The following is a 72,089-nucleotide window of genomic DNA, read 5'->3' on the forward strand; positions in this document are numbered from 1 at the left end:
AACTAGTACCACATTTGAGCCAGTCATTTCACCAAGCTGGCATGATGTGGGAGTTCAAAGAAGATGAAGTTCTAGCCGGTATAAGGAATCTGTTTCTGGATGATGAAGACATGGATTGCAGTGCGATAGTTGAGGAGGAGGAGGAGGAAGGCCTTATTATTCAGACAGTGGAGAAGGGAGTTGTTCTCAAGAACTGGACTGATGCACCATCAAGGGCCCATCGAGTTCTTGGGTAGCCTGGCAATTAGCATCATTTATTTTAAAAGCAATTTTTATGAGCATTTAAGACATTTTCAGTATTTTGTTTTAAGCATGTTTTGTTTTGAAATAATTGCTCGGGTCATCGAGCCGTACCCGTTTGACGTTTTCAAGATTTATCTAAATGCAGTGTTGTTTTTAGTATTTATTATTATTCTTTACATTTTTTTCTCTACAGCATTATTATTACCTATCGCGATAAACTTACGACTGTGACATGTAATGTGACAACGCAACATAAGGATAATGATTTAGAGGATTTGGAAGAGGATATAATGCCCGAGGAAATTGTTAGAGAAGTGAAAAACTTTGAAAACAAGCCTAAGTCTAATTTGGATGAGACTGAAACAGTTAATCCAGGAGACTCCGAAACAGTCAAGAAAACACGTGTAAGCATTCACCTGTCACCATCAGAGAAAGAAGAATACACTCGTTTCTTGAAGGAATATGAGGATATCTTTGCATGGTCCTATGATGATATGACCGGTTTGAGCACGTCCATAGTGGCTCATAAACTACCTACCAACCCAATGTGTCCGCCGGTAATGCAGAAGCTCAGAAAGTTCAAGCCAAATATGAATTTAAAAATCAAAGAAGAAGTCACCAAGCAGATCAAAGCTATGGTTCTCAGAGTGGTTGAATATCCAACTTGGTTGGCTAATATCGTGCCAGTTCCGAAGAAGGATGGGAAAGTCAGAGTATGCGTCGATTATCGGGACCTAAACAAAGCAAGTCCCAAAGATGATTTCTCGTTACCCAACATACACATACTAATCGACAACTGCGCCAAGCATGAACTCCAATCTTTTGTGGATTGCTTCGCGGGATATCATCAGATTTGGATGGATGAAGAGGATGCCGAAAAGACAGCTTTTATCACACCATGGGGGGTGTACTGCTATAAAATGATGCCGCTTGGTCTAAAGAATGCTGGGGCCACTTATATGAGGGCCATGACAACTATTTTCCACGACATGATACATAAGGAGATAAAGGTATATGCGGATGACGTCATCATAAAATGCAAGAAAAGTACAGATCACATAGCAGACTTGAGGAAATTATTTGATCGGCTTCGGAGGTACAATTTGAAATTGAATCTCGCAAAATGTGCCTTGGGGTCCCCGCAGGAAAATTATTAGGATTCAACGTCAGCCGCCGAGGAATTGAGCTAGACCCATCAAAGGTCAAGGCTATCCAGGATTTACCACCTCCAAAGAATAAGAAAGACGTGATGAGTTTCTTGGGACGTCTTAATTACATCAGCCGCTTCATAGCACAATCAACCGTGATCTGTGAGCTAATTTTCAAAATGTTAAAGAAGGATGCCACAACCAATTGGACTAAAGACTGCCAGAACGCTTTTGACAGAATCAAAGAATATTTGTCCACACCGCCAGTCCTGGTCCCGCCAGAACCTGGTAGACCACTCTACTCTATCTCTCTATATTAGATGGGTCTTTCGGTTGTGTCTTGGGACAACACGACGAGATGGGAAGAAAATAACATGCCATATACTATATGAGTAAGAAGTTTACACTCTATGAAACACGGTATTCTTTGCTGGAACGCACCTGCTGTGCTTTGACCTGGATAGCCCAGAAACTGAGGCACTACTTCTGTGCCTATACCACATATCTCATATCAAGGATGGATCTTCTGAAGTACATCTTCCGGAAACCCATGCCTACAGGGAAGCTGGCAAAATGGCAGATATTGTTGAGTGAATTCGACATCATCTATATAACTCAGAAGGCGGTTAAGGGACAAGCATTAGCGGATCATCTTGCGAAAAATCCTGTAGGAGGAGAATACGAACCACTAAAAATGTATTTTCCTGATGAAGAAGTATCATTCGTAGGAGAAGATATTGCCGAAGCCTACGACTGGTGGAAAATGTTTTTTGATGGAGCCGCAAACTTCAAAGGAGTGGGTATTAGAGGCATTTTGGTGTCAGAAACAGGTCAACATTATCCGGTATCCGCAAAACTCAGATTTTTGTGCACCAATAATATGGCAGAATATGAGGCTTGCATATTGGGGCTCAATTTGGCCGTTAATATGAATATCCAGGAATTACTGGTAATTGGGGATTCAAATCTGCTGGTACATCAGGTGCAGGGAGAATGGGCTACAAAGAATACCAAGATATTACCATATCTATATCATGTGCAAGAGATGCTGAAGAGGTTCACGAAGATAGAGTTTAGACATGTCCCGAAAATCCAGAATGAGTTCGCAGACGCATTTGCCACTTTGTCCTCCATGATACAACATCCGGACAAGAATTTCATCGACCCCATTTCGATAAGGATTCATAATCATCCAGCTTACTGCACTCATGTTGAAGAAGAAGCAGACGAGAATCCATGGTTCCATGATATCAAGGAGTACTTGGCAAAAGGAGAGTACCCGGAGCATGCAAATCATACTAAAAAATGCACGCTCCGAAGATTGTCCAACCATTTCTTCCAAAGTGGAGGAATTATGTACAGAATGACTCCAGATTTAGGATTATTACGGTGTGTGTCGCTAAGGAAGCTTCCAAACTGCTCGAAGAGATACACCCGGGAACTTGCGGACCACACACGAGTGGTTTCGTTTTAGCCAAGAAGATACTGAGGGCAGGTTATTTTTGGATGACTATAGAAACATACTGCATCAGGAATGTCTAGAAATGTCATCAGTGCCAAACACACGCAGATATGATACGGGTGCCGCCAAATGAACTCAATGCAACGAGTATACCTTGGCCTTTTGCCGCTTGGGGAATGGACGTCATTGGACCAATCGAGCCCGCCGCTTCAAACGGGCACAGGTTCATTTTAGTGGCCATAGACTACTTCACAAAATGGGTCGAAGATGCATCCTACAAAACTGTAACCAAGAAAGTCATCGCAGATTTTGTCAGAGATCTTTTTGTTTGCCGATTCGGGGTTCCAGAGTCCATCATCACCGACAATGCCGCCAATCTCAACAGTGACCTAATGAAAGCTATGTGTGAGACCTTCAAAATCAAGCACAAGAATTCCACAGCATACAGGCTTCAAATGAATGGAGCCGTGGAGGCCGCAAACAAGAATATCAAGAAAATACTGAGGAAGATGGTAGACAACCACAGGCAATGGCACGAGAGGTTACCATTTGCCTTATTGTGGTACCGGACCACAGTCCGCACGTCAACCGGGGCAACTCCTTACCTATTGGTCTACGGTACTGAAGCCGTCATTCCCGCCGTGGTAGAAATTCCTTCCCTGAGAATTATACAGGAAGCTGAACTCAGTGATGCAGAGTGGGTAAGAAGTCGCTATGAACAATTAGCTCTCATTCACGGGAAAATAATGAATGTAGTGTGTCATGGTCAACTTTATCAGAACAGAATGTCCAGAGCTTTCAACAAAAGGGTCAAACCTAGACAGTTCGCACCGGGGCAACTGGTGCTGAAACGAATCTTTCCACATCAGGATGAAGCTAAAGGAAAATTCTCACCCAACTGGCAAGGACCCTATATGGTTCATAGAGTACTAACAGGAGGAGCGCTCATACTCGCAGAAATGGATGGAGAGATTTGGCCAAAGCCTATCAACTCAGATGCAGTCAAAAGATACTATGTTTAAAGCTGTTTACATTTATGCAATTGATGTAACTGAATTACGCTTGACCTGATTCCCGTTTAAGAGGGGATACGTAGGCAGCCCTGTGGGTTCAGTCACAATTCAATAAAATTCTCATTTTTCCCACAATCAGAAACTGGGGCAGAATTTTGAGGAGGACCCTCAAAATTCCGGGGCAAGCTCAGCCAATGGCACCGTGTGCAGAACGGTCAGAGAACCGCCTAAGTAAACTGGGGTAGAATTTTGAGGAGGACCCTCAAAATTCTAACGAAGTCGCAATGTCTCTAAAGTGTCACAGTCATTGGTTCATCTAATTTATCCGATATTGCATACTAATGTATTTTAAATAACTACATTCATCATATGCACACATTTTCGAAAACTTTATTTTTATGAAACAGTCAGATGCTACCCGTGGTAACTCAAGCAAGACTTCAATACAGAGCGAAGAAAAGCAGGCAGGCGGAGGCACGAACTAACCTTTGGATGCAGGAACAAGAAATATTCTCAAATTCGGGCACACCTCAGAATCACTGTCTTCATAACGACAAAGTTGCCAAGCGCAAACACATTTCCAGCTAAGAAATACTCCGCTACTACTTATTGCATGTCCATTGCATGAGACTAAGCATTGTCTCCACCTTTTCATGAGGCTAAGCCCTGCCTCCTCAAATTGCTCAAGGCTAAACTATGCCTTTCCTATTGCATGAGACTAAGCATTGTCTCCCATCTTGCATGAGGCTAAGCCCTGCCTCCTTAATTGCACAAGGCTAAGCTCTGCCTTTCCTATTGCATGAGACTAAGCATTGTCTCCCCCTTGCATGAGGCTAAGCCCTGCCTCCTCAATTGCATAAGGCTAAGCATTGTCTTCCCCTGCACGAGACTAAGCCCTGCCTCCTCAAATTGCATAAGGCTAAGCATAGCCTTCCCCTGCATGAGACTAAGCATTGTCTCCCGCTTTTATGAGGCTAAGCCCTGCCTCCTCAAATTTCATAAGGTTAAGCATTGCCTTACCCTGCATGAGACTAAGCATTATCTCCCGCTTGCATGAGGCTAAGCCCTGCCTCCTCAATTGCATAAGGCTAAGCATTGCTTTCCCCTGCACGAGACTAAGCTTTGTCTCCCACTGGCATGGGGCTAAGCCCTGCCTCCTCTTGAATGAGACTAAGCATTGTTTCCCATTTCGCATGAGGCTAAGCATTGCCTCCCTAGTCGCATAAGGCTAAGCTCTGCTTTTCCTTGCGTAACCCCAAATGCTACGCTATTTAAAACCTTGCACTATTCTCCACTTCGGGGCTAAGCTCTACCCCCGATCCTACACAAGACTAAGCTCTGTCTTGTTTCGTTTCGCATAACCAAGCATCATGTCTTTGCATCTCATGAGCTGAAATATCGCCATTTTGTCTGAAGGCGTCATAGTCCGAAGGCATCATCCTCATAGCCGGAAGACACCATGCCATGGCCTGAGGATCTCTCAATATTGCACATCATTATTCAAAGGCGTCATAGTTCAGAGGCACCATCCTCATGGCCCGAGAACATCATTTCATGGCCTGCGAATCCCCTATCTCACGATTCATGGCCCGTGATATCATGGTCTAAGGACACCATCCCCATTGTCCAAAGACAACTTTCATGGTCCAAAGGGAATTTGCATGATGTTTAAATACTCGCAATAATCCATATATACTCGCATGCATTGTGTTTTAAGTTTTGCAGGTAATCCAGGAAGTAACCGTTCTCCTAACGGGAGCAATCTTCGTTCCGGTTTCCATTCAACGTTCGTATCTTGCAATTATTTCAAACGTAACCATCCACCGTCCGTTACCCGTTCCCATCTGATAACCGTTCAAATATCCATATCCCCCCAAGATACATCCATTTACAATCCCGATACCATCCTGTCCAGAATAGCTTGTCCGTTCCTACAACAACTCCGTCGGTTTATTCCACCATTGGATCCGGAACTACACATGGCCTGATTCCTATAAACCCAGGGATATGTAGGCAGCTCAGAAACCAGGGTCCGACCTATATTTTTCAAAATCACCCCGTTCGGTCAAAATCAATCATCATTTCTTTACCCGACAACTCTTTCATCCTTCCCGGGTAAAGAGGGGCAGCTGTTGATACCCAATTTTTCCCTCATATATATATATATATATATATATATATATATATATATATATATATATATATATATATATATATATATTCAAAAATATTACGTATGCATCATCAAATAGTTTATAAGCATATACAAGCATTCTTCATAATTGTTTTTTCATAATTTTTTAAAGGCTTTAAATTAATTTATTTCTGTATTTTATTATATAAATATCTAATAGTTACCCTCCAAATTATTTTTATGATGATTTAATCATCTAAACTTATCATTTATACCAATATGAGATTTTAAATATTTTCAGGGCATTTTTTATAATTACATTTGCATTTTAAGGGCTAAATTGCACATTTTGCAGTAATATCCCATATGCATGTATAATTATATTATTTATGCAGAAAATAACTTTTTATATTTTTATAATATTAAATAATTTTTTTTAATCATTTTCATGCACAAATAATATTTTTATTTATTTATTTATTATTTTTTATAAATTATTTATTTATTAAACATTGGATATTTAAAATCTAGCCCTAAATTCCTTCTAATTTCGGACCTAACTACCCAAACATAGCCCAATTACCCCTAGCCCAAGAACAATTAACCCAACCCCATACCCGGTAGCGACCCGTTTAACTTACCCGACCCAGAACCCCCAACTAATCGTGGCCGTTGATCTCTGAGATCAATGGCCCCCATTTCTCCTACCCTTTTAATTTACCTAATACGCCCCTAATCCTAATCACTCTTCACCACCCGCCGCCTTTGAATACTCTCAAACCTCCCCCTTCTCTCTGCCCAAACCCTAGCGTCTCCCCCCTAAATTTCTCTTCTAATCCCACCGGATATGGGATTACATAGGTGTTTCTTGCCATATTCTACTTCCCCCTGGTACTGGAACCTTCTATATACCGCTTGCCTAAACATGGTAAGCGGATCTCATCAATTTCGAACCAAAGATGATTCAGTTCCTTGACCTTTTCTGTCTATGTTCATCTTATTCTATGCAGCATGTGATTTTTACCTTTTATTTATTTTAGATTTCTGCCGATTTTACACTTTCCCTAAAATTAGGGTTTGAGATTTTTTCTCTTTTCCTTACTGATTTGATTGCATGTGATGATTCTTTCCTTTCTCGTGTTTGATTGATGACTTTCCTTGTTTGGATGTTAATTTCTACTACTATATAAACCCCTCCCCACTCCCCTTTGAAACAAGTCGGAATCATTAAGAAAAATTACTAAATATTAAGTTGTGTGCTCTTTGCTCTTTAACAATCTTGTTCTGCATTTTGATTCCTGGCCGGCTGAAAGCCAAGGCTAGAAATTCTGGGTTCTTGCTCTTTCGTTGATATTCATAACACTTTGGGCTTCCTTTCTTTCTTGTTTCATTTAACTGGTGAGTCTCCTGGACCGTAGGCATGGGACGAGTAGTGCACGCATAGGGTACGAGTTATAGTTGAACTAGTACACTTTAGGTAATAACTTAAAGATAGTAATCGGGTAGCAGGAAATGATAGTCTGTGCCCGCTGAATTATACGAGTAACACCCAATCTGGAGGGAGTTACGAAGTATTATTTATGTTGCACGGGGTGATCCTTTAGGCTAAAAAATTTTGGACCCCCTATTTTCTTTCTTTTCCTACTAGAATAAAAAATAGTTGTACCCTCTGTTCAAAATCTGTTTATAATAAATTTCTTAAATTTTTGTGCTCTCTTCATTTATTTGATCACATAGACTAATTCATATAATGCGAGTTCGGCCAGGACCCACAGTTGTGGACCTCGAAGAGTGCCTAATACCTTCTCCTCGAGGTAATTTGAGCCCTTACCCGATCTTTCGTGATGCAACTGATTAATCTGGAGTTATATACAATTAGGTGCCCTAACGCACCTTAATCCGTTAGGTGGTGACTCTCTCTTTTAACACCCTTCCTTTAAAAGAGTTGTCACGACATCGCAGCCCGCTTTCGCGAGAAAAAGGGGCTTGACAGAGCGGAGACAGTGTTTCAGTGATTTTTTCGCAGAAGCGAGTCTTTGCCCGCAGATACGGCTCCGAAGATGCGGAAATGGAGCCGCAGGTGCAAGAAGTCTAGGCAGAACCTATAAATATAAGACTTCGAGATTTTTCACCATTTTCATCATTTTTGAGCTCGGAGTTTGGGGATTTTGAGAGAGATTTCGGAGTAATAACTGAGGTAAGTTCCTTGTACCTATTTATCTTCAATAATGGTGTTTCCCTACTGATTTTTACACCTAGTTTATGAGTGTTTGAGGTGAGATTTGGGAGATTAGGGCTTGGGAATTGGAGAGGGAATTTTGTGGTTTTGGAGGGGCAATTGAGGTCGGATTCTGATAAATTTGATATGCTTAGACTCGTGAGTGAATGGGCTTTCGGGGTTTGTGACTTTCGTTGAGTTTTGAGACGTGAGCCCGGGGGGCCGGGTCGAGACGATTTCGGATTTTTGGACTATATTTTAGTAGTTTTCTTGTGGAATTGATCCTTTTAGCCAATATTGATTATCTCATACTGTTTGTGGCTAGATTCGGGGCATTTGGAGGCCGATTCGAGAGGCAAAGGCATTTCAAAGTAGGATTTCTGCGCGGTTTAGGTAAATAGCAGTCTTAATCTGGTTTTGAGGGTATGAAACCCCGAGAATTAGTATGATGTGAATATTTGGAGGTGACGCACATGCTAGGTGACAGGCGTGTGACCGTGCACCGTGAGGGATTGTGACTTGGTCCGTCCCGTGAGACTATAAAGCCGAATAGACATTGTTATTACTTGTTTTTCCTTTTCTTTGAGCAATTGAGTGCCTTTCATGTTAGAAACCATGCTTAGGCCATATGATATTACTATTGGGACCCGTAACAGTCGTATACTTGTTAAATTGACTACTAATTGACGTCTTGTACTCAGTCACAGTCTTACTTGTGTGTTATATCTCCGTTCCCTTTCATTTCTTGTTGATACTTGTTGTATTCTCTGTTTGGGCTAATTATTATGATATTCTGTGAGTCGAGGGGATGGAGAGGTTAGTGACTGAGATAGGGCCTGAGTGCCGAGCTGTGAGCTGTGAGGTATATGGATCGGGTTGCACGCCGCAACAAGCCTTCGGGCTATATATATATTATTGGATCGGGTTGCACGACGCAACAATATTGGATCGGGTTACACGCCGCAATAATATTGGATCGGGTTACATGCCGCAATAATATTAGATCGGGCTGCACCGCAACAATATTGGATCAGGCTGCACGCCGCAGCAATATAGCGCTTGGGCTGAAGGAGCCCCTCCGGAGTCTGTACACCCCCAGTGAGCGCAGGTACCTATTGAGAGTGTGTATTGAGGGCTGAGAGCCGAGAGTATGAGCTGTTGAGATGAGTTAAGTGACTGCTACCTTGAGAGGCTGTACTTGCTTTTATTTATTGTTGCACTTAGTTGTTATCTGTTATTGTTGTGAATTTTCTGGAAGATTCATATTTGTTTTACTTGAGCTCGAACTGATTTGACTTATACCACCGGATTTGAAAGCATGTTCACTCTTTACTAAAAACGTTTGAAATGATCTGTATTTTTTTATAGCTCGTCACTGCTTCTCAGTTCCTTATTTAATTTTGTTACTTGCTGAGTTGATTATAATCATGCTACGCCCTGCACTTCATGTGCAGATCCAGGTGTGTACGGTTCTGGCGGTCGCTGAGTTCGTGCGCGAGCTGATTATCGGAGACTTACGAGGTAGCTGCTGGCGTCCGCAATCCTTGTTTCTCCTTCTTATTATCTTTTCTCTCTTGTATTGGAATTTGGCATAGACTGTAGTAGACTCTGTTTCTAGATTCGTTGTTAGATGCTGATGACTTAGTGACACACCAATGTCGGGCTATCAATCCGCACTTGTGTTTTGGATTTTTACCCCGTTATTATGTAAACCTTCAGTTAGTTTAATTGCTTTAGCCCACTTCTGTTATATATTGAAAGCATAATGAGAATGTCGGCTTGCCTAGTTCCACGATAGGCACCATTATGACTGGTTAGGTATTTGGGTCGTGACAAGTTGGTATCAGATTCTAAGTTACATAGGTCTCATGAATCATGAGCAGGTTTAGTAGAGTCTTGCGGATCGGTACAGAGACGTTTGTACTTATCTTTGAGAGGCTGCAGAACCCTTAGGAAACTCCACATTCTTGAATTCTTCTCAAGCGAATCTGTTGATTATAGTAACTAAACATATATTGTTTCATTCTCTCACAGATGGTGAGGACTCGTACTACTGGGCAGGATGGACAGCCACCAGTACCACCAGCCAGGGCCGCGAGAGGCCGAGGTCGCGGTAGAGGTCGCGGTAGGGGCAGAGGTGCAGCCCGCACAACAGCTGGGGCAATACCTACAGATCCACCAGTTGCCCCAGATTAGGACCATATTCTAGTTATTGATGCACCATCTCAGGCACCACCTGTGCTCATTGTGATTCCTGGCCTTCAGGAGCCCTTAGCTCAGATTTTGACCGTGTGCACCGGCCTTGCTCAGGCGGTCTTTGTTTTGATGGCAGCAGCCACTTCTCAGGCCAGGGGAGGCACTCAAACTCCTGCAGCCCGCACACCTGAGCAGGTACTACAGGGACTCCAAACACCGGGGGCACCACCAGCCTAGCCGGTTGCAGCTGCTCAGGACTATATGGTTCTTGCTATGCCTGAGGATGAGCAGCGTAGATTGGAGAGGTTTGGGAGACTCCAGCCTCCATCTTTCAGTGGTGTAGAGGGACTGGATGCATAGGGTTTCTTGGACAAGTGTCAGAGGATACTCCGTACAGCAGGTATTATGGAGACCAGTGGGGTCTCATTTACTACCTTTCAGTTCTCTGGGGCTGCATTCAGTTGGTGAGAGGCTTACAAGAGGTGTAGGCCGGTTGGCGCATCGCCCCTTACCTGGCAGCAGTTCTCCGTTATCGTGCTGGAGAAGTTCATACCTCAATCCCGTAGAGAGGATCTGCGCAGACAGTTTGAGAAGCTTCGTCAGGGTGATATGTCTGTGACGCAGTATGAGATGCGATTCTCGGAGTTGGCCAGTCATGCTATCTGGTTGGTTCCCACAGACAGGGAGAGGATCAAGAGGTTTATAGATGGCCTCACTTTTCAGCTGCGATTACTTATGACCAAAGAGAGAGTGTCTGGTGTTACTTTTGATGAGGTTGTCTACATTGCTCGTCAGATTGAGATGGTTCGCAGTCAGGAGAGGGTTGAGAGGGAGGACAAGAGGCCTCGTGGACAGGTTGGATTTAGCAGTGCTCCTTTTGGGGGTCAATTCCAGCACGGTAGAGGTCGTCCTTTCAGACATACTCAGACAGCACGTCCAGTTCACCGTGGTACATCATCTGGCCATGGTTCTCACAGTTATCATCAGGGTCGTTCATCTCTCGGTGCCCTCCCAATGCAGAGTTCGTCCCGTGCTCCATTGGGTCAGGGTTCGTCTATGCCAGGTCCTTCTGCCAGTTATCCCGGTGCTCGGGGTTCCCTTGAGTCCCCTGCACCAGCACCGGGGAGTTGCTATGAGTGTGGGGATTTTGGTCATATGAGGAGAGAGTGTCCCTGTATAGTGGGAGGTCCTGCTCCGCAGAGGAGCCAGTCTATGTCATCAGCACCAGCCCCTCCACCACCCGCTCAGCCAGCCCAGAGTGGAGCCCAGACAACTAGGGGTTGCCCGAGAGGAGGAGGTAGATCAGGGGGAGGCCAGGTCCATTTCTATGCCCTCCCTACCAGACCAGGTGACATTGCTTCAGATGCTGTGATTACAGGTATTGTCTCAATTTGCCATAGAGATGCCTCTGTATTATTTGACCCTGGTTTCACTTATTCATATGTTTCCTCATATTTTGCTCATTTTCTGGATATGCCCCATGACTCTTTAGTTTTATCTGTTCATGTATCTAATCCTGTGGGTGATATTATTATTGTGGATCGCGTATATCGGTTATGTGTGGTGACTATTAGGGGTCTGGAGACCAGAGTGGATCTTTTGCTGCTCAGTATGGTCGATTTTGATGTGATATTGGGTATGGATTGGTTGTCTCCATATCATGTTGTTCTAGATTGTCACGCTAAGACTGTGACGTTGGCGATGCCGAGGTTGCCGAGGGTTGAGTAGCGCGGTTCTATAGACTATGTTCCCAGTAGAGTGATTTCATACTTGAAGGCTCATCGGATGGTTGAGAAGGGTTGTCTATCCTATTTGGCTTTTGTGAGGGATGTTAGTGCAGAGACTCCTGACATTGATTCTGTTCCGGTGGTGCGTGATTTTCCGAATGTGTTTCTTGCAGACCTGCTGGGCATGCCGCCTGACACTTCGGTATTGATTTTGTGCCGGGCACTCAGCCCATCTCTATTCTACCATATCGTATGGCACCGACGGAGTTGAAGGAACAGCTTCAGGAACTCCTTGATAAGGGGTTTATTCGGCCTAGCGTGTCACCTTGGGGTGCACCGATTCTATTTGTAAAGAAGAAGGTTGGTTCTATGAGGATGTGCATTGACTACAGGCAGTTGAACAAGGTCACAGTCAAGAACAAGTATCCTTTGCCACGTATTGATGATCTATTTGACCAGCTTCAGGGGGCGAGGGTGTTCGCCAAGATTGATTTGAGGTCAGGGTATCACTAGCTGAAGATTCGGGATTCGGATATTCTTAAGGCAGCTTTCAGGACTCGATATGTCCATTATGAGTTCCTTGTGATGTCTTTTGGGCTGACTAATGCCCCAACAACGTTCATGCATTTGATGAAAAGTGTGTTTCAGCCTTATTTGGACTCATTCGTTATTGTATTCATTGATGATATCCTGGTGTACTCTTGTAGCCATGAGGAGCATGCCCAACATCTGAGGATTGTGTTACATAGATTGAGGGAGGAGAAGCTTTATGCAAAGTTCTCCAAGTATGAGTTTTGGCTCGGTTCAGTGGCGTTCTTGGGGCACGTGGTGTCCAGTGATGGTATTTAGGTAGATCCGAAGAAGATAAAGGCGGTGCAGAGTTGGCCCAGATCATCCTCAGCCACGGAGATTAGGAGCTTTCTTGGTTTGGCGGGCTATTACCGTCGTTTTGTGGATAGTTTTTCATCTATTGCATCTCCCTTGACCAAATTGACCCAAAAAGGTGCTCCATTTAGGTGTTCGGATGAGTGTGAGGAGAGCTTTCAGAAGCTCAAGACTACTTTGACCACGGCCCTAGTTCTAGTTCTGCCATCAGCTTCTGGTTCTTACACTGTGTATTGTGATGCCTCGCGGATAGGTATTTGATGTGTTATGATGCAGGAGGGTAGAGTGATTGCTTATGCTTCGCGCCAGTTGAAGACCCATGAGAAGAACTATCCTGTCCATGATCTTGAGTTAGCAGCTATTGTTCATGCCTTGAAGATTTGGCAGCACTATCTACACGGGGTTCATTGTGAGATCTACACTGATCATCGGAGTTTGTAGAATTTGTTCAAGCAGAGGGATCTTAACTTGCTTCAGCGGAGGTGGTTGTAGCTTCTCAAGGACTATGATATCACCATTCTGTACCATCCTGGGAAGGTCAATGTGGTGGCCGATACCTTGAGTCGCCGGGCGGAGAGTTTAGCGTATCTTCCAGCAGCAGAGAGACCCTTGGCATTGAATGTTCATGCCTTAGCTAGATAGCTTGTCAGATTGGATATTTCGGAGCTGAGCCGGGTATTGGCTTGTGTGGTCTCTAGGTCTTCTCTTTATGATTGTATCAGGGAGCGTCAGTATGATGACCCCATCTGCTCGTCCTCCAGGACAGGGTTCAGCGAGGTGATGCTAGAGATGTGACTATTGGTGATAATGGCGTGTTGAGGATGCAGGGCCGGAGATGTGTGCCCAATGTGGATGGGCTTCAGGAGTTGATTCTTGAGGAGGCCCACCGCTCGCGGTATTCCATTCATCCGGGTGCCGCGAAGATGTACCAGGATTTGAGACACCACTATTGGTGGAGAAGGATGAAGAAGGATATAGTTGGGTTTGTGGCTCGGTGTCTCAACTGTCAGCAGGTTAAGTATGAGCATCAGAGACCAGGTGGCTTGCTTAAGAGGTTAGAGATACCAGAGTGGAAGTGGGAGCAGATCACCATGGATTTCGTAGTTGGGATCCCACAGACTTCGAGGAAGTTCGATGCTATATGGGTGATTGGTACTACTTATTCTAAGAGCAGTTGGCTAAGATTTACATTCGAGAGATTGTTCGCCTTCATGGTGTCCCAGTTTCTATCATTTCAGATAGAGGCACATAGTTTACATCGCAGTTTTGGAGGGCCGTGCAGCGAGAGTTGGGTACTCAGGTTGAGTTGAGCACAACCTTTCACCCTCAGACGGATGGACAATCCGAGCGCACTATCCAGATATTGGAGGACATGTTACGTGCTTGTGTCATTGATATTGGGGGTTCATGGGACCAGTTTCTGCCGCTCGCGGAGTTTGCATATAACAACAGTTATTAGTCGAGCATTCAGATGGCTCCATACGAGGCTTTATATGGGAGGCGGTGTAGATCTCTGGTGGGATGGTTTGAGCCGGGTGAGGCTAGGCTCTTGGGTACAAACTTGGTCCAGGATACATTAGCCAAGGTGAAATTGATTTAGGAGCGGCTTCACACGACGTAGTCTAGGTAGAAGAGCTACGCTGACAGGAAGGTCCGTGATGTGTCTTTCATGGTCGAGGAGAAGGTTCTGCTGAAGGTATCACCTATGAAGGGTGTTATGAGGTTTGGGAAGAGGGGCAAGTTGAGCCCTCGGTTCATTGGGCCTTTTGAGGTACTTCAGAGGATCGGGGAGGTGACTTACAAGCTTGCCTTGCCACCTAGCTTGTCGAGTGTGCATCCAGTATTTTATGTTTCCATGCTCTGAAAGTATATCGATGATCCGTCCCATGTTTTGGATTTCAGCAAGGTTCAGTTGGATGATGACTTATGATGTGGAGCCGGTGGCCATTTTGGAGCGGCAAGTTCGGAAGTTGAGGTCAAAGGATATAGCTTCAGTGAAGGTGTAGTGGAGAGGTCAGCCTGTGGAGGAGGCCACTTGAGAGACTGAGCGGGAGATGCGGAGCAGATATCCACACATATTTGAGACTACAGGTATGTTTCTAGACCCGTTCGAGGAGGAACGTTTGTTTAAGAGGGGGAGAATGTAACGACCCGACCGGTCGTTTCGAGAGTTATAGCCTTGTTTCCCCTATTTTTGCTTCTTTTGTGCTTTACAACTGTATTATGTCTTACCGGGTTGGTTGTTTCAGGTCCGGAGTAGTTTTGGAGCGAATTGAGACACTTAATCTCTTAATTGGAAGCTTAAGTTGGAAAAGTCGACTGGATGTCGACTTTGTGGGAAAACGACCTCGGATTTGAATTTTTATGATTTCGTTAGCTCCGTTAGATGATTTTGGGCTTAGGAGCGCATCCGGAATGTGAATTGGAGGTCCGTAGTAGAATTAGGCTTGAATTGGCGAAAGTTGGAATTTTGACGATTTTGGCCGGTAGTGAAAAATTTAATATCGGGGTCGGATTGAATTTTCGGAAGTTGGAATATGTTTGTGGTGTCATTTTTGATTTGTGTATAAAATATGAGGTCAATCAGACGTGATTTGGTAGGTTTCAGTGTCGTTGTGGAATACAGAAGTTTAGAAGTTCTTTAGACTTGAATCCGGGTGTAATTTGGCGTTTTGATGTTGTTTTGAGGGATTCGAAAGTTCCACTAAGTTCGTATCGGGTTATAGGACTTGTTGGTATAATTGGTTGAGGTCCCAGAGGTCTCGGAGTAATTTCGGGTGGTTAACAGCTTGATGGGAGTTGAGGAATTGCAGCTGAAGCTGCCGCTACTGGTGTAGCCGCAGAAGCGAAGGAGGAGCCGCAGATGTGGCTAAGGAGGATCTGGGCAGAGGACGCAGGTGCGATGGCATTCCTGCACCTGCGATGGTCGCAGAAGCGGATTTAGGGGGCAGGTGCGAGTTTGGACCGCAGGTATGATGTAGTTCCCGCACCCGCGAAGAGCGCAGATGCAGTCACTTGATCACAGGAGCGGAGGCTGTGTTTTAGTAATTTTTCCGCAGAAGCGGGGCTTTGCCCGCAGATGCGGAAATGGAGCCACAAGTGCGAGAAATCTGGGCAGAACCTATAAATAGAAGACTTCGAAATTTTTCACCATTTTCATCATTTTTGAGCTCGGATTTTGGGGATTTTGAGAGAGATTTCGGAGTAATCACTGAGGTAAGTTCCTTGTGCCTATTTATTTTCAATAATGGTATTTCTCCACTGATGTTTACACCTAGTTGGTGAGTGTTTGAGGTGAGATTTGGGAGATTAGGGCTTGAGAATTGGAGAGTGAATTTTGGGGTTTTGGAGGGGCAATTGAGGTCGAATTTTGATAAATTTGGTATGGTTAGACTTGTCAGTGAATGGACTTTCGGGTTTTGTGACTTTTGTCGGATTTCGAGACGTGGGCCCGGGGGGCAGTGGGTTGAGCCGATTTTGGATTTTTGGACTATATTTTAGTAGTTTGCTTGTGGAATTGATCCTTTTAGCCAATATTGATTATCTCGTACTGTTTGTGGCTACATTCGGGACATTTAAAGGCCGATTCGAGAGGCAAAGGCATTTACGAGTAGGATTTCTGCGCGGTTGAGGTAAGTAACAGTCTTAAATCTGATTTTGAGGGTATGAAACCCCGAGAATTGGTATGATGTGAATATTTGGAGGTGACGCACATGCCAGGTGACGGGCGTGTGAGCGTGCACCGTGAGGGATTGTGACTTGGTCCGGGTTGCACGCTACAACAATGTTGGATCGGGTTGTACGCCGCAACAATTTTAGATCGGATTGCACGCCGCAAAAATAGGGTTGCACGCCGCAACAATATAGTGCTTGGGCTGAAGGAGCCCCTCCGAAATCTGTACACCCTCAGTGAGCACAGGTACCTATTGAGAGTGTGTATTGAGGGTTGAGAGCCGAGAGTATGAGCTGTTGAGATGAGTTGAGTGGCTGCTGCCTTGAGAGGCTGTACTTGCTTTTATTTATTGTTGCACTTAGTTGTTATCTGTTGTTGTTGTGATATTTCTGGAAGATTCATATCTGTTTTACTTGAGCTTGAACTGATTTGATTTATACCACCGGATTTAAAAGCATGTTCACTCTTTACTGAAAACTTTTGAAATGATCTGTATTTTTTTATAGCTTGTCACTGCTTCTCAGTTCCTTATTTAATTTTGTTACTTGCTGAGTTGGTTGTACTCATGCTACACCCTGCACTTCATGTGCAGATCCAGGTGTGTACAGTTCTGGCGGTCGCTGAGTTCGTGCGCGAGCTGATTATCGGAGACTTACGAGGTAGCTGCCGGCATCCGCAGTCCTTGTTTCTCCTTTTTTGTTATCTTTTCTCTCTTGTATTGGCATTTGGCACAGATTGTAGTATACTCTGTTTCTAGATTGGTTGTTAGATGCGCATGACTTAGTGACACCCCGATGTTGGGCTATCATTCCGCACTTGTGTTTTGGGTTTTTACCCCGTTATTATATAAACCTTCAGTTAGTTTAATTGCTTTAGCTCACTTCTGTTATATATTGAAAGCATAGTGAGAATGTCGGCTTGCCTAGTTCCACGATAGGCGCTATCACGACTGGTTAGGTATTTGGGTCGTGACATCTAGAAAGCTGGATCCATTTTCGCAATGGCATTATTTTTTGGATTACGGAGGTCCCTTTTTCGACTGTCACGATTACAGAGATTTATATGCGTTACGACATTAGAAATATCGTACAAAGCTGTGTTTGTCACATAATTAACTGGTGGTGAATATACATTGAACCTGGACGTGAGTAGTTTTATCATCCAAATTGGAAGGTTGCTTTGATTTATTTTATTTTATTTTTTCATGGCGAAAGCCTACCTCATTAATCGTCAATGAACACAATCGTATCATATGATAGATATCATTACGAGCTCTTTTCTCTTCTGAAATAACGGGTTTCGTCGTTTATTTTGGCTGTCCTATTAAAAATTTGCTAGCAATCTCTCATCGACAAAAGATACAATTAAGTAAGATTATGAAAGATTTTCTTTTTTACTCTAACTAGCATTAGTACCCCAGGATTTGCGATGGACATCAAAAGAAACTAATGGTAGAAAATTTTATATATCAATGTATCAAATATGTAAAATTACTACTATTGGGTCTTAAAAGTGAAACTTTCGCCGGTTCTTTAATTGGTTCATTTTCTTATATCTTAAATTTATTCCGTAAAGTTAAAAAATACGTTAATCTATCATTGTAGCATTTGAACATCATGAAAGCACAAAATAATCATATAGTTTGTAATGAAAACAATTTAAATTCACTACTTAAAAATAAATAATAATACATAATAATTAGATGAAATATAGATTCAATGACGTCTCAAATTAGCTTGAGAAAAAACTTATCACGTTTGGAAAATGGGGTAGGATGTGATGGCACTCGACCTACCTAACCTGTCGAGTGAACCCTGTTTTAATTAACTGAAAGTCTAAATCGAACATAATATATTCGAAATTTATAATAAGATCATTCAATAATATAGGCCAAAAAACTGAGCATTAACTCAACACTAACAAGTCTATAATCTAAAATTCACTAGCAAAGTCATGAGCTTCTACTGAAAGTCAGAGTATATATAAGTCTGTTGTCACCATTCGATTTTTCACCGAGCCATACCAGGCAATCGATACCTTAACTTGACCGAGCGAACCTTCTATTCTATTCTTTCTATTAGGCTAAGCAGGTCAATATGTAGAACCAAAGAAAACGTCTTTCTATATTTCTGAAAAACTTAATCTGAAAATGTATGCATAATTCAGGCTAGAAGCGTACAAACCGAACCGGAAAACCACATCAAACCGAAAAGTCAAACCAAACCGATTAAAAAATTCGACTAGGTTTGGTTGGTTTGTTATTGAGTAAAAAAACCCGAACCAAACCAACATATAAATTTATAATTCTTATATATACTTTTAAGATTTTATATAGAATTTTCTTTAAAAAATGTCTAGAAATATTTGGAATTCTCTTGAGGGATATAATATTTAATGAATATGAAGTTCTCCATATTTATTAACCTTAAATAATGGGCTGTATGATTACTTTCTTATCAAGTGTTACTGAAATGCGTCAATCTCTTTGTTCTTCCATATTGATAACATATGTTAAGATCTATTAAATTCTTATCTTTTTCGAATGTGAAGTAATTATTATTATTTAGGTATCATATTAATTTTTATGTTTATTACTAAATTCGGTTAACCTTTAAAGTGTACATCCATGAAAAATTATTGTCAGAAGACTAAAAAAACAACTATTATGTGTTACTAAGAAAATTCTCCCATATGAATATTTTAATAGATAATATATTTGTCAATTTTTTATATTTTTACTAAACATATATTTACTTATAAAAAATTTAATAAAGTAAGATTGAAATAATATTTAAACAACAAAAAATCCGAAAATCCGACAAAACCGAACCAATCCAAACCGATATAGTTGATTTGATTTGATTTTGATAAAACCGAACCAACCCGATCCATGTACACCCCTAATTCAGACATTAACATCAATATCCGACCAAAAATAAAATATAATCTAAACTTTACTCGCTGACTCTGTACGTAGTATCTACTATCTATGAAGCCTCTATAGAATTTGGCGAATTGCTCGGGACATGACTCCGGCTAACCCTCAACTAGCAATAACAAAAGAAGCATAAAGACTGAAGTCAAGCAATAATTCCCTAAAATGAAGCAAAATTCTAAAAGTAATTATGTATGTATAATAAACAACTCATATATCCTTGATAAAAGCTCAACTTTATTTCGTTAGGAAAATTCTCTTTCTTTCATTTTATAAGAAATTCATCTTTCTCTCTTTTTTTTGGGAGTACCACGGGCTCTGACATATATTTATTCTTGTGCAAGTCAAGGACGAACCCAGCCTAATCGCCTAGGCTCCATCCCTGTGGTGTTGCACAATTTTAGATTCTAACATACTCGTTAGCCTTACCAGGGCAATTCTATTATAGTGCCCGAACCAACGGTACACTAATTTCCTACTCTGACATGAGTAGTTTCGGGGTAACACAAACCACTAGAGTGTAACGACCCAGCCAGTCTACGAACTCCCAAAAATAGTTTTGAACAATTTTATCGTCAAGAACTTGATAACAATAATATTTCCTCGTGATGCATTTCGAAACAGTCCTATCAAGTTATATGTAAGAAACTTCAATAGTCTATAATATCAAGTTATAAATATATGCTAAGTCATGAGATGCATGTGAGATATGATTTATGCAATGTTAGGAAATTCTTAGGAAAATCAATCGACAAATATTTAGACATTTTCCTTCAATTCAAATGGATAATATGAATCAGAATCCATATTAACATTCTATATAATCTAACAATAACTTATGGCATGATATTTGTGAGAAGTCAATTTTAGTAATTATTTCAACTCACCTTGATTTCTTCCTTTCGAATAAGATATGCTTCAATTCATAAAATAATTGTCAAACACGCAGAATTTACATTGAATTCTATCCCTAAAGGCTAATAACTATAATTACCATTAATAGTCTTATTAGGTTCGAAGAACCCTAAGTTTAAGTTTCCGATTTTTCTAGAGTTATGATGATTCTAGTTGAATAATACGATTCCATCTACTATTGTCGTTTATAAATCCATAAAGATACTCGATTCGAGTTAGAGTTGAAGACCCTAGTTGTAACCCTTGTTCAAGTTTGTTGTTAATTTTCTTGATATTTAAGGATTTAAAAGTATTTCCTTGTCCATCATGGTGTTAATATTATGGGTTAAACTCAATTTGGTTGTGAAAAACTTACCTTACAAGCCGGGGAAGATCCTTGGTGAAATAGCTCTTCAAACGTTCTGATGGTTATGCCAAATTATGAAAGGGAAAACCCTTCCTCAAATTTTTCTTTTTTTTATATCTGCATTTTGCTGTGGGAAGCACAGCTGTAGTACCAGAAAAATATAAAATTTCTTTGAGATATCGTCTGAAGCATAATTATAGCGCCAGGCCAGCCTAGAATTTGTCCCAGCCTTGTGAGATGCACAGCTACTTCACAAACCTCTTTGGAATTGACATTTTTATGATGTTATGGCTATGCGATGCATAACCCTTCCTTGAGTTTGGAAACGTTAATTTTTCTTTATTTCACACACTTCCAAGTTGTTCTGACATCCTTACTAAGTTCCATAGCCTCCCAAATATTTGTTAACACATCCATAAGGTCCCGTTGATCTTCAAACAAACTCCGAACATATAACCATACCTTATTCTCCAAATTATTGAACTAATAGTTAATCCAAATTAAGTATCGAAATTACCAGGCTTTACTTGTGCGGGTATTCCCTAGTATACATAATAATATTTGAATGAAGGGAAAGTATGAAAAAGACCGCTGGAATAAATCAAAGGAGCTTGCACTCTGAGTCTAAGAGACCTTCTTCTAGCCATGTACCTCGTTACATGCGTACTCAACGCCTTCCACACGACGTAGCAAGCCTAGACGAGCTAAGTATCTCCAAAGATACCTAGAATGTCTCATTAAGAACCACTGCAATTAACCCCTCAGTTATTTTGAGTTCTAGAACCTTGTTCCCCTATTTGATGATTTTTGTAGGTATATTTGATTACACCTTAGCATGCTATTTTCGTCAGCCCATGAGTATAAGATTTGATATCCGTTGTTCGTATACATGTATTCTTGTATATGCTTTCATTGTGATGGACTGGATTGACAACGCATGAGTGATTTATGTGGGTTTAGTTTTATAGCACGTGAGTTGTGCATGCAGTTGTTATGGTTATGGCATGTGAGTTGTCCGTGCAGCGTGTGGATAAGGATCCATCCCCCTAAGGTCGTGATATTTCTGTTTTGACGACGTACACACGGATAATGAAAAATTAATCAGTATTTGGACTTTGCATATCTTCTCTATATGAAAACACCTTGGATGTACATATGATTTTTATATGCTAGCTCCTCAATGTATACATTTCTTTTATGTATATATTCTCTATATGCTGTGTTGATTGATGGAACGTTTCACAGTACATATCTTCTCTATATGTCAATATGTGTAACTTCTTATTTATTTATTTATGCATATCTTCTTTATATGCAACTGTTGATTGGTTATTAATATCAAATGCATATCTTCTCTATATGCTGCTTTGATTGATGAAATAATTCACGGTACGTATCTTCTTTATATGTCAATCTGTGTATCTTAACTTGTTTATTCATACATATTTTCTCTTTATGAAATTTTTGCATGTTATTTAATATCAAATGCATATCTTCTCTAAATGCTACTTTGATTTATGAAATGATTCACAGTAAGTATCCTCTCTATATGTCAATCTGCGTAACTTGACTTGTTTATTCATGCATATCTTCTTTATATACAACTGTTCATGGGTTATTTGATATCGAATGTATATCTTCTATATATGCTCAATTGTAGTTGGTTTACCATACTTGCACATATCTTCTTGATGTGCACCTATGGCCTTACCTGTCCTTTATGCTTAGATTTTAGTACTATTGATGTGTACATGTTTATGCTATTGACCTGTACATGTTAACTAAGGTGAGTATGTTTTGACATAAAAACCTCGTCACTACTTTATTGAGATTAGTCAAGATACTTAATGAGTACATTGGTCGGTTGTACTCGTACTACACTTCTGTATCTTGCATGCAAATTTCAGAGCTGACTTGTTGTGGGTGACGAAAGCTAGCATTGAGGATGTACCAACGTTCCAGCTGCAAGCTATCACCTTGTTCATGATAGTTTAGGACGTATATTTTCATTTATGTAAATTTCAAATAGATGTGTAGACTTTCTTCATATCGGAGTTGTATTCTTATTCTTAGTCGCTCATGGCTTCCACTACCAGTCCTTCAGATAACTGTATTGATTTCTGCATTCCTATACTATTATTTATTCGATGATATCTATTTTGGTCAGAGGTATATGTTAGTTGGCTTACCTATCAGAAGTTTGTTCAGATGATATCTTCAATGCTAGCATTCATCATCCACAACAACTCGACTCTTAAATATGTATGCAAGATGCAGAAGTGCAGTATGAGTATAATCCACCCCATGTACTCATTATGTATTTTGACTAATCTCAGTTAAGTAGTAGCGAGATTTTTAAATCAAAAGATACTCACTTTACTTAAGCTGTGTAGTTCATAGCATAAACATGTACACAACAACAATACTGAAATCTAAGCATGAAATACAGGTAAGGCTGTCGGTGCACATAGAGAAAATATGCACACGTATCGTAAACCAACTATAGTTTAGCATATAGAGAAGATATGCACAAGTATCGTAAACCAACTACAGTTCAGCATATAGAGAAGATATAACGAACTATAATTCAACATATAGAGAAGATATGCACAAGTATCATAAACCAACTACAACTCTGCATATAGAGAAGATATGCACGCGATATCAAAAAATCGGTTAACAGTTGCACATAGAGAAGATATGCATGAATAAACAAATTAAGTTACTTATATAAAAGTATGTACCATGAATAATTTTAATAATCAAAGCAGCACATAAAGAAAATATGCATTTGGTACTAAATAACCCATCAACAGTTTCATATAGAGAAGATATGCATAAAAGGCATGTATACACTCCGGAGCTAGCATATAGAGAAGATATTCGATAAAAACCATGTATACATCTAAGGAGTTTTCATATAAAGAAGATACACAAAGTCCAAACGCTGGTAACTTTTTCATCATCTGTGTATATGTCATCAAGGAAAAACATAAGAGGACGACCCTAGGGGTATGAATCCTTATCCACACGCTACACAAACAACTGAGGTGCTATAATCATAACAACCAACACTGACAAATCACATGCTATAATAACTCAACCTATACAGACGAGTCACATGCTGTCAATCTAGTCCATCACATAGAAATCATAGACAAGAATATATGTTTACAAACAGCGGATATCAAATCACATACTCATGGGCTGAGGAAAATAGCAAGCTAAGGTGTATGCATGTGCGAAATGTACGACTACAACTTAGTTTAGGCGGGTAAGCCATACAATAACGAGTATCATGTTCAAATAGGAAATCAACATACACATGATCTCCAGCATGATTCAAGGAGTTCATGTACTATACAAGCATATAATGCATGATAACAGAAAGCATAGTATCCAAAACAAGGCATGGTAAAGCTTAAAGGCTACCCCGAGTATGGATAACCTCGGTGCATGCATGTCATGACCCAAATCGATGGGCCATGACGGGTGCCTGAGTCCTTCCTGTCGAACACCCCTAAGCATACGTCTAAGATATAAATATGAAATAGGGGTAGGTCATGCGTAATATCTTTCAATAAACTGCTGAATCATGTGAATAAAATACGTTAGAAAACATGTATGTCTTTTGGATATGTTTTCTCACATATGTTATTCACATGATTCAACAGTTTATTGACAGATGTGACGCATGACCTACCCCTATTTCATGCTTATATCTTAGATGTATGCTTAGGGGTGTTCGATAGGAAGGACTCAGGCACCCGTCATGGCCCATCGGTTTGGGTTGTGACAATAGTGGTATCAGAGTAGTTCTGTCCTAGGGTTGTCTACAGACCGTGTGTATACGGGTAAAACCAAGCCCACTGAGTATCCTTGTTTTCCGGTGAGGCAAATAGAGCAGGAACGTGACCGTAAGGAATCAGAGTCAGCAAGGAGCCCCTCGTATCGGGGCTCGAACAAAACACCTATCCTCGGGGGCATCGGAACCACGTCCTCCGGGTCCGGTTCGAGCCTCAATACTTCGGAGAGCATTACCAAACAATTTCACATGACTAACAAAGGGCCGTGATGTCCGTGCCCAACTGGATATCACAACGTGAATCTCATCCCGTATCGGCAGAAAATCGATGATTAGCAAAACGGAAGATTTTTACCTTTCTTAGAATTGTACTTAGGGTAAAACTCTCCTACTATATAAAGGGGGAAGCTTATTATTCATAGAATATATTGTAATATGCATATCTAAGGCAATTTACTTCAATTCTCTTTGTTGTTCAAAGTTCTTATTTTTGTTCTTGAGTTATCCATAAGTGCAAGCTCGGAATCAGAGGCAGGTTCCTCATTGAGCCATTAACCGAGCCCAAGATCACTCTTATTATTGGTTTGGCCATTTACTACGTCTTTCATTTGCTTAATCTATCGTCATTAATGACTTGTATTGAATTAATCCACATATCCTTAAAATCACATATAAATTTAATTATTATCCATTTTAAGGGTAAACAGTTTGGCACCCACCGTGGGGATAGGGATAATAGTGGTAAGTTTATACAAATTTCCATAACGCTCTTTGTTTTACGCTCATTCTTTGAGATTTTAATTTCAGGTCAAATTAAAAATGTCAAACTCTTAATCTGCTCATTTGAACATTGATGCTGAGTCTGGCCACCATGGCGAGAACAACAATGTAGTTCCCAGCAACGAGGTGCCTCCAGTTGACCCCAACGGAGTTTCGGCCGTGGACACAATCGATGCCAACTCACATGTGGCCATCGACGCAAACTTGCCTACCGACCTCGAAAATAGCATTCGCGGGGGAGCCCAATCGATAGCCCGGGGTACACACGATGGCGAAGGCGAAGGCGAAGGCGATGAGATCCATTTACTGGTGATCTTCCAAATGTTACAGGTTCAACAAACGGTGATAGCCTAGTTGCAGAACCAAAGTTGCACCCCCAACAGAGTTGAGCCCGAACCATCCTGGGAAAACACCCGCAGAAATGAACCAGCCACAGAAAGGCCGGGTGAAGTTGAACCCAAAACCAACCTCGAAATAATAAAGATGCTTGAGGAACTGACAAAGCGGGTGGAATCGGGAGAAAAGAAAATCGAAGCCAATGACAAAAAAGTGGAGACCTATAACTCTAGGGTTGATCAAATCCCAGGAGCACCCCCGATATTGAAAGGCCTGGATTCCAAGAAATTTGTCCAAAAACCTTTCCCTCTGAGCGAAGCTCTGAAACCGATCCCAAAGAAGTTCCGTATGCCCAAAATTCCAAAGTATAATAGGACCACAGATCCAAATGAACACGTGACCTCCTACACATGTGCCATCAAGGAAAATGACTTAGAAGATGACGAAATCGAGTCGGTTCTACTGAAAAAGTTTGGAGAAACCCTGTCTAAAGGAACAATGATATGGTATCACAACCTGCCCCTTAATTCCATTGATTAGTTTGCTATGCTTGCAGATGCCTTCGTAAAAGCTCATGCCGGGGCCATCAAAGTTGAGACCAGGAAATTGGACATCTTTAAAGTGAAACAAAGAGATAATGAAATACTCAGGGAATTCGTATCGAGGTTTCAAATGGAAAGAATGGACCTGCCCACAGTTGCAGATGATTGGGCCGTTCAAGCATTCACTCAAGGACTAGACCCCCAAAGCTCCCTAGCTTCACAATAACTGAAACAGATTTTGATAGAGTACCCGATGATAACTTGGGCTGACGTCCATAACAGGTACCAATTGAAAATTAGAGTCGAGGATGATTAACTCTGGCCCCCCTCTAGGTCTATGTATCCCATCAGAACTAATGATAGGTCTAAAAGAGTCGTCAATCTTGAACCAAGAACAAATAATGATCGATATCAACAGTATAATGGAGATCGAAGGGGCAACGATTCCGGATGTAACCCTGCGAGGAATGAAAAAAGAAATGATCGAGGTCATAATAGCCGGGGACTCATGAGCAAAAACAGTTTTGACATGTCACTCGGGGTTAGGGAGGCACCAAGGTTATCAGAATACAACTTCAGCATCGATGTTGCTGGCATCGTATCTGCCATCGAACGCATCAAAGATACCAAGTGGCCTCATCTATTGCAGTCTAATCCTACCCAAAGAGACCCTAACCTGATGTGTAAGTATCATGGCACTCACGGCCACATGACCGAAGACTGCCGATAGCTAATAGAAGAAGTATCCCGATCATTCAATAACGGGCACCTCCGGGAATTTCTGAGTGATTGAGCCAAAAATAACTTCAGGAATAGGGGCTCCAACCAACAGATCGAGCAAGAGGAACCTCAGCATGTCATCAACATGATCATTGGTGGAGTTCAATGCAGGCAAATGTGGTGACTATGAACGGACTGGTGAGATGCATAGTTCAATACAGGCAAATGTGGGCCCTTTGGACGATTTGGTAAAATGCATAGGTGCCATTTTCATTGTCTTTGTTTATACATATTGTTACCTTTACATCATAATTTGTATCCCACACATAGCTCATATGTCTCACTTAATCCAAAGAAGTTCAGAATGACTTAAGCATGATAAGACTTGACATGTGATTCTATAAGTCGCTTCGTAGTTTCTTGATGTACTTCATTTACATCTTATCTGAGCAACAAAAGTTTCCTATGTTGTTCTGTCTACTTTACATACTAGTACTATTCCATATGTACTATGTCATGGGTGGCTTTCCAACCATGCCCCATGACCCCTTGGACCCACCCCATGGCATCCTACTAAGCCTCATATAGCCTAGTGTTATAGACGGCCCCGTGATCTTTCATGCGCCAAGTGACAAGCGCACCTGTGCCTATGTCGCCCCATTGATAGCCCTCAACAACGCCCAGTCATAGGCAGATGCCAATAACGCCCCTCGACATGCTGTACCCCAATGCACGCTCGTTGTCAGCGATCGACCCATGCCCTGCGGCCAGCGCCGCGTGTGCAAATCCTAATGTTAAAGAGAAGGTTGCTGCCAACAGACATGCTTCTACCTTGTAGGAATCTAAGTCCTTTTTGTTATAAATATAGAGAGTTTTACTTCCTATATTTCCATTATGATTCTCTAGCTTATTTAAATCAAGTCTTGTAACTTTGGTTTATTTTTTTAAGTGTTATTAGCGGGGATCAAGTAGTCAAACTTTCAAGCAAGCAAACAATTCTCTATATTGGTGTCTCTCTCCCTCGACACCGTACTGACTTTTTATAATAGCTTTCATTAATGAAATCAATCTTTCTTTCATTCTCATTCTCTTTTATTCTCAATTGCTCTTGACATCAATTTTCCCGTACGACACTTACAGTCACGTCTAGCATACGAAGGGGACCCCAGTTGACATATCAACACGGACATCGGTTGCTTAGACTTACGTCGCCCTTCCAAGACATCTCAGGAATACCCCGCGTAACAATAGGTATAAAAGCATAGGATCGACATCGAATGAGGGAACATATTGCCATTGACACCATTTCTAACCATGGTGAATCATGGGGACCGCATTTTGGCCCTTGACGAGACAGTTAACGTATTGCGACCCATCGCAAATACGGTGCATGACCTAAGATCTAGCCTAGTGCAAAGGTTGGACGACATCGACCACAGGATGCGGTAGGCCAAATGAGACATAGAAAATATCAGCCGCGACTCTGAAAGGAGATCAAAAAATGGTAGCCATAGAGGCAGCCAAAATCTTTAGTAAACTTGAGGGGATCCAACAGGAGTGGATCGAGGATTTAGCCTATAGGGCACAAGAAGTAGACAAGGTGACTACCATTCAGCAAACCATAGATAATTTGACAGGCCATCTCAATATTGTCAACGCTGCTTACAAGGCCTACTCCATGGAAGAAGAAACCACATTGGGGGTGCTGTGAACCTTGCCCCTGTACTACAAAAACTGAAGATTCTTGAACCAAAGCCCTAAAATGGGCCTTATAATGCCAAGGAATTGGAGAACTTCATATTTGACATCAAACTATACTTCGATGTCGTGGGGGAGTTAGAAGAAGCCAAAAAGGTAGCAATTGCTACCATGTATCTTCAGGGTGATTCTCAACTCTGGTGGTAGGTGAAATACGAAGCCATCATGGCTGGTGAAGATACTCTTGAGACATGGGGAGACCTGAAGGCAGCCATACACTTATAGTTCTTCGTTGAAAATGTTGAGTACAATGAGCATAGAAAAGCTTCGGGAGCTCCGCCAGACCATGTCGGTCCGAGATTACGTGCGGGAATTCTCTACACATATTGTGAACATACGGGATATGTGGAACAAAGACAAATTCTTCACATTCTTGGAAAGTTTGAAAACTTATGCCCGTATGGTGATGCAAAGACAAATGGTGATACTTTACCCAAGGCAATCCAAGTAGCGGAATGCCTTGGGGACTACCAAGTGGAAGCTCAGAAAGATAGACCTCAACTGCCTGTCCGAGGAGGATACAATGGGGGCTACCCTAGCAATGGTGGCCCTAGCAGAAGTGGAGGATATAAGAGTGCAACCAAATTTAAGACTCTTTCCTCAAGCAACAATAGTGCCGCGTCTCACAACAATGATCGGGGAAGGAAGCCCCCTTCAAGATGTTGTCATTAAGGCGGGCACCTTTGGAAGAATGAATTCCCACAGGCACAAATGAACTCCCATCAATAGGTGCCTTCAACGCACTTGTTTGTTCTATTTCTAAGGCCTTAGTAGAAACCAGTGCTGTCATCTGTAAGAAGAAGGACCCATGCCCAACCAACAAGAAAAGGAAAATGAAGGAGGATGAGGGGCCACCTCTTAATCAAGAGAAGACCCTAATGTTCGTCGAAATGAAAGTTAATGTCAAGCCCATTATGGGCATTGATAGACGCTGGCGCTACTCACAATTACTTAGCCTCAACTCAGGTAGAGCACATTGGTCTAGTCGTAGGAAAGGGCAAAGGTCATGTCAAGGCTATCAAATCACCGCCTCAGCCAGTGGGTGGAATAGCCAAAGGAGTGCCAGTGAAGATGGGTCCTTATGAAGGAAAATTCTACTTGCGTGTGGTGATCATAGAAGACCTCGGGCTAATAGTTGGATTGGAATTCATGACGCAAACCAATACCATTCCTGTACCTTATATAGACATGATACTGATGATGGGAGCAAATGGGGCCAACCCTTGTATTATCCCATGCACAACCATAAAGATGTTCGTGAGGAATATCTCAGCCTTGTAGTTGAAGAAGGGAGTCAAAAGATATGAGCCTACGTTCCTGGCTACCCTATGTATTGAAGATATTGAACGCTCTTCGGGTCCCATTCTTGCACCCGTGAAGGAGCTACTAAAGGAGTTTGAAGATGTCATGCCACAGGACATGCCAAAGCGGCTCCTGTGTAGGAAAACTGTGGACCATGAGATTTAGTTAGTTTCGGGTGTGAAGCCACCCGCCCAGGCGGACATAATGTTACAACCCGAACTTACCTAGCTTTGGAGATAGTTAAAGAAAATGCTGGACACAGGGATCATTATGCCCTTGAAGTCCCCTTATTGGTCTCCTGTGCTATTCCAAAAGAAATATGATGGAACCATACGACACTGTGTGGATTATCAGGCTCTAAATAAGATCACCGTGAAAAAGAGTACCCTATCCCGCTAATGGCGGACCTATTTGATAGATTGCATGGTGCTACAGTATTCACCAAAATAGATTTAAAGACAGGTTACTAAAAAATCCGGATTGCTAAGGGAGATGAACACAAGATGACCTATGTGACAAGATATGAGTCGTACGACTTCCTGGTCATGCCATTTGGCTTGGCTAATGCCCCATCCACATTTTGCACCCTAATGAACTTCTGAGAGTACATTGGTGAATTCATAGTGGTCTACTTGGATGACATTATGGTATATAGCAAAACATTGGAGGAATACTTGGAGCACCTACGACAGGTCCTAGCTCGACTGTGGGGCACGAATTATATATGAAGCTATCCAAGTTCTCCTTTGACCAAAAATAGATCAACTTCCTCGGACATGTCTTCGAGGAAGGGCAGACCAAGATGAACCAACAGAAGATTCATGTTGTCATAGATTGATCTCCGCCCAAGGATATCCACACCTTGATAACGTTTCTTGGCCTATGCAACTTTTATCGGTGCTTTGTGAAAAATTACTCCCTCATTGTAGTGCTGTTGACAGAACTCCTAAAGAAAGTCAAGCCTTGGGATGGGGTCCTAGGCGAGCGGAGTCCTTCAATGCATTAAAAACGGCTATGTCTAGTAGCCCTATCTTAGCTCTTCTTGGTTTGGCCAAGCCGTTTGAAGTACAAATAGATGCCTCTGACTAAGAGCCCTGGGTGGAATCTTGATACAAGAGGGGGCATCCAGTTGCATATGAGAGTTGGAAGTTGAAGGATGCAGAACGACGCTAAGTCTCCATGAGAAAGAATTATTGGTTGTCGTCCACTGCTTACACCTTTGGAGGCACTATCTGCTGGGAACCCCCTTCGTGGTCTAGACAGACAACATGATTGTTAGCCATTTCATGACCCAACCAAAGTTGAATGCCTGACAAGCCAGGTGGCAAGAACTCCTAGTAGAATTTCACTTCAACTTGGAGTACCGGAGTGGGAAGACCAACCGAGTTGCTGATGCGCTTAGCCGGAGGGCTGACCTAGCATATGTGTGTGTACTCGCCACCCTAAGGGGGAGTGAAGTGGCCACCACTATAAAAGACCAGATACTGGATCTACTCACTAAGGATCCTTCTGCACAGTACTTGGTCGACCTGGCAGTACATGGAAAGACTCGCCAATTCTACATAAAAGATGGGTTCCTAAAGGAGAAAGGGAATCGACTTTATGTTCCTAAAGGAGGATATGTGCGAAGGACTCTTCTGATGGAATGCCATGATACTTTCTGGGCCTGCCACCTAGGGGAAGAATGCACCATGGCATTGTTGCGCCATGCTCATTATTAGCCTCAAATGGCAGATGATGTTGCTCAGTATGTGAAGATTTGCCTAGTATGCCAGAAAGACATGCCCGACTGCTTGACACAAGCGGGACTTTTGGATCCATTGCCTATTCCAAAGAGACATTGGGAAAGCGTGTCAGTGGATTTCATCACCGGATTGCCCAAGGTCGAAGATCTTACAGCTATATTGATTGTGGTAGATCAGTTTCCAAAATATGCTACATTTATAGTAGCCCCAAAATATATATATATCAGCAGAAGATACAACTCAAATCTTCTTTTCCTATGTTGTCAAATATTGGGGCCTGCCTAAAGACATCATTAGTTATCGTAACTCTCACTTCACTAGCAACTTGTAGACTCAACTCTTTAAGTGCCTTAGGTCCAAGTTGAGCCACAATTCAAGTTTTCATCCATAACCTGATGGCCAGACGGAGCGGTTCAATGGCATACCCGAGAAATACCTTCGCCATTTTGTTACGAGATCGTAGAAGAATTAGGTGAAACTTCTGGATGCTGCTCAATTGTGTTTTAATTCACAAAAGAGCTATAGTACAAACTGTTTGCAAGGGTTCATGACCCTCACCTATTGCAAAAGTAAATTCAACCCTTGTCAATTGAGAGGCGCATTGGGAAAGTTGCATACCGGGTGGGGTCTCGTGGAAGATTCATCCAGTCTTCCATGCCAGCCTTCTGAAACATTGTCATGAAGACATGGAGGATCCTTCGCGGAGCCAACTCATAATACCAGTATTCGAGGCCCCTATTCAACCGGGAAAAGGCGTGCAAAAGCTTTTCATGATGATCGAGCAATTCACGCTTCAAGGAAATATCACCAAATGTTCTTAGTGAAATGGCAGGGCTGTGATACAGAGGAGAATACTTGGGATAGGGGAACAAACCTTAAAGCCTACAAGAGCCTGATCAATGATTATCTTGCAAGTAAGACGTCGAGGAAGTTGCTAACTTAGTTGGGGGAGAATGTCATGGGTAGCTTTCCAGCCATGCCCCATGACCCCTTGGACGCGCCCCATGGAATCTCGCCTAGCGCCATGGACGGCCTCGTCATCTTGGCCATGCCAAATGGAAAACACGCCTATGCCTATGTTGCCCCATCGATAGCCCTCTCCTCGCCCTGCCGCAGGTAGATGCCAACAGTTCCACTCGGCATGCTGCACCCCAGCGTGTTCCCATTGTCAGCAGAATCAACCCATGCTTTGCGGCCAGCTCCGCATGCGCAGACCTTGATGCTAAAGACAAGGTTTCCATCAACGGATCTACTTCTACCTTGTAGGAATCTAAGTCCTTTTTGTTGTAAATATATAGTAGTTTTACTTCCTGTATTTTCATTAATATTCTCTAGCTTATTTATGTCAAGTCATGTAACTCTGGTTTAGTTTTTTAATCATTATTAGGGGGATCAAGTAGTCAAACTTTCAAGCAAGCAAACAATTCTCTGTATTGGTGTCTCTCCCCCTCGACACTGTGTTGCCTTTCTGTAAAAACTTTTATTAATGCAATCAAGCTTTCTTTCATTTTCATTCTCTTTTATGTTCCCTCAATTGCTCTTGACATCGGTTTTCCCGTATGGCACTGACAGTCTCGTCTAGGATACGGAGGGGACCCCGGTTGGCGGATAGCAACCACACGTACATCGATTGCTTGGCTTTACGTCGCCCTTCCAAGTCAGCAGGAAGGCTCCACGTAATAGTACTATTGTTCTTTTTTCCGGGGATACTCTATATTTAATGGATGTAGGTGGTACCTAGCTGATTTTGGTGAGCTCTACTCTACATTAGTGCTCTTATTTTGTATTGATCCTTGTACAACATTTTGAGGCATAGCCGGGGCCTTGTCACCGGTTCTTTAATGTTTTTCTCATGTCAGTTTAGAGGCTTCGTAGAGACATTATGGGTAATGTATCGATGTGGGGATTAGAGAAATTGTACACCATTTTGCTTTCACTTAAATAATTTTAATGTCTTGTAAAGTATTCATGGATAAAGGTGGATATGAGGCACCAAGTAGGCTTGCTTGACCTGGATACTGCGGCTGAGCGCCGGTCCCGCTCCTCGAGGTCGGGGCATGACAAGCTTGGTATCAGAGCCTAAGGTTTTAAAGTTTCCTAGGATGTCTTAGAGACGTATCTAGTAGAGTCTTTCTTATCGGTATGAAGCCGACCATATCTATAATTAGGAGGCTACTTGGGCATTTAGGAATGTCTCCCTTCTTTGACACTTTAGTTTGTGCGACAAAGCTTGATTATAAGACTTTCCTCTTAATTCGTTCATTATTCCATATTTTGGTACATGGTACATAGGAAGAAGGCAAAGAGTAGCTAAAGGCAAATGACACCTCAAGCAGTGGCACCCAATACAGTGCCCGATGCTACGGGCGAGCGCACCCCCGGTAAAGGTACTTCCCAGCTAGTGCACCTCCTACCTCTAGTACCCATGCTGAGATTCCAACTGAGAATGTGCAGATGCCTCCTCCAACTGATACTCTAGCTTCAGCTCCACCTCCAGTTTCGTTCTCCGATCCTAGTGCTTCTGATGGAGACCTTAGAGGAGCTATCCAATTGTTGACTCAGATGTGTCTTCCCAAGCTCAAAGACTTAATGCTACATCTACTTCCTCATGTCACCAAGGGGATTTGGCTGGTTCCAAGGTGAACAGATTCCTCAAGTTGAATCCTCTGGAATTTACGAGTACTATGCCCGAGGAAGACCCACATGAGTTTATTGATAAGATGCATAAGAACCTTCATATTATGCATGCCGATGAGATAGAAGTAGTGGAATCGGCCTCTTATCGTCTGAAGAAAGTGGCGTATACTTGGTATGAATTGTGGGAAGAGTCCCGCAAGGAAGGTGACCCTCCGGCAAAGTGGAATGAGTTCGCAAATGCTTTTATTGACCATTTCTTTCCTGCTGAGACTAGGGCAGCCCATGCCATCGAGTTCAAGAATTTGAAGCAAGGTAATATGAGTGTCTGGTACTACCATATGAAATTTGAGAATCGTTCAAGGTATGCTCCATACATGTGGCCTACTATGGATGCTAGGGCACCGATTTGTGCAAGGCTTTCATCCTTTGGTCATCAATCAGGCTGCTACAGCCACCTTGAACTCTGATATGAATTATGGGAATATTTACGCAAGAGATCAAGCCAAAGAGACCCGAAAGTTAAAAAGCGGGATGGAGCCAGACAACAACAAGAAGTCCCGATTCACGGGTAATTTTAGTGGCTCCTACAGTGGTAGTGGAAAGGCATTGTTCAAGAGAGGGCCATCTGGACCATAATAGTGAGTTGCTCAGTCTTTAGCTAGTGCACCGCCATTAGGGCCTGATTAGCAACAGTCGGGATGTGTCAGGCCAGACCAAGGCAACATGAGACCTTATTTACAGGTTCAGTCAGGCAGGAACTTTCAGCCGCAATAGAGGCCCCCATGTCCTAAGTATAGGAGGCATCATTTGGGGCTATTCCATCATGGTACTGATGCATGCTATGGGTGTGGAGTCAAGGGTCATCAACTAAAGCACGCCCCGAAAACCAAAGGACAACAAGTAAGTCTCTCAACCACCTCCACCTTATTATGTGATGTGTTGGAATGAATATGGCCATAGAGTTTCATGCCCTGCATGTTTGATCATGGAATGATACTTTTTACATATGTGAACCTCCAACACCGGTATGCTTAACTCCTATGGGAATGATGAGGTGAGATGGGATTGGAAATTGGGAGTTTTGGACGGGGGGTTCGAGATTGAGTTGGAATAGCTTCGTGAGTCGTTCCCCATACCTACTCAGGTTGGAGAGTCTATAGTAGGCACGCAGGTTTATATGGGTTATACTGCCACACAGTGTGGCTGAGGCACCATACTCTACCTCATCAGGTTAGTGATGGTAGGATGCCTAAGGGGTTATATGTAAGAGAAAAATGTGTAATGAGATGTATGCCTTCAGTCACTCTACATGTGCATATATATATATATAAAAGCTTTCATATGTGAGGAAACTCAAGTTTCTTTTAGTTATGTTCAACCTATCAATTTCATCTTCTAAGCATAGAGAAATGTGGTAAGGATGTTTCACGAATGCTACATGAGGCTCAAAGATGATTCTAGAATTTTGAAGTTCATGTTTTATGTTGTCTACTCAAAGTAGATGTTTAGGTATGACAGAGGAATCCATATAGGGTTCATAGTGATATACCCTAGTATGTCGAGTTGCATTTAAGGCAAAAAGTATTTTTGGTAATGTGTTTCGAAGAGTTTAGGGCCAATGAAGGCCGTGGTTGAGATTTTACACAGTACTGGGATGTTATCGTGTTGTATAGTGCCTTGTATAGTAAGAGACGTGGGTATACTTTAGGGTTATTCAAAGTTGGTGTAGCAGAGTTGATAGGACCAGACCTCGTTCACTAAGCTATGGAGAAAGTCAAGATCGTCAAAAAATGGTTGAAGAAGGCTAAAAGCCGCCAAAAGTCCTATTCGGATGTTCGGCATAACAATTTGGAGTTTGCGGAAAATGAATGGGTATTTATAAAGATATTTCCCCATGAAGTCATTATGTATTTGTTAAGAAAGGGAAATGAGTCTAAAATACATTGGGCCTTACAGAATCTGGAAGAAACTAGGCCAAGTAGACTATGAGCTTGAATTACCCCAAGAATTATTTTTCATGCATCCCGTGTTTCATATGTCCTTGTTGAAGCAAGTGATTGTGGATCTGTCACTCATTGCCCCTATGGAGACTATTAAAATTAATAAAGATTTGAGCTATGAATAGGTTCTTGTTGCCATACTTGATAGACATGTTCGAAAGCTAAGAACCTAGGAAGTTACATCCGTCGGGTGTTATGGCATAACCAACATACTGAAAAGCCACCTAGAAAGTGACGGAATATATGAGGAGAAGATATACCCACTTGTTTGAAGAGCCAGATGTTGATATCAAGGTTAGTAGAAGTTCCTTTTATTCATGTACTACCATTCATGTAATGTCAGCCGACATCCGTAATGGAATAGAAGTACTATGTTCAATGTTGTTCATGCTTGTGATGCCTGGTAAGGCTTGGTGATGTGCTTTTAGGTTGGTTTTTGTGTGGATTGGCACAGAAACAAGGGAAACTATACCCAAATTTTTGAAAATTTGGGGCTTTAGCCAAATTTTATAGCGTTGAGGCTTGATGGTAAGGGTGGCACGTTAGTCAAATTTTGAAGCGTTAAGGCATGATGGTGAGTAACAAAGGAGTTAAGGGTGGTGGTTACATTGGATCTTGAATGACTCATACTTGTCACGCCAGTTTTAGCTCATCATTTGGGGACGAATGATCCTAAAAGGGGAGATTGTAAGGACCCTCAAAATTTCCTATAAGTATGAGGCCTTAAAGCACGCTCATGAGTCCCTTAGTTTCCATTTTCCTTCAAGAAGAGATTATGGACTACAACCAGCTTTGATGATCATGCTATTAAATATAGGAGGTGAATTGGAAGTTGTTTAGGGTCTAAGGAGAGCCCTAGAACTAAGCCAATATGGGAACTATGCAATGGGCTAAAGTTTCAAATGTGTTCGCATAAGATTCGACTTCAAATAAGTACAACTCCTAAAGTATAATGATTTATGTGGTGATCTACCAATCAAATAAAATCTCTTTGAGTCTTGTTTCTACCACATCAAACTGTTTGTCATTTGGATATTTCTATAGAGAGTTAGGGTTTTTTTACTAGACACTGACCCATTTGCACGTTCAGTTGCGCACTAGGGTTGTTAGGTGCGTAGTAGCGCACAAAAGAAAATTTTTATGCCTTGTCTGCCTACCCAACTGCACGCTCACTTGACCAGGTGTGCGGAAGCACACACGAGGACCTTATAAATACCCCCAAGGCCAGCAAGAGAGAGTGTATGACTCATTTCTTTGATCTAAGTCTTACTCTAACAAAGGGAATCCGTCCTATTCACCCTCTCATGAACCAAGGTTATTGTAATGACCCAATCAGTCATTTTGAGTATTAGCAATATGTTAAGTGGTTCTAAACTTTGAACAACTTTATAGTATGTATTACAACTTACATGCATAGTTGGTTTGATTTTCAGGAGGTTCGGGATTGATTTGGAAGAGAGATTTTTATTTTGACTTATATTCACTTTGTTCTTAATGGTTAATATCTCGTGGATCCGTGAATACTTGCATTGTTTGATAGTTAGAATGAGATCGCCCTTAAGTTGAAAGAGTTGACCGGAGTTTGACTTTTGTGTAGACGACTATGGAATGGAGTTTTGATGGTTCTGATAGCTCCGTAAGGTGATTTTGTACTTAAGAGAATATCCGGATATTGATTTGGAGGTCCGTAGGTCGTTTTGGCATGAGTTGACGAAAGTTGAAAAGTTAAAAGTTTGGAAGGTTGAGAAGTTTGACCGAGAGTTGACTTTATTAATATCGGGTTCGGATTTCGGTTTCGAAAGTTGGAATAGGTCTGTCGTGTCATTTATGACTTGTGCGTAAAATTTTGAGATCAATCGTAATTTTTTTTGTATGAATCAGCGTTAGTTTTAGAAGTTAAATATTCATGGATTTAGTAAGTTTGAATTGGGGTGCGATTCGTAGAATTGATGTTGTTTGATGTGATTTCATACCTCGAGTAGGTTCGTTATGTGTAACTTGATGGCATGTTCGGAGGTGGTCCCGGGGGCCTCAGGTGTGATTCGGATTGATTGCGGGTCCATTTAGACTTGGGAGAATTTGCTGAAGAACAACTGATTTTATGCTATCATCACTCCTGCGGTGGGCTTGGCTGCAGGTGCGACTGGGATATCACAGAAGAGAAGGAGGCTGGCCAGGGGGAATGTCGAAGGTGCGGACACCTGGGCGCAGGTGCACACCCACAGAAGCGATGACCTATTCGCGGAAGCAGACTTTGAGCAAGCAGTGAGGGACCGTAGGTGCAGTCAGCTTTCGCAGAAACGAATGCGCAGAAGTGCCCTTTAGTCCGTAGAAGCGGGAGCGCAAGTGCGCATTGTGGACCGCAGAAGCAGAATTTGCTGGGCTTGAGTTATGCCGCATCTGCGATGTTTCTTCCGCAGATGCAGAGTCACATATGCGACTAAGTGTCCGCAAAAGAGGAATATCAGGGCAGAAATAGTAGAGATCAATGGTTTTATCTCATTTTCCACATTTTGAGTTAGAGAGCTCGATTTATGATGATTTTTGAGGGATTTTAAAGGGTTGGATCGGGGTAAGTATTTTTGACTCGGATTTACTTATTATTCATGAATTCATCATTGTTTTTATCATTTAATTAGTGTTTTGAGTTTGAAAAATTGAGAATTTTTGTGAAAACATCCTAAACTATAAATTAAGGATTTGAAGGTCGATTTGAGTTCAGAATTGGATAATTTTGTTATGGTTGGACTCGTTATTTAATGGGTGTTCGGGTTTTGTATGTTTCGTTAGGTTCCAAGGTTCGCTCAGGGTTGACTTTTGATTTTCTTTAAAGATTGTAACTTTATTATCCGTAATAGTTTCCTATGGATTGTATTTATGGTATTAAGTTATTTTGGCTAGATTTGAGCCGTCTGGAGTTAGATATTCGCGGAAAAGGCATACTAGTGGGTTGCTTTAGTTTGTTTGAGGTAAGTATCTTGCCTAACTTTGTATGGGGGAACTGCCTCTTAGGATTTGGGTTGATTGTGCTATTTGTGTTATGTGAAAGCCGTGTACGCAAGGTGACGAGTGGGTACACGGGCTATGTAGGGTATTTGACCGTTTTAGGCTATTTAAACTCTTTTCATGCCTTTAATTGAATTGTCATAACATATTAAATCCTTCATTGTTAATCTACCCTTACATGTGTTAATCTATCCTTACATGCTTTATTTGACATTATTAATACTTGCTCTATCTCTTACTTGTTATTTTGCTCTTACTTACTTTAGTTGAAGTTATTGCTTTCCTTATTGTCTTGTTAATTCCTTAATTGTTGAATTGCCTTACTTGAAGTTGTTATTTTATGGAATATCTTCTTGTTGAGTTATTGGTATTGAAGTTGTAAAAGCCATTATCGCATCGAGGCAAAGTTGTTAAATTGTTAAGATATCTTTCTTGTTGAGCTATTCACTTTTATTTCGTTATTGTTGAGATTCCTGTACACATTGTGGTTTAGCCATGGGCTAATTGTTATGGAAACATTGGTATTGTTTATTCTTTTGATAGGTTGTGGAATATGGGCACTTGTGGTGTGAGTTTTTATTGTGTTGTGATATTGATGCGCATGCAGCGGTATAAAGATAGGGGTTAATGTGCATGTGATGGCATAAGGTGGGATTTATGTGCGTGCTGCTAGTAAGGGAATTACGCGAAGCCACGTGGCGACATAAGGTGGGTTAAAGTGCGTGTAGCAATTTTGGAAAAAATATTTTCAAAACTATCTAAATGTAAGGCTCACGCAGCGGTATAAGGAAAGATTGTGATTGTGAAATGAGATTATGAGGCGGTACCTCGGTTGTGATTCTTGTTGCAACCTCTCATTTAACTCACTTGTATTTGTCCGCATTATTTCCTTAATGTTCTTATTGTGTGTTCCTTCCTTTATACCTTTATTGCTTTAAATTCAGTTGTAGCCCACCTTGTTGTATTGACTTGTTGTCACTACTTCTTCGTTCTCCTTATTAGACTATACTATACTTGTTCAGTTTTTCCTATCCTAGTACGTCTTGACCTGGCCTCATCACTAATCTACTAAGGTTAGACTTGATACTTACCGGGTACCGTTGTGGTGTACTCATACTACACTTCTATACATTTGTGTATAGATCCAGGCACCTCAAAATAGGCTAGGCATCAGTGAGTGGATCATACAGTTCGGAGACTTCAAGTTATACATGCCTGCCATCCGCAGGCCCTGGAGTCACCTTCTGTCCTTATCTTACTATTGTTTACTCTTTATCTAGATAATGTTGTACTAGGTATAGTATATTCGTGTAGAGCTTATGATTCCGTTTTACTAGATTTTGGGAGTTATTGTCAGCTGTACTGTTGAGTTCTATTATGATAGTTTAGATGGTTTAAATTTGAAGTTTTATTATTATTTTCGCTATTTCTCTAGGTGTGTTAGGCTTACCTAGTCTTAGAGACTAGGTGCCATCATGACACCTTAAGGTGACGAATTGGGATCATGACAAGTTCGTATCAGAGCTTTCGGTTCATAGGTGTTACGAGTCATAAGTAGGTTTAGTATAGTCTTGCGGATCGGTACCGAGACGTCTGTACTTATCTTCGAGAGGCTACGAAATTGTTAGGAAATCTCCACTTCTTTGATTCCTTATCGTGTGGACTTGTAGAATTTGAAATCTAAATATTTGTCTTTCTATTCTTTCACAAATGGCGAGGACATCCGACGATCAGACACCCGCTCCCCATCTTAGAGCCGCGAGAGGCCGGGGCAGAGGCTGGGGAGGGGCATGTGGTGCAGGTAGAGCACATGCCGAGCTGCAAATGAGGAGCCACCAGTAGCTCCAGTTGGAGGCAGGCACCCGAGACGTCTGTTGTCACCTATGCACTTCAGGAGACCCTATCACAGTTCTTGACCATGCTCGGTACTCTAGCTCACGCGGGGTTGATTCCACTTGCTCCAACTACATCTCAGGCTGGGGGAGGAGTTCAGACTCCCGCGGTCCATACTCCAAAGTAGCGAGTCCATGTTGATTAGGTCCTAGAGGTTATGCCAATGCAGCCTGTCGTTACGGTTTGGCCCGAGGTTAGGGTAATGGCATATGAGGAGGAGCAGCTTAGACTTGAGAGGTTCAAGAAGTATTATCCTCCTACTGACAACGACCTAGCTACGGAGGATGCACACGGTTTTCTAGAGAGGTGCCATCATATTCTCCACACCGTGGGTATTGTGGAGATGAGCGAAGTTACTTTTACTATACTCAAACTGTCAGGAGCCACTTATCAGTGGTGGCGGGCTGACGAGGAGGGTAGCCTAGCCAATGCAGAGTCACTTACATGGACTCAGTTTTCAGAGATGTTCTTGAGAGAGTTTGTTCCCTAGACCCTTCGGGATGCATGGCGCTTGGAGTTTGAGTAGCTGCGCTAGGGTACTATGACAATGTCAGCGTATGCTGTCAGATTCAGTGAGCTATCACATGCACCTGCCTTGGTTTCTACAGTCAGAGAGCGAGTCTGCAGATTCATCGAGGGGCTCAACTATGGTATTAGATTTAGCATATCTGGAGAGTTGGAGATAGATACTCTGTATCAGCAGGTGGTAGAGATTGCGGGGAGGTTGGAGGGTATGCAGGGCCGTGAGAGGGAGGACAGGGAGGCCAAAAGGCCTCGAGGTACAGGAGGATTTAGTGGTGGCCATGCTGCAGCTACAACCCGTCATGGTAGAGGCTATGTGAACCGTCCAGTTCATTTAGCACTCTAGCTTGCAGTGGGGTTGCGGCTACTCCGAGGTCTCAGGTTGCCCATTTTACTCAGCCACTATCTAGTGCACCTCCTGCATGGGGTGCCTTTGGCAGTCAGTCTAGCCGACCATCACAAAGCCAGTTTCAGCAGCCACGCCCACTAAGAGATTGCTTTGAGTTCCGACATATGGTGAGGGACTTACCTAGAGTTAGGAAGGGTGCACCTCCATAGGCTACTCAGGCTCCACGTATTCCACCGAGTCCACAGACTTCTGAGGCTATGGTTGCTGCTCCAGTTGCCGCTCCACCTGCACTACTATCTAGGGGTGGAGGTCAGGCGGGTAAGGGTCGCCCTAGAGGGAGAGGCCAAGCCAAATTCTATGTTTTTTAGGGTAGGATAGAGGCAGTCGCATCAGACGCACTCATCACAGGTATTGTTCTGGTTTGTCATAGAGATGCACCAGTCTTATTTGATCCAGGCTCCACTTACTCATATGTGTCATCTTACTTTGCTCCGTATTTGGATATATATATATATATATATATATATATATATATATATATATATATATATATATATATATTGTGAATTGTTAGATAAAAATATTAAAGGATGGAAATCCTGTGGGAGATTCTATTATTGTGGACCGTGTGTATCGGTCGTGTTTAGTTGTTATTGGTGGTTTTGAGACTAGAGTTGATCTATTATTACTCAATATGGTAGACTTTTATGTTACTTGGGCATGGACTGGTTGTTTCCCTATCATGCTATTCTGGATTGTCACGCCAAGACTGTGACACTGGATATGCTAAGTTTGTCGCTGTTATAGTGGAGGGGTACATTAGATTATGTTCCTAGCAGTGTTATGTCTTTTCTTAAGGCACAACAGATGGATGAGAAGGGGTGTGATGCATATCTAGCCTTTGTGAGATATGTCAGTGCTGATAATCCTACCGTTGAGTCAGTGCCGGTAGTGAGAGACATCCCAGATGTATTTCTAGCAGATCATCCGGGCTGAAGACTGCTTTCAGGACTATGTATGGTCACTACGAGTTCCTTGTGATGTCATTTGGGCTGACCAATGCCTCAATAATATTTATGCACCTGACGAACAGTGTATTCCAGCCATAACTTGATTCTTTCATCATTGTGTTTATTGACGACATTTTGGTGTACTCCCGCAGTCGGGAGGATCATGAGTAACATTTGAGGTCGTGCTCCATACCTTGAAAAAGAAGACGTTGTATGCAAAACTCTCAAAGTGTGAATTTTGGCTTGATTCGGTGGCATTTTTAGGGTATATGGTGTTGAGTGAGGGGATCAAGGTAGATCTGAGGAAGATTGAAGCTGTTCAGAGTTGGCCTAGACCGTCTTCAGCTATTAAGATTCGGAGTTCTTTTGGTTTGGCCGGATATTATCGCCGTTTTGTAGAGGGATTCTAATCCATTGCTACACCTATGACCAGATTGACTTCTTCTCATTCATTGAGACACTTCATTATTGATTAAGTATATCATACTTTGAGAGTTCTTTTGAACCTTTGTTACTTGTGCTTTGAGATTTATCTTTCAACCTTTACTAGTTTATAGTTCAAGGTAGTAAGATTACTTTTTTATTGTGATATCTTTGATTTCTTTGTGGTATTCTTAGAAGGCGATTAATACTAGTTATTAATTGTTGTCTCAAGTTACTCGTAAAGCGGTCAAGATCCGAATCTATTATTTTGATTTGCTTTTAAGTAAAGGCGTTTGATTTCTTCAATAAATCAAGACGTTGTTGCTTTGATCTTGTCAAGGCTATAGAACTTGCGTTCTTGGAAGTTCTTGGAATTCTTTCCTTGAATTTTTTCATATCCTTTATTTTCTGCCATTTAGTTCTAGTTGCTCAATTCCTTATTGTTATTGCTTCCGCATTTACTTTTTAAATTCTTACTCTAGTTTGGATTCCCGACCTTGTCATTATCAAATACTGACTTTAATTCCTTTACCAAACGGAATCAGTATAAGTAAATGCAACTACACCAAAAGCTTTAAAATCTCTATTTATTTCTCACAATCATTTCTTCTTTTCTCTCTTCCATATCTGGCCGAGGTCAATTGCTATTGAGCTGACTTTTGGGTACTAATACTTAATAGCTAAAGTCGAGGACCTGATTTGCTGCCCTAAGGAAGATCAATGCACCTTCATTCAATTCGTTTCAATGATTGAATTCTATTTATAGCTTCTCATATATAGTTATTCTACTTGATTAATCTAATATGTGTTGAATTTTATATTGACAATCATGTTTCTTATCTTGTTAGCATGAATATGAGTGTGAAGAATATTATGCGATTTGTATACTTAGCATGTTACATGTTCATGGCTATAATGGTGATCTTGCCCTGCTTTGTTAAATTTCTGCTTATTTGAAATTATATGTTTGCCGTTAGAGCTAGCTGTAAATTGTACTCTTATCATCATGTGACTGTTTTGTTGTTGTGAATGCTATGCCTAAGTATTTTATTGGTCTAAGTTCAAAATAGTATGTTGAAGTTTACACTGCCTTGCATGTTTGTTAAAGTATTGCTAATTTGCGTTGTTTGTTGTCTTTATATGCAAATGTCACTCATTATTATCATAAGGTTTCCTTGTCGTAGATACCATGCTTATGAGTTTCTGCTTAAGGTAAAAATCTAATCATCCTATCCTGTTTAATAGCTCTTGTTATTCCCTGTTAGCATGACCTTTGTGAGATTAGTTCTAATTATAAAAATACTTAGCCTAGGCAGCTTGATATTCATTGAAGTTTGATCATGAACTATTATCTTGATTATGTGTTGGCTTGTCTCTAAGTTATTGTCCAGAAGATGGTTTAGTTTTCTTAGGATTCTAATCTCTAATGACTTAGACTTACTAAGCGTAAAACCATATTTTTTAGTACTGTGTTCTAGCCTAACCATAATGAGGCACTAGGCCTCTGTTGGAACCTAATAAGTGAATACATGTTTTGAATGTTCCTTTTTCATAAACTCTAGGTAATACCTTAGATAACTTAGATTAATATTCTAGATTTTATATAATCTTTAACAAACCAAGTATGTTAACCAAAGTACACTGTTAATGACCCTTATTTTATGACTCTCTTCTGATCATGTTTGTTTGAACGAGTGATTCCCAAGAGGATTATGTTGGTGTTATTGCATGCCGAATGATTCTAAGTTGTCTGCTGAGCAACTAAAACCCCTTAAAAAGTTTTTTGAGATGTTATGACCATGTGTGATGATATGGTTGTCACGACCTAAAATTTACAAATCGTAATGGCACCTAGTCCAACCCGCTAAGTAAGCCAACAGTCATATGATTAACAATAAAAATGAAATAACGTGAGCTAATAACTCAACAGCGGAAGAATATCATAAAATATCTGAGAATAAATTCAAAAAGTTACTAACCAACCCTAAAATCTGGTGTCAACAAGTACACGAGCACTACTAATAATAAGGTATGTAATAAGTCCTCTAATACAACTGTCGAAACATGAGAAACAAGGAAGATAAAGATAATAGGAAGAGAACTTCAAGGACTACAGACGACATGGAAGCTACCTCGTAGTCGCCCAAATAGCTGACACAACTCAAGCCTGAAAATCACCTCGACCGGATGTACCTAGATCTGTACACAAAGTGTAGAGTATTGTATGAGTACAACCGACCCAATGTACTTAATAAGTAACAACACTAACCTTGGGTTGAAAGCAGTGACGTGCTCAGAACAACAGTCAAATGTCAGTACCAATAACTGATAACATTTCAGAAAATACAGGATAAACTGTATAAATAGTAGATCAATGATATCAAGTACAACTTGTTCTCATTTCAGAAATTTAGGCATGCTTTCAAGTACAACAGTTTAAAACCCAACACAGATAAAGCATGTCAATTACTAGTTAACATGAGGAAAGTACATCTCTATGCCTACATGTCAAGTATACACGTAAATCAACGGTATCATAGTAGATCCATCAATAGTATTTACAATTAGCACTATACGGGTGCCTGGCATAACTGTCCATTAGTGCCCACTGCTAGCATGTCAGAGTCTGGAGGGGCAGATCTCGCTCAAGCGCTAATTATAATCATTTAGCCCTAGAGTACGCGTCAGCTCAAATTCAGTACCAAACCGTCTCTAAGGCCCAAACTCAGCCATCTATCGTTCAAGTCTTAGATGAACACATCTCAAATATTCAATTAAACAGTTTTACCCTTAAACGATATTAGTAACATGAGAGGAATCAAATAAGAAGTACTGATACAGAGATATCATATATGAGTATAGTATCATAACTGAGAACATGTGTTCAAATAAGGTGTATAACTCAGAAATAGAAAGAATAGTCGTATCAAGTCTCAAACAGTTAGCATATAGCCTAGACATGATATCTGACACGATTCACAGTTCAAATAATCAGTATTGGGGATGCGGGGTAACATGGTATGATAGCAAAACAAGTCTAGCATTAGCCTAAAGGCCTCCCCAAACTATGAATAAATCGGTGCACGCACACACACCCGTGACCAAGCGCATACATCATCCCAATATCTTTCATATAACGTAGTACTTAGGGTTAAATACCCTCACATCCAAGCTTAGATGTGTTACCTCAAACCGCACAAATCACAATTCCAACAAGCCCTTGTCACACGTATCGGCCTCCAAATGACTCAAATCTACTCAAAAACAACTTAATATCAACAAATAATGCCGCAAGAAACAACTTGAAAGAACCCAAAAGGTCAACCCCGGGATCACACCTTGTAACTCGATAAAGTTCACAAATTTTGGACACCTATTCGATTACGAGTCTAGCCACACCAAAACTATCCAATTCCGACCTCAAATAGACCTTCAAACCTCCATTTTTTATTTTTGAAAGGTTTCCTCCAAAATTCACATTTCTTCACTTTAATTCACTAAATAAATGACAAAAACAAGGATGGAATCTTGATAAAATAAATAAATCCTAGTCAAGAACACTTACCCCGATCTAAGACGTGTGAATCCCTCCAAAATCGACCAAAATTGAGCTCTACAAATCAAAATATTAAAATAATACTCTAACCCTCGATTTGGATTTTAACATACTACTTCCTAGTTATTGTGAATTGCGATCGTGGAAACGACCTCACAATCGTGAAGAACAAAATGACCACTTCCCTCAAAACACCCTACACGAATGCGAAGCTACAGTCACGAACGCGATTGTTACTAAACCTACCCCTACGCAAACACGGGCTCAACTACGGGATCGCATAAGCTTGACGCCTGATGCCCCCGGCTGACCTCTCCCCTACGCGAGCACGTGGACATTCTCGCGTCCGCGATGAGCTGAGACCCACAAAGCTTTGCGAATGCAATCCTTCTTATACGAATGCGAAGCATAAACTTCCAGCTGCCAACAACAACTCTTCGTGATCGCGTCCCTATCTTCGTGAAAGAGGAAACTAGGTACCAGAAATCAGTAACTAAACAAGGTCCAAAATGAGTCCGAACATGATCTGAATCACACTCGAGGCCCCAGGGACCCCATTCAAACATACCAACGGGTTCTCAAACATGATACAAACTTAGTCGAAATCTCAAATCACATAAAAAAAATCAAAATCATGAATTGAGCCGCAATTCAAGCCTAATGAACTATTGAACTTCCAACATCTAAAACTAATGCTGAAATATACCAAACAAACTTCGATTGACCTCAGATTTTCACACAAGTCATAAATGACACAACAGACCTATTCCATGTCCCTGTACTAAATCCGAATCCAATATCAACAAAGTCAGCTCTAGATCAAACTTCTCAACCTTCCAAACCTTCAACTTTCCATCTTTTGCCAATTCAAGCAAAAATTACCTACAGACCTCCAAATCAACATCCGGACATACACCTAAGTCCAAAATTTCCATACGATGCTATCCGAACCATCAAAGATCTATTCCAGAGTCGTCTTCACAAAAGTCAAACTCCGGTCAACTCTTTTAAATTAAGCCTTCAACCATAGGACTAAGTGTCCCAATTCACTCCGAAACCTCCTCACAACCAATCCAACTGCCCTGACGAGTCACATAACCATAATTAAGAATAGAAGAAGCAATAAATGGGGAAACATGACTACAATACACAAAATGACAGGTCGGGTCGTTACAATAGTTCTGCGCCATGTAACTTTAGCAGTGATTAACCTACCAAGGATACTTGAAACTTGGAGCATGATTTAGTGTTCTGATTATTTATATCGTTTTACCTAAATGATTGATTCAATTCCGAAATCTGGCGTTCCTCTGAAATTGCTTGTGCCTTCACCTAACTGAGTTCTTAAAAAACCATGTTTACAGGATTTAAGGCATTATATTAGGCCTTCTGTTTTTTCTAAAGGTTTGTTTAGGTTTATTGTTTGGGTCTACTTGGCTAGTGTGTTTGGTTGAAGCTCTAGGTCAAAGTTTGTGTTCAAACCTCTATGAATGAACAATGTTTAGTAACTAATGACCTTTGTTGTGGACTTAATTTCACTGTCAAGTGACCCTACCCTGGCACAAGCACTGCTCGAGGCCCTAGAGACCACTGTGAGCTCTGAAGTGCCAGGGGTTCATAGGAAAACCTTGTAAGGTAAATGTGGTCCACTCTAGCCAACGATTATTGGCTTTGATTACTCTTTGGAGGGTTAGCACAAACAAAATTTGACTTGCTTTATTTACATTAGATTAGAATTATATCCATTTTCATATTTTGTTTTTACTCCCCATCTGCAAGTACTAATTATGTTTTCCTTTCGTCTTTTGCATGAGCATATTGGGCCTGCTGAGTTAATTGTGAACTCTGGCCCAACTTCAATGAACTGGGCCGCCTCTCCTCGTCACATTCGTTATCTACTGAAGCCTACTGTTGGTTGAATTTGAAATGAGCCTGAATAATTGCCATTCCATTATAGAGTCCAATTCCCCTCCTCTACTTTATATTACTATCATTGTTAGTCCATTTCTATGTATTGTATTGTGGAACTAACACAGATATTACGTGTTCTTATCTCTGCTGTGATCTTTTTAGGAAATGATCTTAATGTAAATTAATCTTATTGGATAAGAGGTGAATATGATTAAGATAACCTTTCCCTTTAAGGTTAATATTCTTTAAAATCTAGGTATATATATCAACTGTTTTATCAATAAAGTCCCTTTTCGTTCACTTTTTTGTAACGACTTTTGTGTTCAGATCTCAATCAAGTTAAACAAAAATTATTTTGAAAAAGTCTTCAATTGAATCACTTAGGCTAATTCTGTAACTAGAACATTTCAGAAAGAGAGACGGCTGCATGATACAAAATAGGTATGTATTTTACAAGGATGGAATATCATTTTTTGGGAAGTTGAATAACATAAACCAAACAAGTCTTCTAAACCCAGTCAAGTATACATTATTTCCATGTTTATTTTACGGTACATAAAAGGTTAAGTATTAACATAGACTTATATTTTAAATAGCTCATTATTTTGAATAAGTCTTACAACTTAGTATTTACATTAAACATTCTTTTCTAAAGCTATAAACCTATTTTTTCAAAACAAGCATTTCTCAATAAGACTACACATTTTTATTACTTTAACTAAGCTTTCATATAGACCCATTTAGAAACCTTGATCAGTAATTGACTAGGATATAAATAATTCTCTGCCCATAATTAGCCTAAGTTTAAGGAACTACATCAACGTAGATTTAAAGGAATGTCTAACCCCTTCCCCTTAGAATAACTAGAACCCTTCCGGATTCTCACTGGTTTAGCGGACCATTAAGATGTTGATCTTTATAGACTTATAGGTATCCTGGTATACCTTTAACTATAGGTGGCGACTCTTCTTTTTATTAAATTTAGAGGAACCACAAGTTGTAGTTTATTTTAACCTGTGTAAAATAGAGACAACAACATGGCGACTCTTCTAGGAATTTTACACTTAGGTTCTGTACTTAGCAGAATTAGGCTAAATTTAGAACACTTGGGGATGTTTGTTTATATTTTATTTTCTCAACACTTCACTATATGTTTCATGTCTTCATATTTGCAATTATGTGTTTACTTGCTTTATTCCTGATATTATCATACTTGCTTTATTCCTGATATTATCATTGCCTTATTTCAATTATTTATTACTGCTTTATACACTATCATTATACTTTTTACCGAGTCTTGGTCATACACAATCACACATAAATTACGCGCGGGTTATCTTTTCACCCTTCCAAACCTACTTTTCAAAGCTCTCTAGTTCAGAGAATGGACCCAACAGCATGCCTTCTATGAAATGAGATATTAATCCAGATTAAGACACTAAGGATTCAGAGCAAAACACTTAACTAGCCTTTTCTCCCCTTTTAGATAAAAATAACCACATCATCCTTGATATCATCATGGTAATGGGAGCGCACCACAAGCTGAAGCAATGGTGGAAGAACATCTGGTGGGTGCATGGAGACAGAATTAGAACACATATTGGAGCACTGACTGCGTTGATGAACGACCGAGCTAATAGAGTGCTTACCATATTGTTAATTGAATTTTGGGATCCGGCCAAAGCAGTCTTTATGTTTGTCGACTGAGAGCTAACACCCACGTTCGATGAGATAAATAGCCTTACTAAGTTGGCGTTCGATGGATGAAAACCCATACTGCCGGTAATCATGCCGGGTCATAGGTTTCTCTATGCATTGGGATTGAAAAGTAGCAGCAATCTGAGTGTCACGACCCAAAAAACCCAATCAGTCATGATGGCGCCTAACGTACATGCTAGGTAAGCCGGACTTAAAAATAAAGAACCATAATAGTATAAATGACATAATTAACATAAATCTAAAACATAATATAGCAAAATAACGTCAAAACATGAAAAATCCCTAAGAACCGGTAAATATGGAGTCATGAGCTCTAAAATAAAATTACAAGTCTAAAAAGCCAAATTCAATAATGTCTGAAGTAAATACAACAGTGCATAAGAAAAGAGGTGCCAAGAGTGTGGTTGATAATACAGCTCTACCTAGTCTCTTGGTGATCAACTAACTAGAAACTCCTCTATCAGTGATTGGGTCTAACACTTGAATTTATACAATTAAGTGCAGAGTGCAGTATGAGTACAACCGACCCCATGTACTCAGCAAGTATCATAACTAACCTCGGTGAGGTAATAGAGGCAAGAATTATAAATGATACTTGCTATAACCTGTACAGTTCATAAATTCAGCAAGTACAAAATATTAATATGATCAAATCATGATATCACAAATAAAACTACCTTAGTGCACACAACTACTCAAGTACTCTGCTCATCAATAGTCCCACATATATAGACGATATACTAGAAAATCAGGCAAATAATTATGGAAATTGCAAGTAAAGATGAAATGTAATTGGTCAGGTTTTACTCAAAAATTCCAATATAGTGCCAAACCACCGACCAGTTTTCCTCAATCCGCGTGTATACTAACAAGAGAGAAATATGAGAGGGTGATCCTGGGGAGATGGATCCATATCCAAACGTTGCACGACATAGTCATGTGCATTAATCATATTCCGTCCAGCATGGTCACATGCTATATATCATAATCCGCTCGTGCATGGTCACATGCTCAATAACACGGATCTGCCCTGCGTGGTCACAACCATAATATCACAATCTGCCCGGCATTATCACATGCATAACAACACAATCCGCCCGGTGTGGTCACATGCATAACAACATAATCTACCCCGCGTGGTCACATGCACAACAACACAATCCATCCGGTATGGCCACATGTATAACAACACAATCCGCCCGACATGGTCACATGCATCCAGTCCATATCAAATCACACAAGAAGCAAATATATAAAAATACATGTATATGATCAATGAATATTAGATTTCATACTCCTGAACTGGTATAAATAACAAACTAATATGTATACATATGCAAAGTGTGTTTTCAAAGCTCAAATCGGCAATTTCATCACGGAAATAGCAATTGTCAAGTTCATTCAGGGGATTAGCCTCTACATGCCCTCAAACATGGATCAAATAGTTCACAACATGATTACAAATATGAGAAACATTATAGCATAAAGCTTAACAGTCAATTCAAGGTATGACATAGCCTAAGCATTACCCCAAGCATGGACAAATAGCTCGGTGCTCACACATGGGCTCAAACTCATAACATATGCGCACCCGTAGCGCGTAGCTATCACATATAACTCAGCCAACTAGTTCCTCAACCACGTGTAGGTAAGATACTTACCTTAAGCAAGGAAAATTGCACCTCTAATAAGTTATTCCCACGTGTATCGACCTCCGGATCGCTCGAATTTAGCAAAAATAACTTAATATAGTCAATAAAAGCCATAGGAATCGATTCCAAAAGATATAGACCGTTCACAGTGTTTACTTACACAATACACCTGTGTGTTTCATAGAACGTTCACGGTGTTGACTTCCACAATACACCTGTGCATTTCATAGACAGTTCACAGTGCTTACTTACACAATACACCTGTGCGTTTCATATACCATTCATAGTATTTTCTTACACAATATACCTGTGCATTTCATAGACCGTTCATAGGAGTTCATAGCAGAATATACATATCCGTTTCAAAGACCGTCCACAGGATTTCATAACATAATATACCTATGTGTTTCATGGACCGTCCACAGGATTTCATAACATAATATACCTATGCATTTCATAGACCGTCCATAGGATTTCATAACATATCATTATGCATATAACCATATATAAACTCAAAGCGACATGATTAACATTACATTGAAGTCATAAGTTCCCGAATTATTGGAGCACTTCATGTTCATGCTCATCATGGAAAAACATAGCACATTACATTAGCACATACATGGTGTATCAATAAGTGAGTTTCATTGGCACATGAGCCCAATTTCTTTTCTTAAGGTTCATCATCATTTAGCATAGGACATCTCCCTTTCATCTTGTTATTCACTCACTTGACGTATTGAGGTCATTATCTAAGCTCATGATTCTTGAGGACTTAACATAGAATTCATTTATATATATTATTTCAGAAGCATACAACTATAGTTGAAACCATTGGAACATACAATACCTCATAATTCTCATTTAGGAAAATAATCACATTTCATGTTCATACTATCACTTCATTAGTACTTTCAATTATTTACAACATCATTATTTCATTGGCTCCCTTTTTGCCATACATATTATTCTTCATTTATGGCACGGTGGCCGTATCTTATATTCCATACTTTTATTTCATTACTTTCAAGACTCATCATCATAGTTCACACATCATTTTATTTCATTGGCTCTATTGGCCACAATCATAACCTTCATTGTTGGCACTGTGTCTACACTTTATATTCCCAACTCACTACTTTCACTTTCAAGCATCTTTATAGATTATCGATAACAAAGAATCTCTAATCACGACTTTTAGTACACCTGTGAGCAAATAAGAGTCTTACGTTCATTGAGACTTCTTACATAATTTGGCATAATAGCCTTCACTTGAAACACTACTTGGACTCATAACATTTTTATACCCAACTCATGCTTTGAACATATTCTTGAAGGATAACATCATATGATAAGAGCATCCGAAATACATTTTAAATATATATACCTTTCAACAAAAAGCTTATTCGGAATAATTGATTTATAAACAATAACTCGGGACTTACAAGAGCATCATGGAATTCAATTATATGAAAGAAGTTTAGCTAACATATCTTGATGTACAACCCCCCACTACTCTTACAACTTCAATCTACATCAACATAATTCAATTGGACCAATATTAGTAAACATTTCCAGTTTTTTTGGTCATTTTGGCATTTTATCAAACACCTTTAGTGCATAACACTCAACTACCTCTAGTAATGGTGTTTCTTCATCCAACAATCCCCCATTCCTACCAACATTAGATACTACAATATCCTTTGTCCACTAATTACATTCTTAGCACCATTGTAATCATCAATGAACTCACATCCCCACCAAGTTTTACTAATTACCTCATTACAAAATATCTACAACATTCAATAATCTAGGTTAAGCACTAGTGGGTTCCAATCACCATCCCATAAGTTCCAATACTTAATTCATACTCATATTCCCATAATATATCCATATATTAAATCTAAGGGTGTAGAATTACCTTTTGGAAGAAATCTTGCAAAATCCTCTTTTGAGTTCTTGAAAAACTTTCTTGAAGATCTATGTATTTTATGGAGGATTGAGTTAGTTTTAGGGTGCAATTGATGGAATAAAATACCAAATTAGTAGGGATTACTCACCTTGAAGATGGGGGAAGTTGGAGGTCTTGAGAGGGTGGAGGAAAACCCCAATGTTCGGCCAAGAAAAATGGGGTAAAATGAACCCCGAATGAGTATATAGCGTTTCGGGCGCCACAAGTGGTGGCCGGGGCTGCCTGTGGCACTGCTTCCAATAGCTGAAAGAAATCCCAGCGCCAGGGATAGCGCCCCGCGCTACCCTGGGTGCTGGCGACGAGAAATGATTTTTCCTGACACGGAAATAGGCATAACTCTCTCATACGATGTCCAAATTCGACGATTCTTTTTGCTATGGCTCCGTAATTTCAATATGGATCTAAGGCTTTAATCAAAACTGAATTTGAAGATCATTTTCCTAATATGATACCACTTATGCTCGAAGAAACGACATCGTTGAAACATTTTTTATGTCAAAATAATGCGGTTCCACCCCATAGGTCTCCTTTGATACTCGAATACGTTATTCTAGAATACCGTTATCGCACTTTAAAATCTTAAATTATTAAAAAATTCTAACGGGGCCTTACAACATTTTACTTATCGCCAATTATAAATAGCATAAATACTTATAATCTCAAGATAATCTCATCCCCGAGTCTACGTCGATTATTTGAAGACAAAACTTTAACGTACGAAAACGCGAGATGTAACATCCTTGCCCCCTTAGAAACATTCGTCTTCGAATGTTTACTCTTAGAGACTTTGTGAAAATTTTGCCAGAGTCTCCTCCGTACACTATACTAAAATCAACCTGTACGCATCAGAAAACATACTATACATGCTAGACATGGCCAATGTCTATAAATAGCAACACTTGGCCTCACACAGCTGTCCATTATAAATTCTGAAAGTAAAAAACAAGAGCTTACCTGATGACCTACTGGCCTGAATAGAGCTATACTAAGGTATCCCACCTCGAGCCATATCTTCAGTTTGAAATAGGTGGCGCTATTTAGACTCCGTTTCCTCCCCCGCTTCTCACGTCATCTCTTCCACATTCTTGCTTCTCCATAAAACCTTCACGGAGGCTACCTCCATATTTCATTGCTTACGGATTTGTCGGTCTAGGATGGTAACTGGAATTTCCTCGTATGATAAGTCCTCCGTAATTTGTACATCATCTGTGGGCACCACTCGGGTAGGATCGCCAATGCACTTCCGTAACATAGATACGTGATAAGCTGGATGGACAGACTCTAATTCCGAGGGCAATTTTAACTTATAAGCTACTTGACCCACTCTCTGAATGATCCTATAAGGCCCAATATACCGAGGGCTAAGCTTGCCTTTCTTGCCAAACCTCATCACGCTCTTCATAGGCTTTAAGAATACCCAGTCATTAACTCCAAACTCTAAGTCTCATCGCCGCACGTCAGAATATGACTTTTGACGACTCTAGGTTGTCAACAGTCACTCCCAGATAAGCTTTACCTTCTCTACCGCCTGCTGAGCCAGGTCTAGCCCATGTAACCCAAATTCTCCAACATCAAACCACCCTATAGGAGATCTACACTTAATACAAAGCCTCATACGGAGCCATCTGGATACTGGAGTGGTAACTGTTATTATATGCAAACTCGAGAAGAGTTAAATGTTCATCCCAACTTCTTTTAAAATCCAACACACATGCTCATAACATATCTTCGAGCGTCGAAATTGTGCTCGGCTTGTCCATCAGTCTGTAGATGAAAAGCTGTGCTGAGATTCACCTGAGTCCCTAGACCTCTCTAAAATGACCTCCAAAAATGTGTTGTAAACTGGTCCCCACGGTCAGATATAATACATACTGGTACTTCGTGTAGCCGCACTATCTCCTTAATATTTAACTTTGCATAATCTTCTGATGTATATGTAGATCTGACCGGTAGGAAATGAGCTGATTTCATGAGCCTATCGACTATCACCCATGTAGAATCTAACTTACGATGAGAAAGAGGTAAACCCGTGAAAAAGTCCATGTTTATCGCCTCCCATTTCCACGTAGAGAGCTCTATAGTCTGCATTAGCCCTCCGAGCTTCTAGTGGTCTACCTTCACCTGCTGGCAACTAGGACACTGAGCAACAAACTCAGTAATGTTCTTCTTCATATCGTTCCCCCAGTACACATCCTTAATGTCATGGTACATCTTCGTCGACCCAGGATGAATGGAGTACCACGAATAATATGCCTTTGACGTAATCCTGTCTCGTAGCCCTACTACATCTGGAACACATAGATAGCCCCTATATTTGAGAACCCCATCTCCCTTGAGCTCTAACAACGGCTTCTTCTGCTGCGGAGCTCGCTCTCTCAACTCGACCAACTCTGGGTCCTCGTACTGCCTCTCATTTACTTCAGCTGTGAGAGATGATTTCACAGTATTTTGGAGTACAACTCCACCATCGCCAGAGTCTACTAACCGAACCCCCAAACAAGCCATTTGATGAATCTCTCTAGTTAATTATCTTTTCTTGGCCTCTAGATGTGCTAAACAAGGCATCTGCTACAACATTAGCTTTCCATGGATGGTAGAGAATGTTAACATCGTAATCTTTCAATAACTCAAGCCATCGCCTCTGTCACAAATTAAACTCTTTTTGCTTGAAGATATATTGCAGACTTTTATGATCTGTGAATACATAATCATGAACACCATATAAATAATGCCGCCATATCTCAAATGCATGGACAACCGTAGCTAACTCGAGGTCGTGGGTCGGATAATTCCGCTCGTGCTTCCTTAACTGCCTTGAAGCATACGCAATTACCTTCCCATATTGCATCAGGACACATCCTAACCCGACACCTGAGGCATAACAATACATGGCATAACCATCTGGACCTCTAGAAGTGTTAGAACTGGCGCTGAGGTCAGCCTGTTCTTAAGCTCTTGGAAACTCTGCTCGCAAGCCTCTGTCCACTGAAACTTAGCTATTTTCTGCGTCAACTTAGCTGCTTTCTGCGTTAACTTCGTCAATGGTGCCGAAAGGGAAGAAAAACCCTCTACGAACCTCCGGTAGTATCCTGCTAAGCCTAAAAAGCTACGAACCTCTGTCGGACTTGTAGGTCTAGGCCAGGATTTCACAGCCTCAATCTTCTAAGTGTCTACCTTTATACCTCCATCGGATACAATGTGCCCCAAGAATGCTACAAACTTCAACCAGAACTCACATAAATCTTAGCATATAACTTACTATCACTGAGGGTTTGGAGTACCGCTCGTAGGTGGTCCGCATGATCATCCTCTAAACGTGAATAAACCAGAATATCATCAATAAATACTATCACAAACAGATCTAAAAATGGACGAAATAGGCTATTCATCAAGTCCATGAATACGGAATGTGCATTTGTCAAGCCGAAGGACATGACAAGGAACTCAAAGTGGCCATATCGGGTCCTGAAGGCTGTCTTGGGAATATCTTTCTCCCGAACTCTGACCTGGTGGTACCCCGACCTCAAATATATTTCTGAAAAGCATCTAGCTCCCTGCAACTGATCAAACAAGTCATCTATCCTTGGAAGTGGATACTTATTCTTAATAGTTACCTTGTTCAGCTGCCTATAATTGATACACATCCTCAGCGAGCCGTCTTTCTTCCGTACAAACCATACCGGTGCACCCCAAGGTGAGGTACTGGGCCTGATGAAACCTTTCTCCAGCAAATCTTTTAACTGCTCCTTCAACTCCTTCAATTCGACAGGTGCCATTCTATACGGAGGGATGGATATTGGTTGAGTTTCCGAAAGCAAATCGATGCCAAAATCAATCTCTCGATCTGGAGTAATATCTGGAAGTTCATCTAGAAATACATATGCGTACTCTTTGACTACTGGAATAGACTGAAGTGTAGGTATCTCAGCATCTGCATCTCTAACTCGCACAACATAATAAATGCACCCTTTTGTGATCATTTTCCTCGTCTTAAGATAAGAAATAAACCTACCCCTGGGTGTCGCTGTATTACCTACCCATTCAAGGAGTGGCTCACCCGGAAAATGCAATATGACTGTCTTTGCTCGACAATCAACTGTGGCATAGCAAGCTGCCAACCAGTCCATGCCCATTGATAGCATTAAAATCCAATATCTCTAGCTCAACTAGGTCGGCTGAGGTCTAACAACTACAAACTGTCACTGTACAACCACGGTAAACCGTCTGGCAATAATTGATTCTCCGATGGGTGTAGATACCACAAAAGGATCACTTAGTATTTCAGGCACTATACCAAACTTCCCCGTAACAAATGGGGTAATACACGATAATGTAGATCTTGGGTCTATCAAGGCATAAGCATTGTGAGAGCAAATGGTCAACATACCTGTCACAACGTCTGTGAAGACTCCTGGTCCGGTCGACCCGCTAAAGCATAGCTATAATTCTGGTTACCACCTGAACTAGGACCTCTACCCGCCGAAGACTTAGACTCGCGCCCTGAAGGATGCACGGACATAAATGATCCTGTTGTTGAATTTGTTGGTTGTGCCATACCCCCAGAATCTCTATTTGGGCAATCTCGTATCATATGCCCCGCACGTCCACATATATAACAAGCATCGGAACCGGCTCGGCATTAGCCCAAGTGTCCTCTACCACAGATGTCACACCACGACGAAAATGACCATGTCTGCCCTGAACCTAGCTGTCGTTGCAAACCCAATGCCTATGAGCTCTCACCTGGTCCTGACTGAGCATAGCGGTCATACCGGTAACCCTGTAACTGAGGTGGCGGAAGCCTAGGTGGCCGTTCGAAGTACTAGGGCCTATAACTACCCTGAGACTGCTCTTGAGTCCTGGCAAATCTCATCCTCTTACGCTGTTCTGACTCAATCCTCTTTGTACCCTGCTGCCGACGCCTACCTCTTTCTATATTCTGGGCGAATGCCTGAATCCGGGAGATATCAATACTATCCTACAATGCAGCGGTGGCACATGCCTCGGTCAACTCTGGGGCCAACCCTGGTATAAACCTGTGAATCCTGTCTCGCATAGTAGCAACTATGGATGGTGCATATCTGGCCAATGATTCAAAACAGAGACTATACTCTCGAACACTCATATTGAATCCCTACTTGAGGGCTAGAAAATGATCGACTCGAGCCTGTTGGATCTCCCGCGGTAAGTACTGGTCAAGGAAGGCATCCGAAAAATTCTCCCAAATAGCTGGAGGTGCATCACGTCCCCTGGACCTCTCCCATCCCTCGTACCAAAGGTAGCTATATCTCGGAGTAGAAATACTGCTAGCTCAACTGCCTCTTTCTCCATGGCATGCATAACCCGAAAGATCCTATGAAGCGGATCTATGAAATCCTGCGGGTCCTCCCTCTGATCCATTCCCGTAAACTCAGGGAAACTCAAAACAATAAACTCTCGGACCCTTGAACTCCCAGACCCCTCAGAAGATCCTGCACTAGCGGGTGCCCTAGCCTGTTGCTGGGTAGCTACCAACTGTGCTAACAAATGCACCGTACTCTTCAAGTCATGATATGATGGAAGCAGATGGGGAACTGGATGTGCGGTCCCTAGGAATCTCTCCCTGGGCCTCAGATTGGGCCCCATCTACTGGGGGTACCCTGCTAGTTCTCTCACCTACTGTTGTATCTCTCCTCTGGCTAGCCGTAGTTTTCCTAGTCACCATCATATGTGCATACAGATGCCAACACATAAGTTTAACTCCAATTTCCTATAACTCAGTTCTACAGCACGATTTAGGTTTGAAAGAAGGGTAACCAACTCCTAAATGCCCTGTAGTCCCCTACTTATATAATGTGGTGCACAACACATCTATAAACAAAACCCTACTAGACACGGCTTGTAGACTCCCTATGACATAACTGCTCTGATACCACTTTTGTCATGCCCCGAACCTGGGGGGAGAGACTGACACCCGGTTCCTCACCTATCCTTGCGTACCAACTTGCGACTAAGGGACTCTAAACATATAATGTCATCCTTTGGCCATGACCACATTGCAAGACAATTTGCGAAGCAAAATATAATACTGAATGGAAGCTAACACTGACTAAACATCAATATAAAGCTAGGCCGACAAGGCCGTCATAACTACTATAGCTGACAAGCCAACAAAATATACATACAAGGCGTACAAGCCCAACATACTGCACTAACTGACAGGATATGTCTACAAGCCTCTACTGATGGATATACTGTGATCGGAACAGGGCCCCAACCTACCCATAACCTATATACATATATACACGAGATGGACACAAAACTCTAGACCCAGCAACTCCGAAGGACGTGGAGCTTACCAAAAAAGCTGAACTCGGGCAACACTTACTGAGGAGGTCTACCCGTCTGTCTGTCTAAACCAGCACGCATGAAATGCAGCGTCCCCAAAAAAAGGGACATCAGTACAAAATAACATACCGAGTATGCAAGGCAATAAAATAACTGAAAGCTGAAACTAAACTGATAATATAATAACTAAAAGTAACTAGGAGTCAAAGATGATCTGGAGACATACATACCTGCTGATACCGACTCAACTTTCTCAATATAGAAAATAAAATAGATGTCCAGCCCTATAAGTCTCGGAACATGTAACTGCTCCGCAGTAGTAGGCTCACTCATAGGTGCTCGGCCATACTAGGCTCTGTATCTCGGCCATGCTTGGCTCGCTCATAGGCGCTCGTCAGCAGTAGGCTCGGTATATAACTTACCATCTGATCAGAGGTTGCCCAATAGGGGTTTGCCCACCCATTATAGCTCGATGGTGGTAAAAATACTGTAATACTGTATATATATAGACCCTCTGCTCTCTTGACTGGAAGAAGACAATTCTCAATTGAATATAAAGTCTCGATAAGGGAGAATACTGTAACTTATGTGACTAGGATAATGTATATAAATTCGGGAGTATGAACTTCTCTTTATCCCTCGTTATCAAACACATGTAGTTATGAGATCATGCCAAAATGAAGGAAGGGCTTAGCCTTAACATACATGGAGTAGGGAAAAATCCGTATGATATTCTTGGGAAAGATTATACCGTACTTCCTTAGAATCGCAAACCCCACGTTGTTATAATCTTAAGTGGTCTTCGTATGAAATGTTCGAAGCAATAACGTTGCTTATTGCAAAATCATATTTGATGAAACTCTTTCTTAAGAGAAGTAACGTTGCTATGCAAACAAATATTTGTTGAAACTCTTTCCTTAGCAATTGATTTTGAATCTTAGAAATGTTACCTTATCCTCTAGGTGGGCCCCACATTTCAAGCTTGGTGTCACATAACCTTTTCAAGTGTGCCACCTTTAAATCTCTTTTAAGAGTCATAAAATGGGAAATGGGGGTGCTGCCACGTTGGGGAGGGGTTAAGTCTTATCCCAATTCTTTAATTAATCACCCAACAACTCCTTAATTAACTAGGTAATCTCTAATTACCCAATAATTAACCAATTACCCACATAATTAAGAATTATCTCAACTTACTTAAAATACTACTCACTTTTAACATACCTTATACACCTTACTATCATGGCCATGTAGTACCTTGTATGGCACTAGTCCATAAATACCGGGTAATATAGCTCGAACCGTATTTTTTTTGTCCAAATCGACAATCTTCAACGAAACTCATTTTCTTTGATTCGTTTACCCTTTAACCTTCACAGCATTTTACTTATCGCCTATTATAAATAGTATAAATGCTTATAATCACAAGATAATCTCATCCCCGAATCTACGTCGATTATATGAAGACGAAACTTTAACGTACGAAAACGCGAGATGTAACACTACCGAAGCTTGCGGGTGGCGTACCACCCCCTTGGGCCTTAATAGATCCACCCCTGACAGGACTCGTCTACAAGACTCTAGAGATAACTGAATTGTACCATGGACGGGATAGGGCCTCGACCTACCCATCAAACCTGTATATATAAAATGGACTCCATGGTCTAGACCTGGTAACTCCGACGGAGTGGAGCTTACCAACCAAGCAGATGTTTGACTCTGTCTGCTGGGAAGGTCTATCCAACAGTCTATCAAGTCCTGCAGGCATGAAATGCAGCATCCCCAGCAAAAGGGACGTCAGTACGAAATAATGTATCGAGTATGTAAGGTAACAAAATAATTGTAAGCTGAAACTACATTGATAATATAATAACTGGGAGTCAAAGATGATCTGAAGATATGCTTACCTGTTGTAACTGACTCAACTCTCTCAATTTGGTAAATAAAATAGTTGTCCGGCCCTATAAGGCTCGGTACATATAACTGCTCTCCCGTAGTAGGCTCGCTCATAGGCGCTCGACCATACTAGGCTTTGTATCTCGGTCATTTTGAGCGCGTTCATAGGCGCTCGGCCACAGTAGGCTCGATATATAACTTACCATCTGATCAGAGGTATATATATATATATATATATATATATATATATATATATATATATATATATATATATATATATATATATATATATATATATATATATATATATATATATATATATATATATATATATATATATATATATATATATATATATATATATATATATATATATCTCTTGAATAAAAGAAGACAATACTTAACTGAATAGAAAGTCCCAATAAGGGAGAATACTGTAACTTATGAGACTAGGATAATATGAATAAATTCAGGAATACGAACATCTCTTTATGTCTCGTTATCAAACACATGTAGGTACAAGATCATGTCAAAATGAAGGAAATGTTTATCCTTAACATACCTTAACCTCGTTGAGTCATTAATATCTTTCAAGCAATTCTTCAAACAACTCAACTCAGTCTACCATAGCATAAGGAGATTCAAAATCGGTTCTGAGTAAAGACTAAGTCCGTAACTTAAGCTAGTAGCTCATTTATGTAAATTTGGGCAGCATCTCCCCTATAACAAGGGCCTTCTCCAATGCCATATACCAACAGCCCAACAACACCAATCAATCTACACAACAAAAGTGCACAAATGTCATACACAAAACTGCTATTTAACACGATGAGCGGCAAGCTTGGATTGGAACCAAGCCAAAACTCTTTTTCCCATCTCCCTTGTACTTACAACACCAACAATAGGCCCAACATATAAACATATATATTGACATGACATTCCAATCTTATATCCATCATAAAAGTAACATCAAACAGCCCTACAAGATAAAGCAATGACATGAACAACTTCTAGGTATTGTGTGCTTGCGTTTTCTCCTATTTACAACATCATCAACATACTCAAAATATTGATAAGCATAAAAACAATAATAACATGATAACCAAGCTATTCCCCACGATTTCCAGCCATATGAAGTCATATATACAACTCCAAAATAGTCCAATAAGAGACAACAATTTCTTATACAACTTCAAGTTCTATCTTATAATTCTTCATCCAAATAACTTAATCAATACATAGATAAGATTAATCCCAAGAAATAGGGTGTTATACATACCTTAAATAATCTTGAAAAACTCAAACCAAAGCTTCCCTTAGCTTATAAGCAACCTTAATCATATCACAACACCATATAGACTCTCTTTTTCACTTAGGCTAACTTTTGAGGCTAGGTAAAACTCCATTGGATTGGACTTGGAACCCTTGAGAACTGTTAGAGAGGTGTTGAGAGAGTCTGGGAACTGTCCTTTACAATGTTCAAGGGTCGTCCACAACCTAAGTGGGTCCCATTGAGAGCTATTTGCGTGTTCTCGTGAAAATGTGAATATATCTCTACTTCGATCTCGTATCGATGAATTGTTTAATGTGTTAGAAACTAGACTCGTATATCTTCAATTTTGATATGTGGATCGTCCCGTAATTCCAAGTATATTTGTAGAAACACTCACCTACATTTGACCTAATTTTCAGCATATTTATGCACGTAACTTGTGATGACCTTTGCAAACTTATGTTCCACAACTTGCTTGACTTCAAAACATAACACACGACTATGATATGACAAAATAACGCATAGCATAACCTTCTTATAATGTTAATCACCCTAGTCTCACCCCAAAAGTACATGTTATAACCTTCCCAACTTGTCGACTTTCGACGAAACTTATTTTCTTCAATTCGTTTAGCTTTTAAGCCTTCAAACCCTCTTGGTACTTGGTGTTCACGATCTTAAATATTTTTAAAATCCACGCTAACATGATTAACTAACTTTGTAAACTTTTCAAAAATGATTTGATTTATGAGCTTGCACCAATTGACTTATGACGTACTCTTACGTATGAAAACATGGGGTGTAACATCATTCCCCCTTTGGAACATTCGTCCTCAAATGTTGGCTGATGCACTTATCAATCTCACAAACCATAGTTGTTACTAATATTTTAATACTGTCCTTGCCATCTAGGCAACTATTGTGTGAATAAATCCGAAGGCCAGGGCATTCCCCCCTTTAGGCCTCTTCCTCACACCGCGACTTGTTGTCGGAATTCTTCCAATCTTGTAACTGTTGCGACCTTCTGTCATGCAGCCTGTACGACTTTGTCCTTGTATGTGCACCTATGCGACTCTTCTGTCCTTTTTCCTCCAGCTTTTGGCCAATCTCTAGGACTCACTTTGGGAACATATACAGAACTATGACAAGTTGTTCCTCCCTGTATATAGAGGTGTACTGAAGTTCTTCGCTCGGTACTTTGTCGAACTTACGACTGTTGCTATATCTTATTTCGTAGCCTTGTATATCTATCCTTATGGCTTTACTATATCTAGGTAGGTTATACTATACCATAACACTTACTTCGATTTATTATTACCGCGGTTTGCTATCCAACTCCAAGTTACTCTCTCGCTGCTTATCCTATATGTATAAATCTAAATCCTTTAGTTCTTCTTCATTACTGTTCATCTTAAGAATGACGGCCTAATCTCATCTCATACTTTGGAACTTTTATCCGCCTATTGTTGATTCACCTTAATGTTGATCTACCACTGATAACTTGAATCCTCTTACGTAATACATTGTTGTTAGGGCTCACGTCTCATCGGGGAACATCTAAAGTTATTTGCCTGATCCAAGGGACGATACTAATCTTCAATAACCATATTTCATAGCATCCCAACGTGATTCATCTTATGGGGGTATTCTAATCCCATGTAATTCATGAAATGACTTCTCTTTGAATCATTACTCAATCGAAGGCCTAAATGTCATCTTCTTATCATTTATCACAATTACACCCTTATTCTACTACCATGGTAGCATTCCCTCTTTTCTAAATGCTCCTAGTCTTAACCTTCTCCGAGTCCATTCAGGTTGTACAGAGCTTTTTATAACTTACGAAAACCATCACCTCTGTTGTTTTGATGGGTTTAATCCTGAGGACTTACCTATTCTCGTTACCTTCTCACTTACCTTTTCTTATCCTTACTCCTGTCTACCTAAAACCTTGTCTCTCTACCATACTTTAGCTTACGACCTACACATATCTATTTATACTACTCGCAACCTTCCTTTAACTTGCTAGCACCATAGATTTCCTTATGTTATTCTGGAACATTAAGCGAGACATCACGTGATCTCTAGCTCTTCTTTACTCTCTTAACTAGACCTCTCGGTACCTGGAAACCATAGGCTAGAAGATATGCCACTGACGACACGACTATCATTTTTGGACACTGAATCAAAGTGCTTCTAGCCCTCCATCTGAAGTCTGGACTAGTCACAACCTTCTGCACTTGAATATCTCATACCTTATTCACCTTTACCTTACTTACCTTTAAATCTAGCATCGTATTTTCTTTCTCTTTCATAACTACCCTTCCACATAGGCGGAATCCACATCCACAACTTGAAGCTCTACTACAATACTTGCACCTCTAGTGCATATACAATCCAGTGGGAGCTTCATACTTACTCCTTGTGAGGCTGGTACTTTTCTAACTGGCTTTATCGTAAAGCCGTTATAGAATATGGTTGTTGTACTATCTCTATCGTACCTCTGATATTAAGAGTCATTCAACAATGTTCTAAATCATGATTTCTATAATTATCTAAATCTAATAATCAGACTCTTGCTTTACTTAGCTGATGTAACTCTTTAGTTTCCTCTGCTCTCTCAGCCTTTAAGTAGGCTTAAGCTATCTTCCGATATGCAGCTCAGGGTATTAGTTATTGCTTTCACCTTTCGTGGGCGCTATGGAACATCCATAATATAATCTTCTAACAATTCAAGCCTTTGTCTGTGAGGTGGACTCAATTCTTTCTTTTAACTTATACCGGAGTCTCCTATAGTTGTAGGAATGTCAACATATATGATGTATGGATAATAGTCTGAAATCTTAAGTGCGTTCATAATGCAACTAACTCTGGATCATTGGTCAAATAATTCCTTTCGTGCCTTCTCAGCTTTCTTTAAAAGTAAGCAATTACTTTTCCTGGTTGTTCTGCCACTTGTTTCATGAATACTTGGCTTATCTTAGTGCCCACACCTATTTTAATTTTGTGCAACTCATACGATCTCGAATATTACTTTTGATTTTACTTCCCGTTCCTTAGACACGACAGGTGCCACTTTGTTATAGGGTGCATACAATGTTGTAGTGAGACAGTTGTTACAAGATCACTTCTTCTTTAGGTCATTATGCTTATATTGAAGCCTTCTTCCTTATTTCCTTAGTTAGTCTCTCGTTGTAGCACTTAGGGAAGACCCTCTGACTCATGTAAATCTGGGAGCTTTTTACATCGTATACCTGACGAAATTTTTGATGTACTTACTCGCCTATAATTATCCTTAGTTACTTACCTCTGCCCCTTGCGCTCGTAGGGTTACTTCTGAACTAAAATTTTGACTATCTCCCCATTGGCACTCTCTTTTATTTCTCTAATACTTATATGAAACCTTTAACTACCATAACTCCTATCTGAATATTTCTCAAGGATTACGATGTCATATCTGTGAGGCTGAATTTCCTGTGCTGGGTTTAAGTATGTTTATCTTGCATGATCTGCTGATTTATCTGAGACCTCTTATCTAGCCATAACTAGGCCTTTCCTGTATCAACTACTAACTACTCATCAGTCCATGCTCATATCTATATTCTGTGTAACCTCTCTTGGGTTATGTCTTTTGTCTTAACTTGCCTTTCGCACTGGCTCCTAATGTATCAAGTGTTCATTCGCACTTTGTTTATCAATAACATCTTGTGTGGGAACCCTTACTGCCTCTCCCCGGCGTCGTGCTTGCATAATGTTCTGGAGTCTTAGCATATCTGTAGGATCTGAATAAATGCAGCATCATTCCTTTCGCCATTTTATCACATTCTTCCTTTACTCTTCCATAGTTACCTCAACCACTTAATTCCGACATAATACCATATCACACCATCTTCCCCCCTTTAGAGGAGTATTAACATTTAATGCTATGAAGACTTATAAATATTTCACCTCTTCATCTCCGACGTCTTTTCACGCCTTCATTAACTCTTATTCGCCTTGCGGTAACCCTTCTGTACCAAGGATAATTGAATATATTATGCACGACGGTGACACATACTGTAAATGGCACACTTAGTGCCTTAAGCTTAACTTTGCTCAAAGTTTTTTGCTTTGGCGGAGCATCTTCCTGAATGACCATTAAAGGTTATTCTTCTGTTGTCCATTCTATTATTGCTGGAATGTGATCTTTGAAATGCTCTTGATGTCGACTATTATCACATCATTCGATCCCTAATTGATGTTCATTTTATCTTGTTCACTAGCCCATGCTGATTTCTATTACTCCGAAGGTCTAAATATTTGTTCTAGTAATCACGTTGGACTCACCAACTCATTTCTCGAAGTGAGGATATGACTTTTGGCCTATACTCTTTTATTGTCTCAAGGCATGTCACCTCTTGTCTTTTCCTTAACTTGACTATAAACTCTGTCATCATATCATATTTTGATTTACCGTTATCACCCATTTATCACATCTTACTCATAATAGCTCGTTTACTCTCTTCTTATTCTCTTGCTAATATTTTCGTCTATTACCTTATTCTGAAAACTTCAACAAAATATTCTTTCACTTTTAGCTCCCCTTGATCTATCCACGGGTTCTTCAGGTCGCCTGGCATTCTCTCTTTACTAGGGACGGGAGCCATACAAAGGTAAATATTTATCCCTTCTGAGATTCCAGTGCCAATCTTCTAAATTTTTCTGGACATTCTAGTATTCATGTCTAAATGTACTATTCTAGAGTTCACTATTGGGGTGTCTCACCAGGACAACTATTACCACGTTTGCAATATCCTTCGGAAATGTCAGCTAATGCTAACAATCCATCCACCATTTTGGGCTACTCTAAGCCCCGCTAGATTATTATATCCCATCCTTCTCTTAAACAATATCTGTTAGCTCCCACATGGCATAACTAAGATGGGTGTGGCCAATTGTACATACCTCTGTTATTGTTGACGATAACTCAAATTCTTATATTCCTCTGCCTGAATTTTAAATACTGATAATCTTCACTAACTAGGTACCTCGTACCCTCCTTAACCTTGCTTCAATTACATGTTGAAACTTAAACTTTTACCTTATGATACTCCCATAGATTGCTATTCACGGGGTGTATTTGATATTCTAGGGAGTTAAGCTGGAAATTTGCACATCTGGTATGCACGATCTGATAGGGCCTCAAACAGGGCCACGTCGTCAAGAACTCTCTCTATTAATGCCCTCATTTGGTTATATATTAGCCCACTGGCTAGCTGTAATTTTATTCTAATTGAAAGCATCTCTGTATCATTAGCGATCATAAGTCTTGGCTCAAACTCTTATGACTCAGCTCTATAGCACGATTTGGATTTGAAAGAAAGGTAACATACTCCTATATGCCTTGTAGCTTCCTGTTTATATAATGTGGTGCACAACACATCTATAAAGAAGGCTCTACTAGACACGGCTTGTAGACTCCCTAGGATAGAACTGCTCTGATACCAAGTTTGTCATGCCCTAAACCTGGAGAGGCGTGGCAGACACCCGGTGCCATATTTGGCCCGAGCGTACTATTCTGTAACTGTGAAATCTGGAGGGGTAACCCTTAACTTAGGCCAGTGAGGCCATATTCTGAATAATCTAAAAATATCGTCTCTCTCATCTGAGGGGTAAACATTCACGTACTATTCTGTAACTGTGAAATCTGGAGGGGTAACCCTTAACTTAGGCCAGTGAGGCCATATTCTGAATAATCTAAAAATATCGTCTCTCTCATCTGAGGGGTAAACATTCACAAAAGCTCATATATATATATATATATATATATAAAACACAGGGATGGCAAGGCCACTATACTGATATACAAAATATACAGGACTCGTCTATAAGCCTCTAGAGATAACTGAACTGTATCAAGATCGGGATGGGGCCTCGACCTACCAATCAAACCTGTATATATAAAATTGACTGCAAGGTCTAGACCTGGTAACTCCGAGGGAGTGGAGCTTACCAACCAAGCTGATGTTTGACTCTGTCTGCTGGGAAGTTCTATCCAGCTGTCTATCAGGTCCTACAAGCAAGGAATGCAGCATCCCCAGCAAAAGGGACGTCAGTACGAAATAATGTACCGCGTATGTAAGGAACAAAATAACTGAAAGTTGAAACTGAACTGATAATATAATAACTGAAAGTAACTGGGAGTCAAAGATGATCTGAAGATATGCTTACTTGTTGATACTGACTCAACTTTCTCAATATAGTAAATAAAATAGTTGTCCGGCCCTATAAGGCTATGTATATAACTGCCCTGCCGTAGTAGGCTCGCTCATAGGCGCTCGGCCATACTAGGCTCTGTATCTAGGCCAAGTGGGCTCACTCATAGGCGCTCGGCCACAGTAGGCTCGGTATATAACTTACCATCTGATCAGAGGTTGCCCAATAGGGGCCTGCCCACCGATTATAGCTCGGTGGTGGTGAAAGTACTATAATACTGTATATATATATATATAGACTCTCTGCTCTCTTGGTTGAAAGAAGACAATACTTAGCTTACTAAAATGTCCCAATAAGGGAGAATACTGTAATTTATGAGACTAGGATAATATGAATAAATTTAGGAATACGAACATCTCTTTATGTCTCGTTATCAAACACATGTAGGTACGAGATCATGCCAAAATGAAGGAAAGGTTTAGCCTCAACATACCTTAAACTTGTTGAGTCCTTAATAGCTTCCAAGCAACTCTTTAAACAACTCAACTCAGTCTACCATAGCATAAGAAGATTCAAAATCGATGCTGAGTAAAGGCTAAGTCCGTGACTTAAGCTAGTAGCTCGTTTATTAAATTTGGGAAGCATCTGCCCTGTAACAAGGGCCTTCACCAATACCATGTACCAACAGTCCAACAACACCAATCAATCTACACAACAACAAGTGCACAAATGTCACACACGAAACTGCTATTTAACACGATGAGCGGCATGCTTGGATTGGAACCAAACCCCAACTCTTTTTCCCATATCCCATGTACTTACAACACCAACAATAGGTCCAGCATATAAACATATATATTGACATGACATTCCAACCTAAAATCCATCATAAAAGTAACATCAAACAGCCCCACAAGATAAAGAAACGACATGAACAACGTCTAGGTATTGTGTGGTGGCTTCTTCTCCTATTTACAACATCATCAACATACTCAAAATATTGAAAAGCATAACAACAATAAGAACATTATAACCAAGCTATTCCCCACGATTAACAGCCATATGAAGTCATATATCCAACTCCAAAATAGTCCAATAAGAGACAACAATTTCTTATACTTCTTCAAGTTCTATCTTATAATTCTTCATCCAAATAACTTAACCAACACATAGATAAGATTAATCCCAAGAAATAGGGTGTTATACATACCTTAAATAATATGAAAAAACTTGAACCAAAGCTTCCCTTAGCTTATAAGAACCCTTAATCACATAACAACACCATAGAGACTCTTTTTCACTTAGGCTAACGTTTGAGGTTAGGTTTAGGTAAAACACTATTGGATTCGACTTGGAACACTTAAGAACTGTTAGAGAGGTGTTGAGAGTTTGGGAACTGTCCTTGGTCGAAAATGACCAAAAATAAGCCGTCCAAGCCCTTTAAAATGTTCAAGGGTTGTCCACCGCCTAAGTGGGTCCTATTGAGAGCTGCTTGCGCGGTCTCGCGAAAATACGAATATCTCTCTACTCTGATGTCGTATCGATGAACGGTTTAATGTGTAGATCTTCAATTTGATATGTGGATCATCCCGTAATTCCAAGTATATTGGTAGAAAAGCTCAGCTACATTTGACCTAATGTTTAGCATATTTATGAATGTAACTTGTGATGACCTTTGTAAACTTTTGTTCCACAACTCGCTTGACTTCAAAATACAACACACGACTATGATATGACTAAATAACTCATAGCATAACCTCCTTATAATGTTAATCACCCTAGTCTCACAATAAAAATATATGTTATAACCTTCCCAACTTGCCGACTTTCGACGAAACTTATTATCTTCAATTCGTTTAGCTTCTATG

This window comes from Nicotiana tabacum, chromosome 4, assembly GCF_000715075.1.
Source record: "Nicotiana tabacum cultivar K326 chromosome 4, ASM71507v2, whole genome shotgun sequence".
In the NCBI taxonomy this organism is placed as follows: Eukaryota; Viridiplantae; Streptophyta; class Magnoliopsida; order Solanales; family Solanaceae; genus Nicotiana; species Nicotiana tabacum.